Source organism: Hibiscus syriacus, unplaced genomic scaffold (genome assembly GCF_006381635.1).
Source record: "Hibiscus syriacus cultivar Baekdansim isolate YM2019G1 unplaced genomic scaffold, ASM638163v2 tig00110384_pilon, whole genome shotgun sequence".
Classification (NCBI taxonomy): Eukaryota; Viridiplantae; Streptophyta; class Magnoliopsida; order Malvales; family Malvaceae; genus Hibiscus; species Hibiscus syriacus.
Genome location: NW_024062715.1, coordinates 5,986,125 through 6,058,213, shown reverse-complemented (window position 1 = coordinate 6,058,213; position 72,089 = coordinate 5,986,125). Strand labels below are relative to the sequence as shown.

The 72,089-nt window shown below is 33.3% G+C and overlaps 2 long non-coding RNA genes and 4 pseudogenes across 2 annotated transcripts; 1 reads left to right on the top strand and 5 right to left on the bottom strand.

Moving 5' to 3' along the window:
- Positions 1 to 5,608: 5,608 nt before the first annotated feature.
- On the bottom strand, positions 5,609 to 7,087 carry LOC120122240 (annotated as a pseudogene).
- Positions 7,088 to 33,433: 26,346 nt separating this feature from the next.
- Positions 33,434 to 40,427, bottom strand: LOC120122194. The gene is made up of 5 exons (XR_005516054.1): positions 39,780 to 40,427; positions 39,103 to 39,265; positions 38,900 to 39,009; positions 38,738 to 38,803; positions 33,434 to 33,675 (listed from the first exon to the last, which is right to left on the bottom strand). It is a non-coding gene; the product is annotated as an uncharacterized LOC120122194 (long non-coding RNA).
- A 2,354-nt stretch (positions 40,428 to 42,781) lies between these two features.
- LOC120122239 lies at positions 42,782 to 54,777 on the top strand (annotated as a pseudogene).
- LOC120122290 lies at positions 53,868 to 54,006 on the bottom strand (annotated as a pseudogene).
- Positions 54,778 to 58,193: 3,416 nt separating the features above from the next.
- LOC120122065 lies at positions 58,194 to 58,875 on the bottom strand. Its single transcript, XR_005516043.1, has 3 exons — positions 58,829 to 58,875; positions 58,647 to 58,729; positions 58,194 to 58,543 (listed from the first exon to the last, which is right to left on the bottom strand). It is a non-coding gene; the product is annotated as an uncharacterized LOC120122065 (long non-coding RNA).
- A 2,341-nt stretch (positions 58,876 to 61,216) lies between these two features.
- On the bottom strand, positions 61,217 to 65,950 carry LOC120122192 (annotated as a pseudogene).
- Positions 65,951 to 72,089: the final 6,139 nt, after the last annotated feature.

Below are 72,089 nucleotides of genomic sequence, written 5' to 3'. Positions count from 1 at the left end.
GTAAATGAGAATAAAAATGTAATTAGAAATATGATACTGACCTGAAGATGAGGAGGATTGATAAGAGTAAATAAAATCATTTAACTAATTTCTAGAGACCCTATAAGATTTTCTAATAGGTAACGTTTTGTGATGATAAGAGTATAGGAGATAAAATTGGTGCACTTGTTGAAGCATCAGGTAAAGAAATAAGGAACTAAGGATGATGGTGAAGAATGAATATCATATGAAGATGTAGAGGGATTATATTAAATAAGAACAGTTTCAGGAAAAACAAATGTGTCAAGTTTAAAAACCAGAAAATCTGAATCAAAAACTTGTAATTGAGGAGGAAAAATAGAAATGTTGTGTAACAGAAAAATAACAAGGAAAGATGTCTTCTACAAAACAAACATCTCTATTAAAAAAGCTTTTGGTATCAATATTAAACCAAACATATACTTATTAAACTGAAGAATATCTTATGAAAACATAATGATAAAATTAGCCCTTAACATGTGATAAAATAGTCATTTTGGCTCATACTCTTTTTAAAACACTTTGACCCTTAACGTTTTATATTGAGACAAAATACACCCGAATTGAATGAAAACCTTTAGTTGACTAACGGTAAAGACTTCTGCTAACATGACATGTCCAAGTAGGATGCCACACCAATAATTTTTTTAAAATTAATTATAATTAATTATTTTTATTAAATTAATTAATTATAATAAAATTATAACCCTAAAGAACACAATGAGAATTGATCCTAGGCCTGATGCATAGAGGGTTAACGTCAAAACACATGGTCAACTTTTTAATTAGTTATATTATCGTTACTGAACGATGATAATATGGACTAATAGATAGGTTGAGAGAGGTTTTAGGATTTTTTTTAAATGCGAATGAATAAAATAAAAATTTAAGATTAAATTGATATTTTATTTTAAGTTTAAGGATCAAATTAATAATTAATATTTTTTTATTAGCGTGTCAATTGATGTAACAAGAGTTAGCATAATAAGTCAACAACACAACTAATCGAAACATAACTTTTGAAAGTTTATTTATCAAAATAAGACAAAATCCAAACAAAGGTGTTTACTCTCTCTATATATATATATATTATACTGATGAACAATATTCCATTTTAAGGGCCATGACCTATCAATCCCTATGAAAATCTGACTTGAAAAGAACAAAAACAGAAACAATAATTTTTTTCTAAAATCATACTTCTTTCCTCATTTAATTTTTTTCCTTTTTTTTACATGCAATTTGTAATGGTTTTTGTCTTGAACTGACCCAAAGATTTAGAATATGATTGAAGAAAAAGAAAAGAATTTAGAGAAGAAAAGAAGACTGTAGCAAAGAATTCCATTCATTACTCGTATGGTTTTCTGAGGTCCTGGGCACAATAGTTTTATACATTCACATTGTACTAGCAACGATTAAATCCATCTAACATCACTGGGCTATATGGGGTTGCTGGGCTACCTGTTTAGCTTAACTGGGTTTCTCCATCTCTTGATATAATGGGCTCTTCATGGATCACCACAGCGGGTTGGGTCTTCTCTTCTGGACTCTAGTTTGACTGGTACATATAGGTAATTGTTTAATTTAATTTCTCATTTTCATATGATCCTCTCCAATTCCCAAATTCATCTGGGCTCTTCATGGATCATCTCAGCGGGTTGGGTTTAGTTCTTACCTCCTCAAGCAAGTTTTGAATAGGTTTCCTGTAATTGGTACGAAGCTTGTCAAGGCAAGCTTTTTTAGCACCTGTAGTTATCCTTCTTATTCCCATCTTTAGTAGATTTTGCACAAAACCATGATTGACATGTTTTCAAGCATCGGATATTTTTCCATCATCTATCCCATGAATTACTATAGTAATATTCCCATAGTCCTTCACTTCTCGCAGGATGTCTTCTTTCAATTGAACTTCCATTTGCTCTACTCCCTCGTGATCAATTCGTATATATACTGACTCCCAATACAATGGTTACTTTTTAGAACAGCCTGACTCCCAATAACCTCTTCATTCTTTATAGAAGCAACTACGCGCACTTCATGAGGATAATCACCGACAAATTCAAAAATCCTTGACAAAGATTGAATCGAACTTGTGTATCCAACAACACCCATAGGATCTTTTTGCAGCAACCTGTTAACAATGGTATATGCTCTACCTTTGCTTTCTTCCAATGAATAAAACTGATATGATTAGAGAACCTAGAATGCATAGTTACTCCCTCTGACTGAATATATACTGCAAAGCATATAAGAAAGTAATATCTATCCAGGAACTCAACAAAAATTGGAAGTGATGCTTCCCTCTTTATCTCCTCCTGCTGACGAAGAATACTGCTGTGATAGGTGGAAATTGCTTCTCTTAAATTTTGCACGGAAGCACATTTGCCAATGACCTTGTCCACTTGTCTTTTCCCCTCAAAATCACCTTCTAGGACCCGAATTAATAACTGCATGTTCTCTACGAATTGCTCTCATAGAATTGAACAGAACTTCAATGACATTAGAACGAGACTTGGAAATTATCACCAATAAATTGGTTCTTGGAATGCCTTGTGTGAGTCGACTGCTAACTTCTTAAAGAGACATAATAGACTCAATATATAGTTGTAAGGAACATGTTCTAGCATTGGTAGAAAGTATCGCCTTAGTTTTGTTGTAACTCCGCTGTTCACTAAAACCACTTGAATCAAAGGCAAACACCACTCTTTCGGCCCTTTTGACTGTGAACTCACATTTGATGAATTTTTCATCACCCTTGCAAAACATAAGATTTCTAAACAACTACCACAACTTCCTTGCTCTCTCCTCATGCAATATCACAGGTTTAACACCCATAAGAATTATAGACCCACACGTATACATGATCCGAATAAAATAACCCACATTTTTGCAGTTGACAGAACAAATTTTGGCTTACAAAATGAACTAATCCCCCTTTTAGTCACACTCAAACTCCTAGCAATTGGAATTATACTCCTCATCAATAAAAGCCTAAACAAATAAGGATCAAAGACCTCAACATATTTATTGACATTTACAAACAGCCTGGAATAAATTTCTCCAAATATCAAGTGAACTAGATAATGCACTGAGTTACCAGGTTGCTGACAATGTAGATATTGATCCACATTTTCCTTTGAAGGGAAACCAACTAACTGTTTCTAGGATGATAGAATTGTTTGAACCTCACCATTAAGGAGTTCCAATGAATCAACTGCAAATGGCATAAAAGTGACGTTTGAATACTGGGAGTCAACTCTCATGATGTTGTTCATAGATTGAAATACAAAATCAGCTAATATTGCTGGCATTTTGTAAACACTTTAGCAATAACATGTGCTCCTTGAATCCCACAGAAGACACATTTCTTTCTCCCATGTAATTGCTCGTTCATAACTCATCTGAATTGGAACCGATTTAGAATAATCGAAAACACTCGAACTAACCTCGCGAAGCATTCCGGTCTGATTTTTCCCAAATTCTGTTGATTGCTTGCAGGTGTGGACTGATCCTTCTCTCCAGCTTTCACCATCAGACTCAAGATTCTTTCGAGGCATCTCCTGGTTTCTTCTGATCTAGTTTCCGAGATCTTGAATCTTCATTCCCACTCGTTCTTCTGCTTTTTCCACCATTTTGGAATTTCAGTATCTTGTCTTCTTGAGGCTGTTCCTGAATTTCTGATTTCTCGTTCTCGCTCATTCTTACTGTTTTCCTGTTTTTACCTGGTTTGCAGATGAATCGCCCCGGGAGTATAATAAAAGGGAAAAAAGAGATAAGAGAAAATTATCAATTTGTCATGAACTAACACAAAGATTTAGAATAAGATTGAAGAAAAGAAAAGAATTTAGAGAAGAAAGGGATCAGAGAAGAAAGGAAGAATGTAGAAAAGAAATTCATTCGTTACTCGTATGGTTTTCTGAGTCCTGGGTACAATAGTTTTATACATTCACATTGTACTAGCACGATTAAATCCATTTAGCATCATTGGGCTATATGGGGTTGCTGGGCTCTTCATCTCTTGATATAATGGGCTCTTCATGAATCATCTGTAGGCTGGGTCTTCTCATCCGGACTCTAGTTTGACCTGCAATAGTCATTACAGTCTTCTAGTGATGATGATGATGTGTTTGAAGAGTAGATTGGTAGAAAAGTAGATTCAATTTGTTGGATTATTTAGAAGTATACAAATGATACCTTGATTATAGGGTACTATTTTATTGAGTCACCAACTATTAAAAGTTACAAAATTCAACTATAATACATTATTTCATTGAGTCTCTCAACTATTAAAAACTATAAAATGTTCACCTGATTATTCATATTTTCCAAATTTGTCTTTTGTTAAAAAAACCATATATATACAAGATTACCGGTGGAAATAAGATTATTGGGAATGTTGTATTTTGTGTTTGGTTCGTTTAGCAGGAATGTAAGATTACAGTGTTTGGTTAAAGGAGTAAAAGATTATTGGAATGTATATTTTACAAATTGTCCTTATTATATATTTGTTTTTTTAACAAGTTGAATTCTACTAAAATATTACTATAATTAATTTATATATTTTCTTTAAAAATTTTAAATTTATAAATTTTATATAAATTTTTTTACAAAATTGAAAAGATAAATAGGTTTAATAAAATGGTAAAATTTTATTTTAATCCCTTAACTTCTTATAAAATTCTAATTATGGATTTTTTTTTGTAAATCTAAAATAGTTTAAGGATAAATTTGTAATTTAAACTTTGTAGAATTTTAGGGTAACTACACGGGAGACCACCAAACTATGGTCATAAATCGATCTTGCCACCGAACTATTTTTTGTCTCAATTCGACCACCAAACTTTTTAATTGAATCAATCGGACCACTCTCCGTTAAAAAAACAGACTTGCTGACGTATCCGTTAATAAAAATAGCATAATTCTATATTTGGTCCTTAATATTTACATATTCTATCAATTTACTTAATTGAATTAAGATAGTGACTAAATTGATAGAATATGTAAATATTAAGGACCAAATATAGAATTATACTATTTTTATTAACGGACATGTTAGCAAGTCCGTTTTTTTTAACGGAGAATGGTCTGATTGATTCAATTAAAAAGTTTGGTGGTCGAATTGAGATAAAAAAATAGTTCGGTGGCAAGATCGATTTATGACCATAGTTTGGTGGTTTTCCCTATTTTTTATCCAACGACAGAAGAAGAATATTTTTGGGAAAAAAATTTAAGGGCATTTTAGTCCAAAATACCGAGAATGTAACAAATACTTAAGGGAAGGGGGTAATTACATTCCCGGTAATATACCCCCAAAATACCACTGTTGAGAATAACTTATTACCGGGGGCTGGGAATGTTTGTCAACCAAACGGGGGAATGACATTCCATTCTCCCGATAATGTGAGATACCTTGAACCAAACTGGGCCTAAAAATATGTAGAAACTAAAGGTTAAACCATGCAACAAAACAAAGTAGTTGTTTCGTTTAAAAAGAACTTAATATACTTTCAATTAGTTTTCCATTAATGAAAATTGAATTTATTTCACTAATTGAATTATGTCATTTGATTTATGATACTAATTCAATAAATCATTTGATCATGTCTGGTACCACAATCGGAAGAGTCACTCCATCTTTCATCCACTTAGCTAAATTGCCTTCCCAACCTATTGTTCGTTAAAAAGAACTTAATATACTTTCATTAGTTTTCCATTAATGAAAATTGAATTTATTTCACTAATTGAATTATGTCATTTGATTTATGATACTAATTCAATAAATCATTTGATCATGTCTGGTACCACAATCGGAAGAGTCACTCCATCTTTCATCCACTTAGCTAAATTGCCTTCCCAACCTATTAAAAATTAAATTGTAAAAAAACTAATTAATCAAGAGTTTTGGGATGAAAATGCGTCCACAATGGAAGATAAAAAGGTTAATTCAGATAAGTTCGACATATTTCAAAGAGTAGGGTTCAAACCTTTCTTTATTAAATCTAAATAGCATAAAATTTTCAGGGTACACATAGGTTATTCAGTTTAATTTAAAATCGATAGATTTCAATTCAATCCAATCCAATCTGATAATATTATTTTTTCTAAAATAATTAGGTTTGTATCACATCTGATAAGATTTTATAAAGGATGAAGTCGGATTAAGTCAAATTCTATATTAAGATAAAAATATATATGACCTAACATGAGATGATTTATTCTATAAATTTAGGAATTATTAATATAATGCTCATCTTCTTATAGTTTTTATTCCAAAAGATATTTTTTGGATTAGATCGAATTTGAATAGAAGAAATATATTCCTCCGAATGAATCAAGTGGATTGTATTTACTTCTTAGGTTGAGTGAATTCAGATGAAGGATGTATCATGTCTAGTTTTTAAATCAAGTCGGGTTGGAATTCGACCCGTTGCCATGTCTAGGTAGTAGGTATACAACATGGTTTTGCCATTAATTACCTAAGGGTCGACTCCACGAGTTCGTAGTTCTCGGTGTTCTTGACAAAGAGCGCACCACATGCACAAAACGTGAGTGGCCCAATCCGGCAGCGGTGACTCCGGCAATGAGAAGTGTTGCCTCAGCTTTGTCCGGTTTTTCGACCCGAATAACCATCCGAATAGGACCACCCCTGAGGCAAGGTGGAGGAGGCAGGCCGATCTGCAGGCTACTCATGCAACTTATAATAAGGAAAATCATCCCATATTAGATTTATTGCATCAACAACTCCAAATCCCAACTCAACGTTGTTAACTATCAGTCATAAAATTTCAAGACCGAAACTTGATGACAAAACACAGAGTTTACTTACCTATTTCTCCTGTATTGATAATCTCGGAATTTGTCCCATGGTGATGCAGGGACATATACCGGAAAACAAACCTTCATCAAAAACACCAAATAAAACACGACATTAAACGAAGAACATGGAATGAAAAGAAGAAGAAAAAAACTTAAATGAATTTTATGGGATTTTTCTATGTTTACAATTACAAACATCTCCGTAACACTCGCAAATACCGGTCGTCCACAATCCTTCGGGCAAGGGCTTCATGTATGCTGAAAATGACGATGTTTCCGGGTCTGATCTGAAGACTGGGAAGCTTCGTTTTTATGAAGAAACATTTCAGCTTTCTGCTGCAAACAACAAAATCGAAGCCAATGGGGATTCACAAAGCATTGTTGTAATGTTTCTTCCCTTCCAGAATCTGGGTTTTGTTTCTGTTGAGTTTTAATCGTTTGAAATGTTTCCACACACTGATTTTATTCTCTCTCTCCCCCCCCCGGATTAAAACTGATCTATTTTGACTTTGATCCCTCAAATTGAAACTAGGTAGTAAATTAATAAATTGTACACCCCTGAAGAAAGCTACCTTGATTATAGAATTTTGTGTTGAAATTTGAAGGATTTAAGGATTGTGATTGGTGGGGAAATATGATGTGAAGGAAAAACTATTCCTTGAGGAATAATGATTTGGAATATGTTGTACACCCCTGAAGAAAGCTACCTTGATTATTAGAATTTTTGTTGAAATTTGAAGGATTTAAGGATTGTGATTGGTGGGGAAATATGATGTGAAGGAAAAACTATTCCTTGAGGAATAATGATTTGGAATATGGATGGAAAAAGGTTTGTCATTGTGTGCCTTTAATTAGGGTATGAACAAAGGAACTTTTGAGATAATGCGAATATTTTCATGACCCCATATGCAAACCTAGAGACATCTATAGTAGGATATGGAATCAAGTATGTTCAACGATCACATCTTTTAATTTATTTTGGAGACAATCAAAATATTTTACCATAATTCGATCTCGATTCGATTCCAACAAACAAACAACAAATAAAATCATTTTGAAAGCTTGAAAAAAAAGTTGAAAAATATAGATCAATTGACCATTGAGAAACACAAAATCTGACCCTTAAATGATTTTTTGCAAACATGTGTAAGAAGGTAAAAAAAAGTGCCAAGAAGAACATAAATCTTTTCGTGTTGTAATGGTGAGATACTTTTGCACCACACCATTGAAAATAATAACTCTACAAATTAAGAGCATAAAAATTTATACTAGAAAATCATCAAGAACGCATGCAATAATCTCATGAACAACCTAAACTAATTATCTCTTATTATTATCGTCGGATTTTAAACTCTTATAGAATCCACAAAAAAGTATTGTAAAAGTGGGGAAATGACTGACAATAGGTGAGCATGTGAGAGAAATCTCTTGAAATAGAGAGAACTAAAGAAGTAAACATAAAAATATGAAAGATAAATTAATGTGAAAAAGAATAAAAGAACAAAATGGAGTAGCAACAACAATAAATGAAAGAAAGAGTGATTTATTTTAAAATATGATTTAAAATAGCTTAAACATCTTTCTATACCTAAAATTTTTATAAGATATGCGTGTTCTTATAATCATCTAAGATATATATCCTTATAAGTTATTTTCAGATCAATCAAATCAATATTTTTTATCCTAAATTTGATCTCATCTCATTCTTTTAAAAATTTCGTCTAATTTGTCTCAAATTTAAACTTATATGCCATTATTGAATTTTTAGTATATATATATATATATATATATATATATATATATATATATATATATATATATATATATATATATTATATATGAGAGCTAGAAATTTATTATAGCGGTTTAAATATTTTTTCTTTTCTATAAATATATTTTTTTAACTGAGGGCGAATAAAATTTTCTTTATTTATTTTTCAGAAAAAATATTTTAAAATTAATTAATACTTAAAAAATTTGGCAAGATAACCAACAATCAATTGGTCTAGTAGGATGAGGCACTAGATCTATTAAGCAAGGTCATGGGTTCGAATCTTGGTGATTGTGAATGGAGTAAATTGGGTTGGGAGGGTCACCCTTCCCTCTGCAATACTCGATGCAAATAGACATGCGAGGTCCCTAAACTTTAAAGAAAAACTAATATGGCCCTCATCGTTTTTCGATCAATGTGGCTCTCAAACTCGAAAAAAGAACCCAATGTGACCTTTTGACAAACGTTTTCCGTCATTGACCAGCAGTTTCCTTTAATTCCTGTTGGGTAAATTATACCATTCATCACTCATCTATTTTCTTATATTCTATTTTAGTCACTAAATGTAAAAGTTTTCAATTTCAAAAATCTTAGAGACTAAAACTGTAGTTAACCCATTTTATTTTAAACACAAAACCCACTTCCCTTCTCTATGGCAACAACAACAACAACAACAAAACCCTATTCCCATATACAATGGGGTAAGGGGTAGGCTGCCCCCAACACCAAGTTGAGAGCAGCTTCCGTGGAAGACCTCCGGCGGTAAGAAAATTAAAAATAAAGATAATACAATGCATGGATAAATAAGTCAATAAATACATAGTTGAAATAGTTAACGATTTTCATACGCTGTCTTCATATGCGCGTCTGTAATTTGAAGTAATCCTGCAAATAAATTCCTGCGTGAAATCTCTGCTTATAGACAGAAAACGTAAGTCCCGGCTAATTTAAAAGAGGAAACATGAAGAGAAGATAAACAGAAGTCAGCGATAGCAAGCTCGATAAGGAATAAAGTTAAAATGGTTAAAACCTAAACAAAGGTAACACTACTCCGCCACCCTAATTCTAAGCCTACATAAATTCCAATGACAGAACATATAAAAAGTAAATTCATGGAAATTACTACAAAGGCATTAAAAAGAAGACTGAGATGCCCACACTACTCAGCTACCCTGGTCTTAAGTCTCCATACTTTCCTATCGGAGGCCATGTCCTCGGTAAGGGCTAAATCCTTCAAATCAGATCTCAAGCAGTCTACCCACTTCCTCCTTGGTCGTCCTCTCCTTCTGGCACCGTCGACTGTTATCGACTCTACCCTCCTGACCGCCGACGGTTGTCGCCTAAGAACATGCCCAAACCACCGTAGTCTTCCCTCCCTCAATTTTTTGGATACACCCACCCCCAAAGACATCCTAATTGCAGAGTTTGGTGCCATGTCCCATAGAGTCCTACCACATGCCCATCGAAGCATTCTCATTTCTGCGGCCTCCATCCTCCTTAAGTGATCCTTCTTGATTGCCCAACATTCTGATCCATACAGCAGCGCTGGTCTTATTGCCATTCTATAAAATTTTCCCTTAATTTTTAGAGGCTCTTCTTGTCACACAAAACTCCAGTTGCAACCTTCCACTTTAGCTATCCCGCCTTTATATGGTGTGTAACGTCATCATCTACACCCCCATCTTTATGTATCATAGACCCTAGATACTTGAAACAATCCTTTGAGGGGAGAACGTGTCCTTCGATGCATACTTCTACATCGTTTTTTCTGATTTGAAATACTCTGTCTTTTCAATATTGATCCTTAGACATTTTTCTTCCAAGGTAGTCTTCCAGGTAGCCAGTCTACCATTCAGCTCAGTTTTTGTTTCAGCAACTAGGATAATGTCATCAGCGAAAAGCATACACCATGGAACACCGTTTGGAGTCGCACAATAGACGTTGTCCATAATCAAGGCGAAGATGTAAGGGCTAAGAGCCGACCCCTGGTGGAGTCCGATTTCCACTGGGAAAGTCTCGGTGTCGCCAACTGTAGTCCTGACATATGAAGAAGATCTACAGTACATATCACGAATCACCCGGATATAAGCAGTTGGGATCCGTCTCGTTTCCAAGGTCTTCCAGATCGTATCACGGGGAACGCTATCATACGCCTTCTCAAGATCAATGAACGCCATGTGAAGATCTCTATTTTTTCCTTATATTTCTCCATAAGCCATCGAAGTAGATGAATCGCCTCCGTAGTAGACCTGCCTGGCATAAAGCCAAATTGGTTTTCCGAAACCCTAGTAATCAGTCTCAACCTATCCTCTATCACCCCTTTCCATAGCTCATGGTATGACTGAGTAGTTTAATACCTCTGTAGTTACCACAACGTTGGGGATCTCCTTTATTCTTATAGATTGGTATCACCGTAGACTCTCTCCACTCCTCTGGCATCTTGGCGGTCTCTAAAATAATATTAAAGATGTTGGTCAACCACTTAACTCCATCTTCTCCTAGGGCCAACCACACAGTGATAGGAATTTGATCTGGACCGACAACTTTATCCCTCCCCATCTTTCTAAGAGCCATTTTGACTTCCTCAAACCCAATCCTACTTGTAGGGCAGTCATTGGCCGTTTCGTCATTAAATAATCCGAAGAAGTAACTACCCCAAACCCTCTTAATATCATGATCTTTCACTGAAAGAACACCATTTTTATCCTTAAGAAACCTAATGCTACCTAGATCCTTTTTCCTATTCTCCCTGGATTTTACAAGCCTGAAGATACCGTTTTGTCCTTCCTTGGTGTCTAATCTCTTGTACATTTCCTCGTATGCCTTATCCTTTGCTTTAGCCACTGTTTTCTTGGCTTCCCGCTTTGCCTCGTTGTATCTATATTTAGCTCTCGATATTTCTTCATCGTCATTGCATTGTAGAAACTTCTTGAAGCAAGTTTGTTTTGTCTTCACCTTAGTTTGGACTTCTTCATTCCACCACCACGATTCTTTATGTTCCTTGACCTTCCATTCTCTATGACTAACAGGAAAACTAAAACTCATACCAAATTGATAGAATATATAAGTAACAGTGACAAAATGTGTAATTATACCAAATATTTTTACTGCCACATCAGCTTCGCCATTAACTATTAACGGCAAGTGGCTTAATTGAATGCATTTAAATAGTTGAGTAACCTAATTAACAAAATTTCAAAAATGGTGGTCAAAATTTAAAAGGGCAATAATTAGGTGATCACTAATATAATTTACCCTTTATTTTAAATAATTTACTTCTAAATTTTAACTAATTTATAATTATACGTTGAGTTCTTTAGAATTGTAAATTTTTATAAATTAAATTATTGGTGCTCATTGTTAATGATGCTTATCGGTACGAGATTGCCTAATAATTATTTTGATGTAGTAATTAATAACTATCTTAATTAAGATATTAATTTTTTTTAAATCATTTGAATTTTTAGACACTCAAACTATTTAGTAAACTCTATTCATTTTAACAATTGATTCAATAGACTCTTTATAAATTTGACCAATTTTCTACCATCAAAATCTTCTCTACAAAATACAAACTTATAGAAAACAGAAATATGTGGCTAAGAGATGGGGTTACATAGAAATAATAAGATTAAACAAAAATAAGATACTTTCAAAGGATTTATATAGTTATAAGAATATTCGGATCTTTTCCATTAACAATTGGTGGATAATTGCATTCTTTTGTCCATGTGAAGGTCACGTGGGCTTCTTTCTTGCTTTATTTGTTTTAATATTATCCAACTTTTGTGTACAATGTAATTGGACTGCAAGGGAAAAAAAGAAAAAAAGAATGTTTGATATGAAGAATATAGGTAGCTGCCCATTTGCATGTACTTAAAAGTTTTCATTCTCACCCTATCTGATTGCACATTCTTTTGTTTTATGTTTTCACACGCTTTGTTCCTCGTAAATATTTTATAACTAAGGATTGCATTAATAAAACTGATTTTGGTCGGTATGTAAATATTGCTAATAATAGGGTGTTAAAAATCGGATACCCGAAATCTTTGGGTACCAAAATGTCGACCTGTACCCGGCCCATGATATTTGGGTATCCGAAAATTCGTGTACCAGTATTTTTGAGTCACAGGTACTCGATTCATAATTTTTTTATTTTTTGGTCACACTCTGATTTTCATTGGTATTATTTAAATTTAATTTTAATTAATTATGAGGACCAAATAGTAAAACTTTAAAAATTTGAGGTTAATTTTAGAAGTTTTAGGAAGCTTAGGGACTAATATAAAATTTTACCATCATCCACATGCAAACAAAAAAATGATGAAAATGAATTTAGGTGCCTACAGGTTTGAACCCAGGGCATATGGAGTGGAGTGCCATACTCCTACTATTAGGCTAGGTACTTTCCACCTATTATATTATAAAAATTTATTTTAAGTCTAATTGGAATCAGTCGTTAAAAAAACTCCAAATCAATTCGAGCTATTACCAAACCCAAACATTCGGCGTTATTAAATTAAAAATCCACATTATTAAAAAACTCCAAATCAATTCGAGCTATTACCAAACCCAAACCTTCGGCGTTATTAAATTAAAAATCCACATTAATTATTTTTTTAACAATAAACCTTAACACATTTATTATAAAAATAATGCCTTTTGTGAACATGTAGGATTAACTCGCGTCCTACCCAGCGCGTAAACATGTCTCGCGTTCAACAAGACGCGAGGTATCATGCACTTTTCAAATTATACAATTTAATATGGTTGTTTAATACCTAACGTCTCCCAGAACACGAGGTCCACGAGATATCAAACCGTCTCGATAAATTTATCGCAAAAAGTATTCAATATACATCGAGTATTCCAAGAAGCGAGACATGTTGTTTTTCCAGCAAACCACAAGTGCTCATAGGTATATTCAGGTATTTAATCTCGAAATTTTTGTAACTTATAAGATTCTTCATATAGTATTGAAATTTTTCTTTCAGTTGAGGATAATATAAAGACAGAGATATTGTAGGCGAGTTAAAAATCGCGTTGAAAATGATACAAAACCTTGTTTGTGCAAGAATAAAAAGATACAAAATTGCATTCAAAATGGATCCAATGCTTGGTTTTGTGCATTCAGAAAAAGGTAAAATGGCTTGATAGACATGGCTAATATCGGCACATACAAGACATTTTAAGTGATGTGATAAATCATATTGGAAATTGTTTGAAACAAAAGTATTACAATAAAAAGACACGATAAGTTTGAGGGAACGATTGGAGGTGTGCCATCTTTGGGGTTGATGCCTTGAGTAGAGGATGCCACCAAAAGAGGTTGCATTATGAGAAATATCATGGGCTTGATAGAGAGTGGATCAGGGATAAATATGGAATTTAGAAGCCATGCCTACCACTTTTAGATCCACGTCACGAGCAATAAGTCGACGGAGCCACCTGAAAAGAATGCCTTCTTAGAAATGATTAGTTTCCCGAGTGATAAGAAGAGTGGCGGTGTGTCATTTGTTAAATCAGCGTCTCAAGCGAGAAAATTCGTAGAGGATGCCTTCATAGAGTTTCCCAAAAAGGTCGGGTTACTCATGTTTAATCGACTTTACAAATATACCTTATAAAAGACAAGTTACAGAGGAGGCCACCTGAAGATAATGTCTTTTATAAACATTGTTGGTTTGACAAAAAAGGCAGAATTTATGAAACAAGCATTTTGTTGAGAAGGCAATATCTTTTATAAAAGGCATTCTCTTCGGGTGGCATAACTTATAGCACAAATAATGACATAAGTTTAGTGCCAAGTTGTGCCACCAGAAGAAAAGCCTCTTATAAGTATAATCCATGTTAAAATTTACAATATCGACAGAAGGAGGGGATATGTATAGTCAATAATCTCGCTTTGTACAAAACATGAGTTTCAAATATATTCCTGATGTCAGGAAACTCACGTTATACAAAGCGCGAGTTCCGTAAAGATTCCTAACGTGGCAAAAATTCTTGACGTGGCAGAGATACTTGAAGTGGAAACAACATTTGATATGACATGGCTAGTATCTTTAGAAGGAGAGAGAAAATATGTCTACAAAAACAAGATCAATGTCTATTTTGGATGAAATACCTTCACAAAACAAATAATAATAGCAAGATTTTATGCAACTGTGTTCCATTCCATAACTTATTTCTACACTTCCTTCAATTCCAAGATTAAGAAAGATGAATTGTACGGTTTGATTTCAACGGAGCTTTAAAATCTACAACATGATTTATGTTTTCGTTGCAAGCAAAAGTTCCCGTGGGAAATATCGGTACTGAAGCACATTACATGTTGACCTTATCGAATTAAAGCGACCATCGGAATATTTTTAAAACTTACACACATGTTGGTGGTAGGAACATCAAGTTGACAGTAACGTTTGAGGAAAAACCATATTCAACAAGCAATGAAGGAGTAACTCAATTATCACAAGACCATGAGGACGAAGAGCTAGTTCTGCTATGTATTGCCCGTGAACGTCGAGATAGAGAGCTTTAAACAAGTCATGTAGTTTTTTTATTATGTTTTTATATTAGTATTAAAATAAATTTTGTGTGAGTATTATGATTCCCTATTTTTTTATACATTAAACCAAACAACTAATTAATAATTTAAAGTTGATTATATTTAAACAAATAAAAAACTAGAACATTATATTCGAATACAATTTTAAAAAAAAGAAAAAATAGTTCGATTAATTAAAAAGAAAAAAGAAAATTCAGTTTGAATAACTAAAAAAGTTACAAATTTAAATAACTAATGATGCATATGTCCACTCGTACCACACTGTGGTGGACAACGAGTCCGACGAGGATTTCTACGAATGAGTCTATATTCGGGGGCATCATCATCACTCTGATCACCACCACCACCACCACCATCAACATCACCATCATCATCACCCTCATCTACATGGCCAGTACCACAACTGCCACTGGGACCAAAACCAGTTTAGAACATATTCTGTGACGGCGTCTACTCAATACTGCTCAACACAGAGGTGACAGATAATATGGTTTTAGTGGTGCAGGAGGGCATGAGAATAGATAACGATCTCTGGATGGGAACAAAATGTGTTGACCAAAAAACATTCCGTCAGTGGTGCCGTATGCTGAAATGAGGATGAAGTTGTTGTATGTTAAAATGTCGAATAAGTTGAGTGGGTGTAGGTGACATCAACAGTGTTTGATGCTCTGTAAGTGCTTGTTCCATTCCCGATGATGAGGCTTGAGCCTGTTTTAGTCCTCTGACTTGCACCACATGCGTCAGAGTACGTTTCATGGGCTGACGATTTTGGGGAGGCCTATAAATTTCTCACGCTCGCTCTTCCTTGGTCAGTATATGCGGCATCCCATTGTTCTCGTACCACAACATATAATCATCTAAAGCACCGTAGTCCAAGATGGGTTTAGAAGCGGGCTGCGTAATGAACCTCGACATCCACTGCATCACCCAATCCACATGATAAATCTCTTAATTAATATATGTGTTCCCCTGTCGTGTTAGGCGATGTAAGTCATCGTCCAAGGTTCTTACTGGTGGCATAATCATTTGGAAAGAGACAGATTACTGCAACACGCGATCAGTATAATGCCACTCGACGATCTCATAAATATCAACGGGACCACCTACATCTAAATTAATATATCTCATCCGAAGTACACGCTCTAATAGCATCGTCAATGTACGACATCCATACGAATTACACAAATATTTTTAAACTATGTTACAAAAAATCAAATAAAAAATTGATATTTAATTTACAAATTAAAATTATAAAATCGATTACCTCGTCTGTCATCTTATCGATCGATAATCGAAAATCACGCAGACTTTGTGGTAGGTGGGAGTGACTATGTGCGATGATCTAAGACATATAGTAATAAATATATAAATGTAGGTTATTTGTAATTACCTCTAAAACATTGGAAATTGTAATGGGGTTGGTTGTGTAGGAATCAGTGCTAAAACGATATTTGAAACCAAACCCACAATTATAACAACATCAAACAACCACCAATTTCTTGTTTGTTCAGATGAATAACTTTACATAGCTCCCAAAATAAAAAGGCCAACACTGCTGATCCCCAACTCTTATTTTTAGCGACTTACAAATCGCATAGATGATGCAAACACATCAGATGCACTTTGTTTCGAGATTTATCAAGCATCAAGATCCCCCAATAATTTTTAAAATATGAGCACGAGGATATTGAAGTAAAAAGTGTGTGAATATTTTAAAAATTATTGTTAAAAAATAACAACAACATAAACTAAAACAAAATTTAAATATTATAAATAAATTAAATTAAATTAAATTAAATAAACATATATTTAAAAAATTACATGTTTAATTTTTCTAGCAGTATCAACGGGGGTTTGTGTAAAATTGTTGTCCAAAATTTTAATGTAGATCTTCCCTCCATCCAAATCGTCAGTTGTTAGAGAAAGTCCAAGCAACTCATCACACAAGCTTAGCCATTCCCCATGAGCCATACCGGTAATAGGATTTCCATCAACAGACAACCCAAGATGGTATGCAACATCATCAAGGGTAATAGTTGTCTCCCCACAAGGAAAATAAAATGTGTGCTTCTCCAGCCTCCATTATTCAAGCATCGAGTTTATCAATGGAGGGTACAACTTCGTACCTTCAGTTACAGTGCCAACGTAACCAAAACCGACTTCGTGCAAGTATGGATAATATCGTCATTAGGGACCAGGAAACGGTTGATAAAACACTTCAACGAACTTTCATATCTTTTCAAATAAACAATTAATTTCAAACCAAACAAATAAATAAATTCAAAATAACTAAATAATTTTTTTGGAATAAATGAATAACTAATTTGAAATAAATAAATAAATAAAATCGAACAAAATTATTAAAGAAAGAAATAAATTATTCAAAATAATTAAAAAATTTAAAACAAATCAATTAATAAAAAATACCTACGAATTATCCCGCCAATAGGTGCATATATGGAAGACCCTCAGTCCACATAATAATATCAGAGAGAGAATACGTGAGAGAGAGAGAGTTTTTTTAATGAAGGTGTGAGGAATTCGGGTGAGGAAGGGTGCTGTATATAGCAGTCCTCGCATTGCCCCCAAAATGAGGTAAATGGTACCTCACGTTATATGAAACGTGAGGTACGGGGAATCTTTTCAAATTTTAAATATCGAAACTTCTACAATGATAATTTCTCATATCTCATGGATCGTGTTATGGGAAATGTGAGGTATTAAATAACCATATTAAATTGGGTAATTGAAAAGTGTATGGTACCTCATATCTTGTAGAATGCAAGACATGTTCAAGCGCTGTATAGGACACGAGTAGTCTGCATGTGCACAAAAGGGGTTATTTTTCTAACAAATTGCTAAGGGGGTTTATTGTTTAAAAAAATTAATGAGGTTTTTATTTAATAACAACCCAACCACCCCCAAAAAATTATATTTTAATATCTCGCCACCCTTCGAGTTCACATTAGAATCATCATTCTCCGATCGTCGTGTCAAGCACCACCCTATGTGACTGCCTTGTAACACTGTAACCCCCTAGACCCGGTCTATTGCATTTGACTAAGTCTAGTGAATCACATTCATGATTCTTAAAGATATTGTTTGAAACCATTATTCAATCATAATAAAATCACATTATAATAACGTTTATGAAATTATAATATTTATACTATAAAAATACACTCAAAAATAATGATAAAACAAATTAATTTAAACATAAAAATCCAAATTTGCGATAAACCAAATATAATAGCAAAGGAGTAATCATTATAAAATCCAATACTTTAAAATAAGGCCCATGTTACCAAAATAGTGTCAACTTAAAAGATAAAACATTACAATACGATATACTTTAAGAGATATATTGATCCTCCAAGTGCTCAATCAGGTGAATCTAACCAACCGTATCTGAAAGGGGAAAACATTTTCGAAAAGTGAGCTAGGCTCAGTGTGTCCCAATAGTACAATAAAATCATAGTAGATACAATAAATGAGTAATAGTTCAGAAATTCATCATCAAACCATAATGAAGTTTAACTTTTGAAACTCATAATTTAAAACCCTTCTCCTGTACACCATCCGCAATTCCCCAGAACTGTGTCTATAGGGCTTACCTTAAGCACTCAGCAAAAAGGAAGCCAACCTAAGAATAGGCTTTTGGGCTTGTATCCTTAAGTCCGTAAGTCCGTAGGGCTTACCCTAAGCACACAGCAAAGGGAGCCAACCTAATGAAGCATCTTGAGGCCCATGGGCCTACCAAGAGTCACATTAGGTCCATAAGATTTACCAACTTGATCAGAGCTGTACCTTCGTAATGCAATCCAACCCAAAATCAGTATTTCCAAAAATACTATTTATGCAATAAGCATAATTTCCATAATTTCATAATCAATATTATCATATACCAATGAAAAACCAATCATATATCATCATATTCCATAAACCATCACCAGTAAATAGGTGGATTAATAAAACATTAAACCATAGCTTTCAATGTACCATATTTCAAAACATATAAAACAATCAAGTAGTACACATGAAACACACCTCGATAATAGGTTCAAATAGTAGATCTAGTGATTGATGGTCTCGCCACGCTCTGCTACTATGGGTAACAGAATTCATTTATGAAATCATAAAATTTACGGGTGAATACTGGCACACGTGGTTTAACTGATCTAGAAGAGCTGGGTCGAGCTGTCGAACGATCCGGAGAGTCTCTTGTACCTTCAAACAATAATAATTTATCAACTCCAAGTCTTACTTAATTGATCAAAGCTAAAATTCTTAAGTATATAAGCATTTTCCGGGTTTGACTATCAATTTGGAGGATTTCGAGTTTGAATTTGACCAAACAGATTGGGGAATCGGAATCAAGACGTCGAAAAACATAAAGTATGACTTTTCGAAAATTCAAATTCTTGGTCAAAATCAAAGCCAACGGGTTTGACCAATGATTTCGAGGCCTTCATGTTCGAATTTGGCAAAACGACTTCGGAAACGGATTCGGCACGTCGAAAAATGTCAGAATAGGTATACTAGAACAAAATCAAAGGTCATTTAATGGCCGCTTAAAGCCGGTCAAAGTTATGGTCAAAGGGGTTCAATAGTCTACATTCAAAAATTCCCAAAATGTCACCTTTTTCAAAATAATTCTCATAATGTCACCTTTTTCAAAATAATTCCCAAAATGTCACCTTTTTCAAAATATTTCCCATAATGTCACCGGGTCGGGTCGGTCAACGGGTCGGGTCGGGTCAGGCCAGTCAACCCGGTTTGGACTGGTCAAACCGGTCATAACATCACCCCTCAATTCAGAACTCCCCCATACGCAGGGGCGGCGCGTGGGGGCACGTGAAGGCTCTTCCGGGCTCCAAAAATTCCTGAAAAATTTTCTAAAAATTATTTTAAGCGATTTTGAGTCACTTACCAACCTCGGTTCAAATTTTTGAACGGTGGAGAGCTCGATTTCAACTCGGCCGAATCTTTAACCGCTCCACCTCCCACACGCGCCACCGCCTATGGAGACAAGGACGACACCGTCGGACTCAGAACGACACCAGGAACACGTGATGATTTAGATTTTCCCGGCGGTGGTGCTAAAAAATGTCGATACTTTGACTCGAAATTTACGGCGTTTGGCAGCGATTCGCTAAAATTGGTTTGCTGGGTTTTGATCACAGGTCGAAGATGAACACGACGGTGGTTTCAATTTGACGATCGGCTGTCGACCGGCGTCGGGATCAGACTTGCAAGAAGGGTGGGGGAAGAGGAATTTTGTTTACAAAAGTTTCTGATTTTAAAATCAGAAACGCAATGCATGTATAAAACCACATAACCTGCCGTCACTCTTTGGCTAAATTTAGGGCTTAATCCCTAAATTTCCTTTAACTTCTAAAATGGCATACAATTTTGAAAACTTCCGATTGTATCCTCAAATTTCGCCAAATTACTTAATTAATAATTTTTTTCCAAATTTTATTACGGGTTGTTACAAACACCTTAATCCCAATTAGGCCTAAAGTGCCACACTAGGCTACCGAGGCAACCCCTGATTTTCAAAACATGTTCATTTGGTTTTCAACATATTGAATGGTATCATAACAAAACATAAGTAACTAATATAAAAATATTTTACAAAATCAGAGCTCCGTGACATATGATTTAAAACAAAATAATACACCTTAAAGTTTACAAGTTAAATACATAAGTAAGGTTTTATGAATACATATGCCCACTAAAGCGACAATATAATACTCTATTAGAGATGCTGGAAGTACTGCTGCGACGGTGCTCCAAGAACTGCCCACGCTACTAACCTTCCAACGGAAAACATCCTAAGGTTGAGCTTACAAAGCCAATAGTATAATCGGGAATCTAGAGCAATATAAGAATTTCATAAACATAGACATGCTGAGATGTGGTACTAAGCAATAGGTATATGCATGACCAAGATCAAGTGCTATATATTTAAAGCTTTATTGCTCTATCACTGACATAGGGTTCTCACACTTCCCTTAATCCTCTGATAAGGGCCTCTCCATGAGTATACCTCTAAAGGGTCTCTAACCCTAATAACTGAACATGCTACGCATTATCTAAATACGAGCATGACATACTGTGCAAACCTGACTAGTATATGGTCTCACATAGCTTTCAGAAACTAGTTACTGAGGAAACCCCAGTGTCACATAGCATCGGCGTAATTCCCACAAAACATATTAAAAGATCTTTTGGTCCTCACATAGCCTTCAAGTAGATCACTGAGGGGAACTCGAGGTCACACAGTATCGGTACAATTCTCGTACAAACATATTGAAATATCTCGCACTGACAATACCCTACTAGGGCAACTAAGCAACATGGGTATACCTTAACATAGCTGGTCTCAATAAAGTGAAGTCAACATCATACTAGTTGTTACATCACTCATTGTCTCATCTAGAACGTTAAGTGAAGGCTTACTTATTATATGAGGAATTGACTAGTTGATATCTACCTCGAGTTCGTTTGTTAGTAGTGGCACTCCAATCGATCTTAGCATACTTCCTTTCAGAATTTCTTGAACTAAAAAGGAAAGTTTACTCTTCCTGGATTCACTGACATTCTCGAAGCTTATACTTTTCGTTACTAGCGAATTTGACATATTCATCGTACCCCTTATCGGATGTCTCAGGTAATGATCATTGGTCCCAACTATTTGTATGCATCATCGATCAAAGATACTTAGACTTATTTAGCCTAATATGGTTACATCTGTTGTAACATGCTCCTATAATGTTTCTAAGTATATTTGGTCATTTATGTCCCCCACGGACTAAGTTCCATCATTACGGATCATCCTTAACTTTTACTAGAATAGATTAACTTATTCAATTAGACACATAAGGGTATTTTAGTAATTTCACATGTGATACACATCTTTTCTATCACATTATTTATATACTACACCATCCTCTTGCAAGCATATCCTTCACAATAATCTATCGTTCACGAATATTCGATACACACTCCTTTGAGAATACTTTTAAGGTTTCTTACTCACTAAGGGTATTTTGGTAATTTAAGCCACCTAAGGGGTATTTGGGTCATTTCATAATTTAGGACCCCTTTCTAAGCATACTTGTACATTTTATTGCAATTTATAGACATTCAGATAAAACGTGTGATGTTTTGAATATTTTGGTGTTGAAAAGTATTGGTATTGTACTCATAGTATTGATATTCACAGTATTAATACTAGTAGTATTGGTACTTGCAGTATTGGTACGTACTGCAAAAATAGTATCGAAACTGCAGAGGCAGTTTCAACCAGTATCAATACTATTCATTTAGTATCGATACTCGATTAATGAAATGGGTATTTTAGGGTCGGTAAACACTTGAAAATCACCTTGAAGGCCATAGTTTGATTCTAAATCATGCATTAAAGTTTTTAGGAGTTATCTAGGATCCCTAGGTGTTATAAAGCACATTAATAACACCTAAAACATCTTTAAATAATGAAATCAAATTTAAACCTTAATATACTCAACTACACAAATCTTAACAAATACTTGTGATTTATGAAATCTTAATACTCCAAATGATTAGAAATATACTACCTTGATTTTAGAAATCACAAATGAATCTCTTTTAGCTATAAATCACCCAAATTAAGGTTTAGATGAAGAAAACCCTCTTTTTCTTACAAAGATAAAAGCCAAAGCTTGAATCTTTAAAAATGATGTTACTAGGGGAAATTAGGATGAAAATGAGTTAAGAAAAAGGTTCAAGACCTTACATTGAAACTATGGTTACTTAAGAAGATGAAAGAAGAATAAATGAAGATGAAGAGAAGATAAGTGGGAAATGAAACCCACGTCCAAAAATGTATAAAACCTTAAATGCTAGCTTCAAAATCCCACAATGGTCTAATTGCTCTTTTGTTTTATTTTTAAAAATCCCTTTTTGTGGTTAATTGGGCCTAAATACAACCTAATTAAACCCAACAACTTAAATCATGAAATCTACGGAGTCCATTTACCTCTTGGGTAAAACTACTAGCTTGAATTTAGGGTGTTACAACCATCCTCTTGAGAGCAAAACCCCGGTGATTAATAGTTGAAACTTACCACCATCAGCTATTAATCAAAGTTTGAAAACCCATTGGAGAATTGAGCTTTCATTTTTGTTTCAATCGATTTTACGTCGATCTAGAGCTCAATTGACCTCACAGCCGTAGTCGTTGGACTCCTTATCTAATTATAAACGAAACCCAACCAATAACGTCATATCACCATCTTTTTATCACCGATGATCGTAGGTAAGCTCTTCTATTTTCTTCTTCGTTCAATTCACGTTGTTGTAGTTGGATTATTGGCTTAGAATTGATTTATTTTGGTGATTGAAGGCTAAGGGAGTGATTGACCACCTTTCTCATTATTTTTCTTTACTGCACTCACCACCTTCGAGCGTATGGCTTCTCACTAGCAGGGAACCTTTTAGAACTGGTCTAGTTGGACAAGTCTTAGTTTAACTGAACTAAGTTGAGTTGTCTGGACCAATCTGAGCCATTTGGATCGAGCCGAGCCATTTGGATCGAGGCGAGCCAAGCCGTTTAGATCGAGCTGAGTCGAGTTGATTCAAACCATTGACTTTTATTTAATAGCGTTGACCGGTAGTAGACCAACGTTAACTAGCTTTGATCAACCGTTGACTTTTTTGAGACCACATATCTTGATGTTTTTCGACGTCTTGAGTCTATTTTTTGGGTCTATTTCACCAAATTCAAACTTGGTAAAATGTTTCTTCAATGCTTTATCTTACGATTCGATATATTTTCCCAATTAAGACCCATTTCTGATGCAATTTGTTTTGTCATATATCTGAGACATTATGAGATATGAAATTAAAGTGCGAAAGAGATCGATTGGAGTGTAAATGACTGACCGATGTGGCTAAAAAATCGATGTAATACTCTACTATCTTTTGTATGTTTTTCGGAACTCTTTGATAATTGGTAAATGCATGAATAGAAATGATTGGTCAATTAGATGTATTTAATTATTGTTGAACTAAATATGGAATAAAGATAAAACATTGTATAAGACTGGGATGGCTTGCATAAGAAATTGAAAGACCAATAGGAAACAATAATAAGTTCAATTATTAATTAGTAAATAAATTAACCTCAAGAGCCATAATTCCTGATTAATTTCTTTAAAGGTTAAATTCTGGGAATAATTGGTTAAGAAATTAAAAAAAAATCCCTATGTAGTAAAATTTACAAAAATGCCATTGTATTGTAAAAAAACCAAGATTGCCCCTGAAAGTGAAAAGTAACACTGAAAGGACATACTTGACCAAATTACCAAAAAAATGCATATGTTTTTATTGAATAAAATTATCAAAATGTCCTCGAGTTGCAAAATAACTAAAATAACTTTCAGTATTCAAATGACCAAAATACCCATGAACACTAAAAGGACTAGAATACCTTGAACTCTAAGATGATTGAAGTAACCTCAAGTGTTAAAGTGGCCTAAATATTCTAATGACTTGGAATAAGTGAATGTCTTTGGATAAATTCTAGAAAAACAAATAAACTTAAATGTTGTATCATCCCTAAAGGTTATGGAGCACGACTCAGACATGCCTAGCATTCTTGATACTAATACAATACAGAAATAAATAATACCATCATAATACCTATTTGTCTCCTCAATAATCAATCTATGAAAATTCTGAAGGTGATCGGTTCAGCTAGTGTAGCAGTATTAAGAAGAGAATATTCGTGAAGGGTTTTGGTTTGAATTATTGTTATTTATCGATGTTGGGATCTGATTAGTTTGATCTGACTCAAAATTTAGATAATGTTTCATGTAATGACTTACCAGTAATATGACCCTTGGGTAAGCTCTAAGGCCCCAAGATGTTCTTTTGGGTAGGCTCTAAGACCCCAAGGGAATTACCTTAGGTTGGCTTCTAGGTCCCATGGACCTAGGGTAAGTCCTTATAGACACATTAATATTATATTGGACCACGAATATGATATTATAATTTACTGCTCAATCTATTTTTTTCTAGTTACTATATGGGAAAGAGTCTGGAGTATGAATGTTTAGGTCTGATTAAACTGGTAATTCCTTACAGAGTTAAGGTAACCCTTGGAAATTATTTTCATCTCTAAAAATCATCAAAATCACATACATAAAAATATTTTCATTTATAAAAATATTGCATAAAGCTCCAACACATAAAATATTATTTTAAGCAAAAATCATAAAGAAAACATTTAATTAAACACCTTGTGTTCAAATCCAAAAACACCATAAAAATTTAAAACATTCAAACTAAACAAAGTTTATTCCCTCTTTCAAGTAAAGACATTAAGAAGTTTAAACCCTAAATGGTCACTACAGCTACATCGACATTGTTGCTCTAGTTGCTGCTACATTCCTCGGTGGACTTAAACCTCTATGGTCGGTGGAGATAAGAAAATAAAATGGAGATAAAGAAAGGTTGAAGAAGAAGTGTGAAAAGTGTGAATGGAGGCCTTTTTTATAACCCGCAAAGGTAAAAACATCCCTTAATAGGAAAAATATGATTTTTGTATTTTTTTCAGTCATTTTATAGTTTTATTAGACAACAATCCAAATCTAAAAAATTATATAACTATCTGCTAAATCATCAGTTGCTACAATATCGTGTCACAACATCTACAAGCAATGACACAGTATCAGCGTACCAGTTTACAACATGAAACATTAAAATCAAGTCAACTTCCACCAACTCACTCCCATGATGCAAATGATGAAAATATATAAAAATAATCCTAATATGACCATAATAATGTTGAAGTTCAAGCCTAACTTAGGCAAAAAATATTAAAAAGATAACTCTTTTGTAGAGTTATCATGCTCCTAAGCTCAATGGGCCTAGGGTTAGTCTTTATGGGTATATTTCTTGGGAATAACATATCGATGTTCGGTTGAAGGATATGATAGTGATTTTAAAAACATGTTTTACTGAAATACACTAATATTGTTTTTAAACTATGATTTTATTTATTCTGATTTTGAGGGAACACGTTAGACTTCCTATTTTGATCTCATGAATATGTTCCTCTAAACTGTAAGCTTCTTGTCTATTACCTGAAGAAATATCAGTGGAACCTCATCACAAATACATGTAGATGTTTGAATAACCAAGGAAATTTCATGCTTTACCATATACATGCTTGTCCTTTAGCATAACTTGGTAGTTTTGTATTACTGAGCTTTCCCAAAGCTTACTTTGTTACTTACCATTCTAGGTTAAAGAATCGATCATGTGTAATTGTCGACATCAATAATGGAGTTTCTTCGGCGTCACTTGAAAAGTATGATATCAATATAATTAGGGGTCATGTAGGTCATATTTTGTTGTATGTGTTTCAGAATTTTGTTTTAACGCCTGAACGTCTTTTGAATTTTTGTAATTATTTTGACATGGTTTTATTTTTTAAAATTTTGTTTGGTAAAATTTTAAAATTTCCTGGATTTTATTGTTGGTCGCTGAAGTGGTACTAATGTGACACCTCAGATCAAATTGGGTTACATGTATCAATATAAGGGGATTAAATTTAGTGGTATCAGAGCTTAGGTTGAGTCAAGTCTTTTTGGGTGCACCGACTGATTGACTATCATATGATGTCTGTATAATATATGACCCTAGATTATAATCGTACTCCTATGAGTCGGAACTCCGATGTCCAGTCCTTTATATGTAATAAGTATTCATAAGTATTATTCTGATAAATGGTTGATAATTAATGTCCAATTAGTTCTACAAGGAGAATTTTGTTTAGATTATGGATTATGATATGGAAGATTTCTGTCGAGTACGTTTATTTTGGATTAAGTAGAAGAATAGTAATCCTGTAAAAGACACTTTAGAGATACAAGATTGATAAAAACTCAGTTTTTGTATTTCTTTGACTCGTGTAAATTTTATGAACGAAATTTCTTTAAGGATATGAGAGTTTTCACACCCTGATTTTCATTGGTGTTGATTTAAATTTAATTTTAATTAATTATGATGACTAAGTAGTAAAAATTTGAAAATTTGAAGTCAGTTTTATGAAGCTTAGGGACCTAAGCTGGAATTATACCATAATCTACCCTATAAACATAAAAATGATAAAAATGAATTTAGGTGCCTACAGAGGTTTGAACCCGGGCCATAGGGAGTAAAGTGCCATACTCCTACCTTGGATGCTATTATTTTTAAATATATTTTGAGTTTCATGGTAATTAATTTTTTCCATTTATTCGATTGGTGTTTGCTTGGTTTTATTAAATCATTTAGTGTATATATATATTTTTTGCTAGTCTATTGCATTTAAGGTGAGTAACATTCTGTGAACATTGCATAGAGATGTGAGTGTCACTATCGCAACATTAGTGACTGCGAGAGCAACGTTTCAATATTAAAAAATCTTGCTGACTGATTTTTATAGCATCCTTGGTAAATTTGCATCAGTGGGTATATGGATATAGCATTGCTGTGAGTTTCTGGGTAGAGCCATTGAGAGAGGAAAACCTGCTAAGTTAATGCTAGATGCATCGATTGTATTGTTATGGCATCGTTAATTGCATGATTGAGTTTAAAAATACTATAATATTTTGCTTGAGCTGATCCATTGCTTTCACTGCCACTGCTTTGATTCTCTTCATCTCTTCATATCTTTATTTGCATATATATTTTAGTTTTTATATTTTTATTGTTTTGTTCAGATCATCACATATAAAATTATGTTATTTTACTTACTAAATGCTATAACAATTCTCTAAGTAATACTAGCCTCTATGGATACGATACTCGATGCATTAATTTGCATCCACTTTATTACTTGATGTGATAATGTATGCTTGCACTGATTGTTGTTACATTATTCGAAGCATCAAACTACATATTGGTGTTTGGTTGGAGGGTATTATAGTGATTTTAAAAATATGTTTTACTGAAATACACTACTACTATTTTTAAACTATGATTTCATTTTTTTAGTTTTTAGCGAACACACTAGACATCCTATTTCGATCTCTTAAATATGTTCCTTTGAACTATAAGCTTCTTATCTATTACCTGAAAAAATATCAGTGGAACATGTGCTCATCACTTATACATGTAGATGTTTAAATAACCATGGAAATTTCATGCTTTAATATATGCATGCTTGTTCTTTAGCATCATTTGTTAGTTTTGTATTATTGAGCTTTCTTAAACCTCACTCTATTACTTACCATTTCAGGTTAAAGAATCGATCTTGTGCAATTGTATACATCAATAATGGAGTTCTTTTGGCACTACTTGCAAAGTACGATAACAGTATAATCATGGGGCATGTAGGTCATACTTTGTTGTTTATGAGAGTCAATGAATATTTTTGATATTTATTATGTTTCTGAATTTTTTTAATGCTTGAACGTCTTCTGAATTTTTGTAATTATTCTGACATAGCTTTACGTTTTTAAATTGTGTTTGGTAAAATTTTGATTTTTCCTAGATTTTATTGTGGGTCACTCTAGTAACCCTAATATGACACCTCGGGTCATAATGGGTTACTCGTATCGGCCTAAGGGGTTACATTTAGTGGTGTCAGAGCTTTGGCTAAGTCGAGTCCTTCTGGGTAGACTGACCGATGGACTGTCATAGGGTGTTTGGACAATACATGCCCCTAGATTATAATTGTACTCCTTTGAATCAAAACTCTGATGTCCAGTCCTCTACCTGTAATAAGTATGCCTAATTATTTTTTCTGTTAGGGCTCGACCTGTGTATGAAGGAAAGTGTTCACATACATGGTAAAAAATTAAATCTAGAAGATTTTGTTACCTCTAAAAGAAAACATTTATCTTTGCATGTTGCACTGAAGGTAATCAAGTATTATTCTGATAAAGGGTTGATAATTAATGTCTGATTAGTTTTATAAGGAGAATTTTGTTCATATTCTAGATTTATGATAAGGAAGAGTTCTGACAAGTACGTTTATTCTGGATTTAGTAGAAGAATCGTAATCCTCTAAAAGACACATGAGAGATTCAAGATTGATAAAAGCACAGTTTCTAAATTTCTTTGACTCGGAGTAAATTTTGAGGATGAAATTTCTTTGAAGAGGGGAGAGTTTTCATACCCTGATTTTCATTGTGTACATTTTAATTTAATTTTGATAAATTATGAGGACCAAATAGTAAAACTTTGAAAATTTGAGGTCAGTTTCAGAAGTTTTAGGAAGCTCAGAGACCTAAGCTAGAATTATACCATCATCTTCTCTACAAACAAAAAATGATGAAAATGAATTTAGGTGCCTACAGAGGTTTTAACTCGAGCCATAGGGAGTGGAGTGCCATACTCTTACCTTTTAGGCTAGGCACTATTCCACTTTATATTATAAAGATTTATTTTAACTCTGATTGGAATTAGTCATTAAAAAACACCCAAATCAATTCGAGTTATAACCAAACCTAAATCCCTCTAAATTATTTTTTACTCGTATTCATCGTCCGTCGAGTTCACTTTGGAATCATCATCATCCGACCACCGTGTCGAGCACCACTACCACTATCATGACCGTCGTCCACTTACGGGCAAAATCCCAATGATTGATAGTTGAAACTCACCGCCTTTAACTGTGAATCGACATTCAAAAACCCATCACAAGACCGAGCTATTGTTTTTCTAATTTCGAATGAAACCCAACCAATAGTGTTACCTCGTCATTATTTTATAACCAATGATCGTGGGTAAGCTCTCTGATTTTCTTCTCCATTCGATTCACGTTGTTTTAGTTGGATTATTAGCTTGGAATTGGTTTATTTTGGTGATTGAAGGCTAAGAGAGTGATTGATTATCTTTTTTTGTCTTTTTTGTCACTGTAACATGCACCACCATCTCGCGTGGGGCTTCTCGACTAGAAGGGAACCTTCTGGAAATAGTCTAGTTGGACCGGTCTAAGCTGAACCGAACTGAGCTGAGTCGTATTGACCAAGCCGAGGTATATGAACTAAGTCAAGCCAAGTTGATTCAAGCTGTTGAATTTTGTTTAACAACGTTAACTGGCCACTGACTTTTGTTTAACAACGTTAGCCAACCGTTGACCGGCGTTGATCGACTGTTGACCAGACATTGATTTTATTCGAGACCATATATTCTGATATTTTTTGACATCTTGAGTCTGTTTTTGCAGTCTATTTCACCAAATTCAAACGCAGTAAGCTATTTTTTTATCATTTATCTTACAATTCGATATGATTTTCCCAATTAAGACCCATTTCTTATGCAATTTGGTTTCCATATATCCAAGACATTTTGAGATATCGAATTAAAGTGCGAGAGCGATCAAATGGAGTGAAAATGATTTATCGATGTGGCTTAAAATCGAGGCAATACTCTACTACCTTTTGTATGCTTTTCGAAATTATTTGATAATTGGTAAATGCATGAATGAAAATGATTGGTCAATTAGGTGTATTTAATTATTGTTGGACTCGAACTGAATACGAAATATATGCATAACATTGTATAAGACTCAAATGGATCCCATAAGAAATTGGAAGACCGATCGGAAATAATTCTAAGTTCAGTGATTAATTTGTAAATAAATTAACCTCAGGATCCATAAATTCTGATTAATTTCTTTAAATGTTAAATACCAGGAATACTTGGTTAAGAAATTACAAAAATATCCTTATGGAGTAAATTTTATGAAAATGCCCTTGTACTGTAAAAAGACCAAGATTTCCCCTGAAAGTGGAAAATAACACTGAAAGGACATACTTGACCAAATTACCAGAAAAGTTCATATGTTTGGATTAAACAAAATTATCGAAATGTCCTCGAGCTGTTAAATAACTAAAATAACCTCCAGTATTCAAATGAACAAAATACCCCTAAACCCTAAAAGGACCAAAATACCTTGAACTCTAAGATGACCGAAGTAACCTCGAGTGTTGAAGTGACCTAAATATCCTAATGATTTGGAAAAGTGAATTTCTTTGGATAAATTCTAGAAACACAAATAAACTTAAATGTTGTATCGTCGCTAAAGGTTATGGAGCAAGACCTAGGCATGCGTAGCATTATTGATACTGAAACAATATAGAAATAAATAATACCATTGGAATACCTATTTGTCTCCTCGAGAATCGATATATGATTATTATGAAAGTGAACAGTTCAGCTAATGCAGTCAATATTAAGGAGATAGTATTTGTGAAGCGTCTCGGTCTGGATTATTGGTATGTATCACATTATTGGGATCTGATTAGTCTGATCTGACTCGAAATTTGGATAATTCAATATAAATCTTGGATATCGTAAATCATCGTTTACCATTATTGGATTAAGTTACCAAGAATTCTTCAAGAATCAAAATGTCAAAAATTCCCTAATAGACTAAGTAATGGAATCCTCTTGATATATCTATATGAATCCTAACTACTCCAGATATATCTGAATCTTAAATTATTCTAATGTAAAGGTTTTTGAACACCTTCCTGATGCACCTGAATCCAAAATGGCCCTGAAGTATCAATTTTAAATTTCTAAATAGATTATTAGTAATAGACCCCTTTTAATAGGGACATCATTCCTGAAATCTGATCAATTTATATAAGTTTCATGGTTTCCATTCCTTATAACTATCAAGTACCTCCTAAAAATATATGGATCCTCTAATGTGTTCCCTGTGCACAAAATTTTTTTCTCTATTTTACAAAAATTATGACTTTGTTATTTGAAATAAAAAAATGATTTATGATACAAGGTACAAGTGACTTCTGTTTTTTGATATTATTGGTATTGTCTGAAACTATTTTATTTGGGTATTATATGGGTAGACTGGAGTATGGAGGTTCAACTCTGATTAAGTTGATAAATCTTTACGGACCTAAGGTAACCCTTGGGTAAGCTCTTAGGCCATGAGATGTTCCCTTGGGTAGGCTCTAAGGCCCCAAGGGAAATTATCTTAAGTTGGCTCCTAGGTCTCATGGGCTTAGGGTAAGTCCTTATATATATAGTTCTGGGGAACTGCATATGGTGTACGAGTGAAGGGCATTTATGTTATTTAAATAACTACATTGTAATTTTTACAATATTCTATTGGATCACGATTACGATATTATAATTTGTTTCTCAATCTAATTTTTACTGGATATTGTATGCTTAGGAGTCTGGAGTACAGAGGTTCAGCTTTAATCAAGCTGGTAATTCTTTACGGACCTAAAGTAACCCTTGGGTAGACTCTTAGGCCCCGATATGTTCCCTTGGGTAGGCTCTCAAGCCCTAAGATACTCCTTTTGGTAGGCTCTAAGGACCCAAGGTCGCTCTGGTGGTTCTAATGTGACACCTCAGATTGGATTGGTTACCCGTATCTGTCTGAGGGGTTACATTTTTCTTTAAATTAAATTATTTTAAATATATATATATATATAGAAAAATCCTTAAATTTAAAATTTAAATTTCTATAATATATAATTCACACATAAAGTTTAAAAATTCAAATTACATAATTGAAAGTAAATTTATTAAAAAATAAAATTAAAAAATTAATTAAATTTCAAGTGTTTTGAAGTTAAAATAAATATTTTAAAAAATAATTTAGAATTTTAATATGAAATATTTAAGAAATTAAGAAATTAGAATTTTATGGTGGCAAAATTTAAGAATGCTTAATACAAAAATAAGTGCCTAAAGTATAGTTTAGACATTTATTTATTTTTAAGTCATTTAAGAAATTAGGAATATAGAATGTTAGAGTGAAATAATTTGAAAATTATAAGTAAAAATTTAATATAGAATAAAAATAAAAAATATATATAATAAGCAGGGTACTGGGTCAGCGTGTTCCCGATTAAGCAATATTTTGTGTCACGGGCCCAACCGGGAAAATTTACCCAATCCAGAAAATCGGGTATTTTCAATATAAATACTTGATATTTTTTTAACCGGGATGAGTATTTTTTAACACCCCTAGCTAGCAATATAACGAATCTTATAGTAGAATTCGTCTGATTTGATCCGATTTTATTTAAATGTATTTCTTTATAAACAATTTTTTTTTATAGAAAACCGCTAGTTTTATTAAAAATACAAAATATCAAGAATTAGAATTAAGATTTGCAAGCATAACAATAAATGTAAACTAAATTATAATTAGAATATTTTCCAATAATCATTGACACAAAAACTAGCCACCTAAATCACACAAGGACCAAAGAAGGAAAAAAATTTAAAAAACCTAACCAAAATGCTCGAAAAATAAAGATACGAACAAATCTGACTGTATCGACAAACGAACCACAGAAGGGGATGAAACTATTTAAAAACCACCAACAAATCGCAAATCAAAGTCAAGCGACATGGAAAAACTATTCACGAACGCAAAACGCATATCCAAATCAATATGATGGTCCAAAGCAGAGAAGATCAATATGATAACAAATAATCGTCATCTTGATCAGTCATGGTGATGTCAAATCCAACCCTGATAAAAAAGGTAAACAAAAATAATGACCAAACAACCGAAAACTACCAAAAGGTAAATATAAATATTTCACAAAGATAAATTATTCTTATTAAGAAATTTTAAAAAAATTAAAAAATATACAAAAAACAAAGAGAAAAGATAAAATGTTTAGTTTATATTTTAGTATCATTAATCGTTACAAAATGTTAAAAAAAGTTATTACCATGAAATTGATGTTAATTATAGTTAATTATTTTTATAATCGTTATTGATTTTTATCTTTATCCCTCATTTTAAGCTTATAAATAAAATATTTTTTTATTTCTAAGAGACGCAACAATCAAAACAATTTCTCTCTTACATCCCTTTATCCCTTACATAAAAACCGTTTCTTATTATTTTTTTGAGTATTATTTTCCGATAGTTAGATTATAATATAGGAAAATATTTTAGAATTCAATATAACTTTTTTAGAAGAATAATATCGATTGATTTTCACTTTGATACTCATGTGTACGAATATTGAAGTCTGTGTTGATTTCAAGGACAACATCCATTTCACCTATTATATCCAAAGATAAATATAAAATTTTATGCTAGAGATGCAAATTTAAATTAAATTAAAATTTTAAAGAATGCGAAACTATAAAATTTCAACTTATTATACTCACGTAATTTTTTATGCGTTAGGTTGAGATAGATAGAGTTTTGGAATTGGTTATTGCAATTTTAATCAAACACGTAGAGTGGGATTAAAAAGATGTTATTGGAGGACAAGCTACAAAAGTTTGGAGGATGGTGTTTTTGACTCCACTACATCACATGTCTCTCGAATCTTCAACAATACGAGGCCTATTTTTCTAAAGTGAAAGTTCCCTCGTCCACCTATATACTCTACTTGCATCATATCAACCCTCCATATTGCTTCAATACTTATCTCATCCTTCTCCCCCTTCCCACTTATGTTGACTTTCTATTTGCACAATTATCAACAATTCACAAAATTATATAGTCAATTTTTATATTATGTTTCATAAATCGATTATTTGGTTAGTCTTTTATAGACAAAATATTAGGCTAATCTTTTAAGTATTTATAATTTTGCTTCCCGTCATATTATGAGTACAACATATGATATCTATACTTTAATTTTATGACACTTTTATAACTTTATGATAACTTATACATTATACGTTATCCTAAAATAAAAAGGAGGTCGCAGTTTAAACTCACCACGAGTCAGCGGCAGCATGATAATGTATTGTAGATCTAGAATTTGAGACACAAAGTTGAATGCATTGAGTGGGTAATTTCAATGGTAGTGGGGATAAGACACTGAAATTACCGATGGATTCCAATGTGGAATGACTAATAAATTTATAGCCATGGAATGGTGGAATCTCAGAAACGTGTATGATAAACAAAGAGTACAAGAAAAGTCAGACTTAGAGGCATCCCTTGACTTTTCTTTTAATAATCTTTAAGGAGACGTTTGGTTCGCTGGAATGTTTCGGAGAGAATTGGAATCTGTGAAGGAATTAGAATCTGTCAGGAATTGGAATCCAATTCCATATTCTGTTTGGTTCGCAGACATGTCAGATGAATTTGATTTCAGTAATGTAAAATGATAAGATTGCCATTCCCTGTTTTTTAGCTTAATTTTAGTTTGTTTTATAAATTACTTGTAGCAATATATTATAAAAATTTTAAAAATATGAAATTTTAATTTTATTGAATGATTATTCATTTCAATAAATTATAAAAATCATGCTAATAAACATCATAAGTTAAAATCATCCCAATTAGAGATGGTCATGGGTCGGGTTTTTGGTCCACCCGACCCGAGAACAAGGGAACCTCCGTCCGAGACCGACCCGACCAAAATAAAGTTTCACCCGACCCGACCTGAATATATGAATTAGAAACCCGACCCGACCCGAAATAATAAAAAAATTATTTTTATTCAATAAAAATAGTGACTTAATTGAAAAAAATTATATATAGAGGGGTATTATTGTAATTATTCCTAAATATATAAGGTAAAATTATATATTTTTTCGGGTCGGGTCAGGTATTTTTCACCCTAAACCCGAACCCAACCCAACCCGACCAAAATAAAGTTTCACCCGACCCGACCCGAATATATGAATTAGAAACTCGACCCGACCCGAAATAATAAAAAAATTATTTTTATTCAATAAAAACAGTGATTTAATTAAAAATATTATATATAGAGAGGTATTATTATAATTATTTCTAAATATATAAGGTAAAATTATATATATTTTCGGTTCGGGTCGGGTCCTGTCAAACAATTCAAGAAGGAAAACAGATAGATATGCCCAAAAATAGTCATACAGTTGATGAACATGTGAATGAGAATAGTAGCAAAGATAACCCTTTTGGCCCCTTGGATGATGGTTAAGCCAAGAGGAAGAAACAACATATACCAAAGAACCCAAAGTAAAATTATAGAGTTTGAAGGAACTTCAAAACAAGGATCTAGATTTGCGCTCCTACATGATGAACATACAGAAGAAGAACACAGGGAAAACATTAAAGAACACCAAGAACTAAGTGGGGATTCTGATTTACAAGCCAAAACTAGCACACCAAAGAACCAGACGGTTAACAAAATGGGAGATAGAGAAAGAACGAGAAACAAAGCCACTTTAACTAGAGCGGATAAAAATACGAACCAAAATCAGGAAAAAAATGCTCCCATCAATCTTGAAGTAGATAACAACAGGTTAGTGGATGTTCCTATCACTGACGGTGAAATGACAGTGAATGAAAATCATACAAAGGATTTAAGTCTTGATGGAATACAAGTCATAGCTAACGAAGATGCCCGAATCAGAGAACATAGGTTATCTGTAGGAGATGGAGTCCATACAACTATTTCCATCCACGAAAAAGACAATAATAGGAAGCTTACTTCTAGGTAGAACTTCAACAGGAAGCCTAGTCAAATTGCTCGCATCACCAAAAAAGGCCTCAAAGTCAGAAATTCAAAAAATAATATTAATCCTAACATCCCTTACCTATCAGAATGGATTCAAGAAAATACTACGAATTCGGAAAATTTGGCTCCTCCTGACAACACCAATTCTACAACTAGTCATGTTCAAATGGTAGAGCAAATTGAGCAGAGCCAAAGCATAGAAGTTGAAGATAAGGACAAGGAGCTATCACAAAACACTTGCCCTCTATCTCAAAGATTATGAGGATTCTGTTTTGGAATACCCAAGGGGTAGTTAAACCTTATTTTAGAAGACACTTTAAAGATTGTGTGAATATACACAAGCCCAAGGTCATTGCTCTGATGGAAACTCACACAAGTGGCAGAAGAGCTGATAGAATTATTAAGAATATGGGTTATATGAATTCATTTAGAATTGAAGCTCAGGGCCATAGTGGAGGAATCTGGATGCTTTGGGATAATTCGGTAAAAGTTAAAATTCTAAACATCTCTAACCAATATGTGCATGCCCGTGTCAAGCATATAAACAATAACTGCTAGAATTATGTTACAACTGTTTATGCCAGTCCAAACCCCAACATTCGATGTAAATTATGGGATCTCTTGGACAATCTCAAACCGTGCAATAATGAACCCTGGATGCTAGGAGGAGATTTCAATTGTATTTTGAGACACGATGAGAGAATTGGGGGCAGTAATCGCGTCAGAGGTGGGAGTAAACATTTCCAAGATTTTATTTTCAACAATGAATTGATAGAAGTTAAGTTCTAAGGAGATGACTTTACTTGGCGTCGTGGTAATCTTTGGCAAAGACTCGACAGATGTATTATGAATATGAAATGGTTAGAGTTATACCCTGAAACTAGAGAGCTACATCTGGACCGAATTGGATCTGATCACTGTCCTATTCTGTTGTACACTATGAATAGCCCCAAAGAGATTAAAAAGAAACCTTTTAGATTTTTGGCAGCCTAGATGGATCACCCTGATTTTGATCGCTTTCTTAAAGAAGAGTGGGTTAAGAATGTTAATCTTAAAGAAAGTCTCAATCATATTAAGAAAAGCATCAAAGTTTGGAATAGTGAAACTTTCGGCATCATCAACCAGAAGAAGAAAAGAATAATTGCTAGACTGAAAGGTATCGATAAAGCTTTACGTTGTTATGACTCCATCAGACTGACAACACTGGAATCTGATCTAAAGACTGAACTGGACACTATTCTTAGACAAGAAGAACTACTTTGGGCTCAAAGGGCTAGATGCAAATGGATTAATCACGGAGATAAAAATACCAAATATTTTCATTCATGTGCGATCACTAAGGGCAGAAAAAAGTTTATAACAGCTCTTAAAACTAAAGTTGATTATTGGTGTGATGATCAGAATATTCTTAAAAAGCATGCAAAGGAGTACTATGAGGATCTGTTCACCAGGGACCTATTGATAAAACAGTCCCTGGAAAATAATAGACCTTTTCTTAATCTGAACAGGGACCAATGGAATTGGCTAGACAAACCTTTTGAAAACACTGAGATTAAAGAAGCTTTATTCAGTATGAATCCGCTCAAAGCTCCAGGTGTTGATGGGTTTCATGCAAGTTTTTTCCAGAATAATTGGAACATAGTTGGAGAAAAGGTTTGCCACTTAGTTAAACATTGCCTTAATGGGGGTCAGATTGATGAAGATCTAAACAGAACGAGTCTCGTGTTAATACCAAAGGTAGACAATCATGAGAGAATTACACAATTTAGACCCATAAGCCTCTACCTACAAAATTATTACTAAAGTAATTGTTAACCGTCTCAAACCTATTCTTCCTACCATTATCTCTAATAGCCAAACAAGTTTCATTCCGGGAAGGGTTATTACTGAAAATATAATCCTTGCACAAGAAGTTATTCATTCTATGAAGAAAAATAAAGGAAAAAATGGGTGGTTAGCCATCAAGATCGACATAGAAAAAGCTTATGACAGATTGGATTGGAATTTCATTAAGGATAACATCGAGTTATTGGGTATGCCTAATAGAATTATTTTGGCCATTATGAACTGCATCAAATCCATGTCTATCCAAATCAATTGGAATGGAGAACTTACCTAGCATTTTAAACCGACTAGGGGAATCAGACAGGGTAGTCCATTATCTCCGTACCTCTTTGTCATCTGCATGGAAAGACTTGCAAAAGAATCGTGTTAACTGTAGAGCAAGGTAAGTGGATACCATTTAAGTTGTTTAGAAATTGTCCTAATATTTCTCACCTCTTTTTTGCAGACGACCTTATTTTTTTGCGGAAGCCGATATTTCTCAAATTGAAATCAATCAGAACACTCTTCATAAATTCTGTAGCAGCTCGGGTCAAAAAGTGAACCTGCAGAAATCCAGCATCTTTTATTCCAGCAATATTAATCCACAAATCAGAAATGATATAATTAATATGATTGACATCAAAGAAGTCGAGAACCTTGGGAATTATCTGGGAGTTCCTCTGCTCCATAACAGGATCAACAAAAGAACTTACAACAGCATCATCCAAAGAGTAAAAGATAGACTTGCAGGTTGAAAGGCTAAAACTTTATCATTAGCGGGAAGAATTATACTTGCTAAATTAGTCCTCAATGCAATTCCTGCATACACTATGCAGTTAATATTAATCCCTAAAGGAACGTGCAATGAGATTGAAAGACTAACCAAAAATTTTATTTGGGGTAATACAAATTAGCAGAAAAGCATTCACCTTCTGAGTTGGGATACAATCTATAAACCAATCAAAGAAGGGGGACAAGGCTTAAAGAATTTGAGGTTCCAAAATAAGGCTTTCTTTAACAAGCTGGCCTACAAACTTATTAATAGAGATGATCTTTTATGGGTGCAGGTGATGAGAAGCAAGTATAAGATGAAAGAGATTCTACCTGAAAAGTTAGAAAAAAGGGGAGGATCATCCCTATGGAACCACTTATGCTCCCTTTAGGCAGAATTTAAATAGAATATATGTTGGAACGTTGGAAATGAAAAACATGTTGAATTCTGGCATGATTTATGGCTTGATAATAAAGAGTCCCTCTACAGACTGTGCAATAAAAAAACGGAAGTGGAAAATGACAAATCCAAAGTCAAGGAGTTGATCAATCAAAATGGTACCTGGGACTGGAATAAGCTCACAAGACTACTCCCGGATCGAATCATAAATAAATTGAAAGCTACCCCTCCTCCTGTGGAAGAATTCCTTGCTGACTCACCAGGTTGGACTCCCTCGGAGAAAAGAGTTTTCTCAGTCAAATCGACGTATAAAGTGATAGCAAATAACATTTCAACAGAAGAAAATATTTGGAGTATCATTGCAAAGCATAACAATATTCGCAGGATTAAAGCGTTTCTATGGCTCATTGGGAAAGATAGAATACTAACCAATCTGGAAAGAGTGCGCAGGCACATGACGACAGATGCAAGTTGCCCTATGTAAACTATGAAACAGAATATTTAAACCATTTGCTGAGATACTGCCCGAGAACATTACTGATGTGGGCAGAATTGATTGATACCCAGAATTTGGATAAGTTCCTGAGTATCAACATCAAGGAGTGGATCACCGAAAATCTAGAAACAACCCAATCCCTATCACCATCAATTGAAAACTGGCCATCTTTCTTCAGTTCTGTAATCTAGTTTATTTGGAAAAGAAGAAATCAGGCGATATTCGACCCAAAGATGATCGAAAGGGAAACTATTACTCAACAAGCTACGAGGTTGACCCAAGAATTACAGAGTACAGAAGTTAACAAAGCTAGAAGCACACCAAACAGGAATGATATTCGTAATAAATGGCAGAAGCCTATTAGAAATTACTGTAAAATAAATACAGACGGAACCAAGATTCAGAGCACTGGAGAAGTTATGTGCGGGGTTGTTGCAAGAGACCACAATGGAAATTGGCGATGGAGTTTTGGCAAAAGAGTAGGGATTTGCTCCATCTTGGAAGCAGAACTCTGAGGAATTCTTGAAGGCTTAAACATGTCTTGGAATAGGGGAGAAAGAAAAGTGGTTTTGGAATCCGATAACATAGAAGCTATCAACCTTATCAAAAACAACTCGCATGAACACAGAAAACTTACCATTCTGCAGCACATAGAAAAACTCTTAAAGAAAAATTGAGAAGTAGAGCTGAAGCACATACCTAGAGAGGCTAATCGTATGGCGGACTTCATAGCCAAACAGATAAGAAAATTTCAGGAAGACACAGTGTTTCTGGAAAACCCACCCAAGAAAGCCGAAGAATTATTAATTGCTGATAAAATGGGCTGCTAGGCGGCCCTTTGTACCCGTTTCAACAAAAAAAAATTGGATGGAATTCACTTTCCCTCATTTGATGGAAAGTTGAAGTCATGAGAGATTCCAATTCCCTTTTAAAACTTGAACCAAACATGGGAAAGTGGTGGAATTAGATTACAATTCCTTCTAATTCCAAGGGATTCTTGCGAACCAAACGCCACCTAAGAGAAGACCGACGATCATCCCTTTTTAATTAAGGGTAAATTATACAAATCATCACTCTTATTTTGATAAGTAAAGTATAATTCTTTTTAATTCAACCGCTAAACTTTTGATTTTCTCTTGCTTTAGTCACTGGACCGATTATCTATCTAACTACGTGCTTACTTTGCATTTTTTTTTAACTTTTTTAGATTGACATTGTACCCAGAGACAAATATAGGATTTTATGCTAGTAAAGATGAACTTATAATATTTTAAAAGGAGAAAACATATTATCAACATAAAATATATAGGAATTTAAAATTTTCAAGGGAGAGATCGCCCCCACCAACCCACTTGATCCATCCCTGACCGCATCGATCAGTATTGTCGATAACCCTTAAACCCAAAATTTTCATATTGACTTATTTTGATCCTTTGAGTCTGAATTCAATTTTTGTTTCACCTAAATCCATAAACCTCACGTAAAACCTGAAAACAAAATCCTAATCGAGCCTAAACCTTAAATAATAATCAAACCATAAACACATTTTCAATCATAAATCCTATTTTCACCCTTAGTGCTCTAGTCATCATTTTTGCCGGAAGTTTGGGAGAAATGTTGAGATTTTTGTAGAGTTTCTTTGAGAAAATAAATTGAAATACTTATAAAGGAAGAAAATATAAGTTGAACAACGTTATTATTGTTGGAACTTGCAAGTTATGTCAAAAAGTGACGGTTCAATAGATTAAAGCTTTCAAAATATAGTTCATAGAGCTTTAGTGTTTTTCAGATAAACAAACATGAAATTCATGTTTAGAAAGGAGAGACAAGTTTGGCGAAAAATTTTGGGACTGATCGGCCTCTAGCAATAGTGACAAGTGGTGGTTAGAATGGTGGTCAATGGCGGTCAGCACGATGGTCAAAATCTGAGTTTGGTTCAAGTTGAGGAGAGAAAAGAAAGAAGAAAATGATGGGAAAGGAGAAAATAGGTTTTATAAGGATCCAAAATGACGTTGTTTTGATCCAAATTTAATTTTATGTAGGGTTTCAAAATGATGTTATTTTAACGTAAACTATCATGTCAAAACGTTGTTAAATTATTTAACAAAAATTGACCAAACATGTTAAATTCTAAAGTTCAATGATTAAATTAAAACGTTCTAAACTTTAATGATCAAAATAGATGTGAGAACAAAGTTGAGTGATGGAAAAAAGATAATCACCCTTTAGTTAATCAGAACTGCTCTTGAATGCCAAACTTGTTTTCAATATACAATTAAGCCGACCAAAATTTGCTCAATAAAATGTTGTGTAAACGTTATTTGATGCATGTTATAATAACATGTTCAATTAATATAATATATTTCCTGATCTTAAAATGAATTGCGGCCCTCCAACCCACCAAGATTGAAAGTGGTTTACAACGAAGGTGAGTCAAATCATTCCATAAGATTCCCTCGACCCCTACACGGTTTGATTCAACGTGAAGAAATGTGGCTAGTACCCAGTCGCCCACTTGGCATCCAATTCTGGGACAATGTTCTGTCTCCTCTCTTTTCATATTATCATCTTGTTTGATTTACCTATATAACCTATCCAAAATAACAAACAATCCAAATTATCATTTTTCACTTTCTTTTGATACATAATTTTTGTGGGAAGAATACGGATGGCTACTACCATTGCTGTGGATCCAAGCCTAAGCCTGCAAATTGTGAGAGGCGGCTCAAATCAGCACGGTGCCGTGATTGAAGAAATTCTAGGACAGATTAAAGTGTACAAAGATGGACATACGGAGAGACCACAAATTGTTCCATTTGTTAGCCCGACGTTGCCTCTGAAGTTGGGTGTGTCGACGAAAGATGTTGTCGTCGACGAGTTCACCGATGTTTGGGGGGCACGTTTTTATGTTCCGAAATCGAACCGGAAGCTCCCTTTGGTAGTTTACTTTCACGGCAGAGGCTTCTGCGTTGGCTCGGCAGCTTGGAGTTGCTACCATGATTTTCTAGCGAAACTAGCTGCCGAAGCCGGTTGCTTGATCGTGTTGGTTAATTATCGGTTAGCCCCCGAAAACCGGCTGCTTATGAGGATGGGATCAAGTGCGTTATGTGGCTAAAACGAGAAGTTGTAAAAGGGTCGAGTGAATGGTGGTCTCAACTGTGCGATTTGAGTAGAGTCTTCTTAGCCGGTGATAGTGCTGGTGCCAACATTGCACATAATGTGGTAATTAGACTCGGCTTTGATAAGCCTTACCCATTGATCCTCAAAGGTACTATCTTAATACAACCGTTCTTCGGAGGCGAAACGCGTACTGAGTCTGAAAAGCACACGGTCCAACCTCCTCGTTCTGCCCTCAGCCTGGCGGCTTCCGATACATATTGGCGATTGGCATTGCCGTGTGGTGCCAACCGGGACCATCCATGGAGCAATCCGTCGGCGAAAATGGAGGAGACGAGGCTTTTGCCGACCTTAGTGTGCATATCGGAGATGGATATATTGCGGGATCGGAATCTGGCGTTTTGCGGTGCTTTGGCTAAAGCAGGGAACAAGGTGGAGCATGTTTTATATAAAGGTGTTGGCCATGCATTTCAGGTTCTTAGCAAGTCTCTAATCTCTCAAACTCAAACCAAAGAAATGATAGCTCATGTCAAGGCCTTCCTTTGTACTGATTATTGTATTCTGTAAATTCATATTGAAACCTTCTTTTAGAAAAGAAAATTGTGTATGTAGAATGTTTTTAACAAATATTGTGTGTAATTGAATTCAATATATAACCTTTTTTAGTAGCAATATACATATATATATTGTAAATATTGTGCTCAAATTTAAAATCTAAAAAATAACAATTGTTATTTTAATATATATATATAAGTGGCGGAGAAAAGCTCTTTTTGTAATGGGTAAACTACACCCAATTTACTTAATTATGGACTTCATAAGGAACAAATTATTTTTATTCTAGAAGTTCTAAATAATTTATTTAATTAATATATTATTACAAACATATCATTGATTGTTAGCTGTTAGAAAAGAATTAAATTAATGTAATAAATTTAACTAATTACATTTAAAAGTTTAATCATTTTAATCTTTGTTTTTCTCCTAAATTGATTATTCTTCTTCAAAAATGGTATATTACCTGTACGATATTTTCTTAATAAAATAACATTTTATTAGTAACTTGCTCATTCTTTATGATAGAATGTAGTTATTTAACTATTGATTTGATCCGATGAGTTTGTTTGATTGACAATATCACAAAAAGAATTGAATTTATATAATTCTTTAATATGAGTTTTAATTTTTTTTTGAATATTTTCGAATTATGATAAGGTTAATAGAATGTAAAAATTTGAGGGATTAAAAATATTATTATATAAAATCACATTAGACATTTATTTTAATTTAACGACGAAATAATATGTTTATAACAATATTTTAATTATATAACATGTTTGTAACTTTTCAAAAAAATATTTTTATTAGTAAATCCGTAATGAGTGACTTGTAAATGTATTCTTTTCTAATTTGATTGAAAGACATGAATTTTAAGGATTGACTGATTCTTTTTTTTAAAAAATAAGGATTGACTTAAGAGGCAAATAGTCGTACCTAAAAATTTTAGTTTCTCATATATTTTAAATATATTTTATAAATTTTATTAATAATTTATTTTTATTTTTTTTAAATTATATAAATTTATCTCTTAAAATAAAATATTACGTTTCCATGGATTGAACCAAAAAGGAAGGTCTGATTGGACTGTTTCCATGGATTGAACCAAAAAGGAAGGTCTGATTGGAGTGTAGTGGGTACGCACATAAGGTCTCGACAAGGGCCCCTAACCCTAATTCCATATACAATCATTGGTAAGAATAACATCTTTCCCTCATTGCTATGAGTGGTGGGTTTTATTATTAATTCTTCATGAATTTGTAACTTGTACGCCTTAACATGTTTCCATCTTATACAAATTTTATTTTATACATTTACCTCTAAGTATCTTAAAATCTAAATGTCTTTCTAATTCGATTTCACTTAATCTTTATAAAATTGAACTAAGTAAATATTCTAAAGTTTTATAAAAAAAATAAAATTTAAAGTTATAAAATTAAAATTTTTATATAAATTATCATAAAATATATAATCAAAAATATTAGAAAAATATTAGGAAATCAGATGATAAAAAAGACGACATAAGAGAGTTGAAAAATATTTCAGTTGTTGATTCATATTTGATCTTAACTCCTTTAAAAACTAAAGATTTACCTTCCATTTTGCAGGCACCAAAAATTAAGTCGAAACCATCGAGGAATCATTTGAAGAAATCAATTTTTGGTAAAAAAGATGTTTTGACGGCCATTCTTTTCGACAAGATTTTTAATTTGGGAAATATCCGAAGAAATCTTTATGAGAATTTTCAAATTTATGATAAGAAATTTCTTAGTTGGAAAAAGATAATGAAGTGGAAGTGTTTTTCACGGAACCTATAATCTAAATCATGTTGTCGAGCTAACGACGTTAAGCAAAGTGCTTTATGGGAGACAACCCATTATTTTTGTTTCTTACATTAATTTTCGTGTGTAAAGTACTTAGGAAAGGGCGCCCCAGCAGGATATCAGAGGATGTGCTTGTGCGATCATTCTCAATGTCGATTATATAAAAATCGGTGGGAAATATCAAGTTGTTTACCTCCACCAATACATTCTCTAAGAGTCATTCTGGATAGATCATCGATCTGTCGACAATCTGTATTGAGATATTTGTGTCCTTCAAAGGCTTGTTAGTAATCATTTTGTAAATAGATAGAGGCATTACATTAATAGATACGCCAAGATCGCAGATGGTTTGTTTTATCTCAACCTTACCAATTTTACAGGGTATTGCAAACCGACTGAGACGTGTTCTCCTAAATTCACTTTCTCGACCCCAGTAAGCTTCATTTTTATCGTACAGAGATCCTTCAAAAACCAGGCATACCTTGGAACCTTCCGGATAACTTCAAAGAGAGGTATGTTAACTTCCACCTTCCGAAGTACGTCTAATATTTTCTTTTCTTTAGTTTTTTATCCCTTTTAACTAACCTCGATGAAAAAGGTGGTGGTACGTCATAGGGAGATGGCTTTGGATCGTCCATTTTTCCTTCATCATTCTCTTTCTAGGATTCTGAATCATCGATCTTCTCCTCTTTTTGGATTGCTTCGTTTGATGGAACAGGTGGCGCCACTACTGTACCACTCCGAAGAGTGATAACGCTAATATTCTCCATTGTGTTTACCTTAGTTTGAGATGGAAGCTTACCTTGTGATTCCAAGTGGCCTTCGGTTTAAGCCAGTTGGCTTATTTGTTTGTTCATCTCTTGGAAGTGGGCTTCGGTTTAAGCTGTTGTGGTGGTGGAGGTGGTTTCGCTTGATAACCTTGATTCGATCTTGAGTTCTGAGCATAATTGAAGTTCGAATGATCCCTTCATCCTGGGTTGTATATATTACCATAGGGATTGTAAGCTCTTTGGGGAGGTCCTGGAAAGTTCCCGACTGTATTGACTTGAGCTGCTGCGTCATCTTGAATCAGTGAACAACCGTCTGTTGGATGATCAGGTAATGCACATATTCCACATAATCTATTTGGTCCTATTTTTCCTGCTACAAGAGAGTTGACGACTTCAGTTAACTTATCTATCTTATTTTCTAAGGAATATGAACTTATCTCATGAACCCTTCGAGGAGGTTAATTATTCGTGCAGAATTGTTGGGAATTTGCAGCCATCATGGAAATTAAGTCCCTAGCCTCAGTAGGAGTCATATTCACCAAGGCTCCTCCACTGACAGCATCGATCATCTTCATTTCCAAGGGAGATAATCCTTCATAAAAGTATTGAATGAGTGTTTTTTCAGTTAACCCATGTTGTGGGAAACTATAATATAACTTTTTAAATCGCTCCCAGTAATCGTAAAGCGACTCTCCTTCAAGCTGCTTGATTCCAAGTATTCTCCTTCGTAGCTCACTTACTTTTTCCGCATGGAAAAACCTTTCAAGAAAAAGATGAGTCGTTTGAGCCCATGTAGTAATAGAATTAGGGGGAAGATAAAAAAACCACTCCTTAGCCGATTCGGCTAAGGAAAAGAAAAAGCTCTAATTTGATTTGGTCATCGGTTACTCCCTGTGATCTCATGCTGGAGCAGACCATGTGAAATTCCGTGAGATGTTTATGTGGATTCTCGTTTGGCAACCCGCGGAATGTAGGGAGGAGATTAATAAGGCAAATTTTTAATTGGTACGGAGTTTACCTTGGGGAAAATCGATGCACAAAGGCTCTTGTTCAGTGGGTGTTGTGGCTAACTCTCTGATAGTAGGACCAGCTATCGGAATTGGTTTTGGATCAACGGATTCACCTGAATTTGATTCAGATTCTGGATTTGATTGTTGCCTCTTTTTTTCTCGAAGCGTCTATGTGTGAAGTCTTCTAGCTCTGGCTTCGATCTCCGGGTCGTACTCCACTAATGCGCCCGGATTAGTCTTGGTCATAAATCAAAAACAAACAAAAAATTAGTAACTTTGGCGAAGTACCCGGCAACGACACCAATTTGACAATTGTCGTTTTGATGTCAAACAAAATTCGTTCTTCTCAATTAATAAATAAAGAAAATTCGCAATATAGAGGAGTAAGGGTTGAATCCACAGGGACTTAGAAAATTCTGAATTTCTGTTTGATTTGGTTATACCAGGCGTGAAAGTAGAAAATAGGGGGTTTTAGTAAAATGAAATTAAATGGTAAAAAGAGATTAAATAAATAAAGATAATTAAGGTAAAAGTAGGAGAGTAAAGATTATAAAATAGATATGGTAAAAATAGTTTCAAGCTTTGCTTTGACTCAAGTTCCTTTAGATCATCGAATTAGATTTTCCCTTCGGGATTCAAGTCGGTTACTTTGTCTACAAGGGCAATCATTGTGACTCTATTTTGTATACCGAATACCCAAGGCAATCTTTGATTCTAGCTTCAGAAATTGATTCTATCAACATCAATTATCGTAGATCAACCACCGTTTAAGTTCATGGCGACCGATTCAGATTGTTCCTTCTATAACCGTCAATTCTGATCTCAAATCCCTCTTAGCAAAGTTATCTCGCAAAGTGTGTTCCCATGAAGTCAAATGTGCTTTCTATAAGCTGAATCTTCCTCCCACACATTTAATCACAACAACAATCTAGAACAAAGTCTATCTTTCATTTTGAAAGCCGTTTTGATTTTGAAAAATAAGCGCAGAGATTGAGAGAGATATTTCGAAGATATTAAGGGCCTTTTTTTAATTCTCCCGTTAGAATTGAGTCATCGCTTCAGCTCTCAGCTTATGAAAAATTTAGCTAAGCATGAAAAAAGTCATACTTAGCATATTTAAAAACAAGTTGAAAATAAAAGTAAAATGAAAAACTTGAAAAGTAAAATAAAAAAGAAAGCTTTAATAAAACTAGAGAGAAAAGAATATTGTAATTTGAGTTGTGTTTAGGCTTACCCCAAGAGGGTATTTATAGCCTCTCAAAGCCTAAGGATAAACAAAGAAATTAAAATAAAATAATCCTAAAGATAATTGTTTTTTCTAAATTCAAACTTTAAACAAGTCTCCTAATGCAACTCTGCTCGTCCATCTTCCAGAAGGCGCACTGAGTAGATCTTCTAGAAACCGCCGCTGACTGGACCTTCTAGAAATTGCCACGTCAGATCGCTTCATACCCAGAGTCGTGCCCATGTCTCCAGCCGTGACCAAAATAATAATAAAACTATAGAATGCGCTCATTTATCATTAATTCTGGAAAGTAAGGCCATGTACGAAAATAAGCATAACACAACCAAATCAATAGTAATAAATCCACAAGATTGAAGAAATAACGAGCAAATATTAACGATTCTGAACACTTATCAAAAGGTCTAGTAATAAATCTACTATAGGTACTAAATGGGTGTTTAGGAACAAACTAGATGAGAGTGATAATATAGTGAGGAACAATGCTAGACTTATTGCTCAAGGGTATACTCAAGAAGAAGGAATTGATTATGATGAAACATATGCTCTCATAGCTAAGATGGAAGTTATTAGAATGTTATTAGCATTTACTTGTTTCAGTGAATTTAAATTATATCAAATGGATGTTAAAAGTGCATTTTTAAATGGTTTTATAAAATAAGAAGTGTATGTGAACAACCTTCTGGTTTTGAAGATTCAAAATTTCCAAATCATGTTTTTAAATTGACAAAAGCATTATATGGTTTAAAACAAGCTCCTAGAGCTTGGTATGAAAGATTGTCAAACTTTTTAATTGAAAAAGGTTTTTCAAAAGGGAATGTTGACACTACATTGTTTATAAAAAGAAAAGGTAAAGATTTATTGGTAGTTTAAATTTATGTTGATGATATAATATTTGGTTCTACTAATGATGCTCTTTGCCAAGAATTTTGAAAGCTAATGCAAGGTGAATTTGAGATGAGCATGATGAGAGAGCTTTCATTTTTCTTGGGGCTCCAAATCAAGCAAAGGAAATATGGCATCTTCATCAATCAAGCAAAGTACATTCAAGATATGCTCAAGAAGTTTGGATTGGAGAATGTAAAACCCCAAGCCACTTTTATGAGTTCATCTACAAAGCTTGACAAAGATGAAGGAGGTAAATATGTCAATGTTAAATTATATAGGTCAATGGTTGGTTCTTTACTCTATCTAACCACAAGTAGATCGAACATTATGTTTAGTGTTTGCTTATGTGATAGATTTCAATCATGCCCTAAGGAATCACATCTACAAGCCATTAAGAGAATCTTTAGATACCTTAAGGACACTTCTAGTATAGGACTTTGGTATCCTAGAGACTCTAGCTTTAGCTTGCATGCCTTCTCGGATGTGGATTATGGAGGATGCAAAATAGATAGGAGGAGAACCTCCGGTACTTGTCAATTCCTATGAAATATGCTAATTTCTTGGTTTTCATAGAAACAAAATAGTGTTGCATTATCTACCACTGAAGCGGAATATATTTCAGCCAGTAGTTGTTGTGCACAAGTTTATGGATGGAACAACAACTTTTAGACTATAAAATTGAAGTTGATACCATACATATCAAGTGTGACAATACTAGTGTTATTTGTCTCGCTAAAAATCCCATCCAACACTCTAAAACTAAACACATTGAAATTAGACATCATTTCATTAGAGATCATGTCAATAAGGAAGATGTAGTCCTAGAATATCTTGATATTTTGCATCAATTAGTGGATATTTTTACAAAACCTTTAGACAAAGAAAGATTTTGGACACTTAGGATAGAATTAGGTTCAACCAACTTACCTTAATTTTGTGTTTAAATAATTTTAGCACTTTTAATGATTAAGGAAAAATGCATGTAAAAATAACATTTTTGAATGCCTTCTATGCTAATAGTTAGGGGGAGTTTATGATCTTTAGTGAAAATTAATAATATGTTCAAATAAAATTTAAGGGTATATTTGATTGGTTGAACATAGTTAATTTTTGAAATATGAGTTGCCTATACCACTAGAGATGATTAATTTAGCATGCAAAGCGTTTTAATGCAGGTTTTTGACCATTTTGTGCATTTGGTATCGATATTGGTCACCCAGTATCGATACTCCTCTTGGTAGGTATCGATACTACTAGCATAGTATTGATACTGCTTTAATGGGTATCGATACTATTCTTAATAGTACCGATTCTCCTTCAACGGGTATCGATACCCTTGTATCAATACCTCTCGAGCGGTACCGATACCCCCTTTCGAGTTTAGGACTTAAAATCCCTAAAATAACATAATTTGCCAAAACCCCTAAAAATAATACTCTCACTGCCATTCCTCCTCTCTTCAACCCCAATCTCCTTTTTACTCAAAATCAACGATTTCAAGTCGGAATCTCATTGTTTTTCAACTCCTAATCCTGTCAAGATCATTAAAATCGTTCAAACAACACTACATTCCACTCAATCTCCAATTTTTCAAGGTAATTTTTCTAAACCACTGTTTTATTGATTTTTGAACATATGACTAGTTTTAGTTAGTTCTAGTTCGAATTAGTGATCGGACATTTCTTAGATTATGATTTTTTACTAGAATCTACAACCAATTTTATCAAAAACACCATTTTTCATAATTTGTTTTTAAAATTTGAAATAAAAAAATGTTTTTGATTCAAATTGTTGTTTTTGATTTAATTATATTGTTTTAATGAAAAATATACACATTATCATTTTTCAAACTTAGTTTTCAAAATTTTCCCATTAGACACTAAGTTAGAGAACCTTGAATATTGATGACTCATATTGAGTTTTGGGATTAATTGTGTTTCATACATATGTTTTGAATTGTAGGTATTACATCCCATTCCGATTTAAAATCATGTCTAAACGCCCTAGGTCTTCATCTAGTCGATCAAACCAACCCAAAGCCCACCTCCAAATCCCAATCCAAATGAACCCAATATGACCATTATAAATTCTTGTTTCAACGAACCTAGCCGTAGAGGTCTTTACACTAGGTACGTTGACCACTTTGAGTCATATAACCTTAGGGAATAGCGTATTACGTCTATTAAAGCCATGATTGACATGAACTTTAGGTATATCCCTACCCTTATATCATTGAAGTTTGATAAACTCCTTAAAATTAAACATATTGTTTACCAACAACTTGTCCGTATTTTCTACTCCAATGCCATGTGTGTACAAAACGAATCACGAACCAAAATCGTAAGTGTTTGCTCCTAATTCTTGGGGCAATACATCAATATAGACTCGGACTTTATAGCCACAACCTTTGGATTAGATAATGAATGGTTAGATAATGAGAGAGAGATATAGTGCCTTCACAATATGAGGTCAACTATCAAGAGCGTTTCCTACACTTCATGATCTCTTGGTGGTTTAGACCATCTGGAGGTAAATATTCTAGATTTAGTGATCTTGACCTATGGTGGATGCATTGCATTCAACCTAATAAGAAAATAAATCTCCCTCAAATTATCTTTGGGGAACTCGTAGAAACAGTAAAATATATTCCATCAAAAAGAGTCAAAACTTTAGTTTATGGTTGTCTATTGAGTAATATATTCATTAAAATCAGTCTTAAGGTAGAACTAGACACATACATTCCTTTTACCACCAAAATTAACTTCAAATCCTTAAAGAAATCGGGATGGACTGTAGACGAGAATAAAAATTGGACTCGCTCAACAAAGAAAACTCTAGTGCTAGCTCTTCACGAGCTGCTCCGGCTCCGGCTACTGCTCAAGAGCTTGACGATCTTCTACGGGATGTCGAAGATCCTGCAAACCAGCCCGAGGATAAGCCAGTCAGGCAAGAGAGTCCGATGCCTTCATACTTTTGATCTTTTATGGAGATATTGGATTTGAGGTTCGTATCCTTAGAGCCCCATTTGACTGCTATGGGAACTCAACAATTGGAGAATCAAAGGGAAATTTGAGCTCAACGTGAAGCAATGGATATTCTATTCCATGATGTAGATGAGAGACTCGATGCACTCACTGCTTTCCTTAGAAGACATCGATTTGATCCCGATCCTCCTACAGATGATTGACCACTCTTGCTAGTTTTCTTAGGTTGCATTATGAACTTAGAATTGTTAAAAATTTTGAATATTTGGTCTGAATGTTTGTTTGTTTTGGATGTTTTTGTTTGATTATGGATGATATTTAGTATTTGAACTTAAATTGATGATTTATTAGTTTATGCATCATTTACACTTTAGTTCAATTATGACCAAATCCCCGTTACATATTGTTTATTAATATTGAATTTATGGACTAATGGTTAGTATTTCTCTTGACTTTGATCTTAGCATATATACATATATTTATACATCAATTTGGCAAACTTGTTTTAAAATGAATCATAGAGTCTTTTTGATTTAACAAAAAGGGGGAGTATATAGTAAGGGGGAGTGGGAGCAAATTTTACAAAAATGATTTTCCAAAACAAAATCTTAAAATTTCAAAAATGTTTTGTTATATCAAAAAAAGGGGAGATTGTTGAAAACATTTTGATATTTCAATATAACAAATAAAGTGTTAAGTAATTTTAAGATTTTATATTTGATTTAAAATATTATATTCGATTCAATTATTCGAATATTTCAAATATTACTCCAAAGTTTTCAAATATCAATTTTACTCCTTATTAAATAAAAATTTGAGTTTATATTTAAATATATTTTAAACAATTTTTACAAAGTATTTTGAACCATAATCGAGTCAAAAATTGATTTTCATAAGGTAGTATCGATACTACCTTATAGTATCGATACCCCAAACATCAAATGCCAAAGTGATACTGATACCCCTACCCGGTATCAACACCCCTATACATAGTAGTATCGATATCATTATCTATGGTACCGATACTACCTCTTTGTTTTTGACTCCGAGAAATAACATAATGCAAAACAGGTATCGATACCACTTAAGGTACCAATACTACTTTACATAGTATCAATACTACGGGTGTAAACGAGCCAAGTGGAGCTCAAGTATTGTTGAGCTCAACTCATACTCAAAAACTTTAAATATAAACTTGACTCAACCGGAAAACTCGCAAGCCTAAAATTTTCAAGCTTGACTCAAACTTAAAAGATAATATTACAACTCGACTCGAACTCAAAAAAGCTCGAACTCAAAAAAAATTCAAAAGCTCAATTCAAGCTAAAGATTCAACTCAATTCAAACTTGATTTTAAGCTCAAATTTGAGCTCAATTCAAACTCAATTTTGAGCTCGATTCAAGCTCAAGGCCTAAGAGGGCGTTTGGAAATAATTTTCAACTAGCAATAGACACGCCTCGGTTCGAACCTAGCTGCATCATTGTCCCCAACACAATGCTGCCTTAAACCCGCGTATTATCCCCTTTTATAATATCCCCCAGCGCAAAACTGCCTTAAACCTACCGCTGGGATACTGGATTGTTTTCAATTTGGAATTCACAGGTCCTTGTTCCACTCGCTTCAAGTGCTCATCATTTCGAGCTCAATGTAAACTTGGAAACAAATGCTAAATATGCATTAATGGGATTAGTCAAAGAAATAAGCGTCGATTATGCAATTACCCCTGAAATCAACACTGCTAGTTTCAAGGCAAATTACAAAGGTTCGGTTCATTCTTCAAGCAAACTTCCTCTTGAACAGTTTAAAGCAATCAACTCAAAGCCAATAATGTTGTGTATTTATTTCAGTTATAGTTCTTTATGATGCTGACAAGGCACCAAATGACTTTCCTTGCCAAATTGCTTACATTTAATCATGTTAAAACTGTGGCTGTTAACTTTGCAGATTATGGAGGTACTTGTTCAGATTGCAAGGAAAGAGGAGTTTGACCTATCCATGGATTTTGCTGCCAAAATTGCTGCCAAATCAAAGCAAAACTTGACGAAAGCAATCATGGCTCTTGAAGCCTGCAAAGCACACAAGTAAGAACTTGAAGCAAATCTCCCTACTTTTTCCAGTAAATTTATGAATGCAATCCATTTCCCCACCTTATAGGACTCTGCCAATGCAGCTATCCTTTTGCTGATGATCAACCAATCCCACTCGGATGGGAAGATGTTTTGATCGAACTTGCATCAGAAATCCTAGTTGATCCCTCACGTAAAAGGTAAGTTTGTTGTGGATTTTGTTCATATGGAAAACCAGAAGTGAAATCCTAGCTAATTCCAATTTTGTAAGTTTAATTTTACATTTACGTGAATTTAATCATCATTCTAAAGTTAGTATATTTAGCATAAATTAGTCCTCACATTTAGGTTTCTCTTAATTTAATCTATGTTTAGGATTGTTTTTTTAATTAGTTGTGTATATTCATTTTGCATGTTGATATGTTTATATATAAGTATGTTAATGATTTATTTAGGATTCACATAACATCATTTTGCATAATTTGTATGTTACCTTCATGTGCATAACGTAACCCCTATCGTATAATCAAATTAAGGGTTTAGGGTTTATGATTTATAGTTTAAGATTTAAGGTTTAGGGTTTGAGGTTTAGAGTTTGAGGTTTAAGGTTTAGGGTTTAGAGTTCATTGCAAAGACATTATTTAATCGACTTGGTACCGATTTATGAGGTAAGTACAATGTAACAATTGGACTTGGGCTGGTTAATTAAAAAAAATTAAAATTTGAAGGTAGTTGTATTATAGAATTTTTTATATATTTTTAAAATTTTATAATTATCAATAGTGTATTTTTAATATATTTTTAATAATGTAATTTTAAAAAATCTAAAATTATAATATAACATTTTTTTCGAGTTGCTCACGAGCTTTTCGAGTCGAGTATTGAGTAGCTTGTTTCGGCTCGTTAAAAATTCGAGTCGAGCTCGAGCTCAAGTCGAGTCCATTCGATCTGAGTATTTATCGAGCCTTGATCGAGTCGATCTCGAGTAGCTCACGATCTGTCTCGTCTTATTTACAGCCCTAATCGATGCCCCCTGGACAATATCGATACTACTACAAAGTAGTACTGGTATCCTTGGCCAGTATCGATACCATTGGTTTGCAACGGTCGAAATATTTGAATTTATAACAGGTAGTACTGATACCCCCTATGAAGGAGTATCGATACCCATACGCTCTCAGTAGCTTTTTGAAGTGGATTTCACACCACAACGGCTCTATTGACTCCGCCAAGATTTCCAACGTTCAGAATTCATTTGAGGTGTATTTAAACAAGTTCTGAAGCCATTGGGGATTAAGAATTACACAAGAATTAAGATAGAAACAAGAGAGAAAACATCAAACCTCAAGTTTGAGCAATTCAAGCCAAAATCATTTCAATATTCATTTTTCTTTCAAGAACACACTTTGTGCTCAATTGTATTTATCTTTGAGTGTTCTTTTTTTGTTCTAGAATTGTGCAAACATTCTACCTTGTGAGGTTTTTTGTAAGTTTGCAAAATTTGTAAGTTTCTCTTTGAGAGAGAGTGTTCTCAATAATTTGGGGTACAATTCTTGAGGGAGTTGTAAGGTTACTCTTTGTCCTCAAAAGAAAGACAAATTAGAGAATTTGTGGAAAATCCTTAGTGTGGATAGCTAAGGTAGTGGACGTAGACTTTGGTTGAGAAAGTCGAACCACTCTAAATCACTGTGCAAATATTTTCAATTTTCTGTCAAAGCTTCCACCAAAATTTTAATTACCAATTCAACCCTCTCTTGGTCGATTCATACGATCGATTAACTCAACAATTTATATTAAACTTTTGGATAAATTATGTATTTAGTACCTAAACTATAATTTTTGGTTCATTTGGTACCTAAATTTTCAATTTTTTCAAAATCATATCTAAAGTTTAATTTTTATTTCATTTTAATATATCTGTTCAAAATTTAATGTGAAGTTTTGAAAAGTTTAGGTACTAAAATAGACAAAAATTGATAGTTTAGGTGCAAAATGTGTTAAGTTTTTAATAGTGTGGTACTTAAATGAAACAAAAACTATAGGTATGGTTTTAAAAAAAATTAAAGTTTAAGTATTAAAATGAAACGAAATTGATAGTTTAAGTACTAAAATGAAACGAAATTGATAATTTAAGTACTAAAATGAAACGAAATTAATAGTTTAAGTACTAATTACGTAGTTTACCCTAAACTTTTTCATGTGCATTAATCATTGCTAAACAAAATAATCATTGCTAAACAAAATGCCATAGTGGGTGAAAAAGAGATATCGTGGAAAAGTAGGAAAAGGCATTCTTCACCCAATCTCTTTTGCTTCCTAAATGAGAGGGAAGGTTTGCCAAAGCAATAAAAATAGACTTTATATTAAAATTCACCTCTACATTTTATAAATATTAATTTAATCTTTACTTTTAATATTAATCTTCAATACTTTATTTTAAGATAAAATGTGCTCTATTCAAGTGAAAATCATTAATTAATTAATAATTAATATTCATCAATAAAATAATAAGTTTTATATGTCTAAAGACATGTCACGTCATCACTTTATACACATGACATATGTTACGAATTAATTTGCATACATGTATCATATATCATGTTATAACTTTAAACACATGATATGTATCATATTTTATTCATTTATACATTTATATATCATGTTATCATTTTGATAATAAGATTTATCACGTCATCAAACATAAAAAAAAAATGGTTGTCCCTTTTTCCCATATGTATAGGGTAGAGGGATGTAAGATAGTAGGCTACCCCAAACCGGGTTGAAGCAGCTTCCGTAATAGACCTCCGAAAATATTTTAATATTATACCTAAAAATATGGAATTTGAGGCATTCTACATAAAATTTATGTCCATAATGATTCAAATATTTCTAGTTGCCCCCATGGTATCATAATTTTCTGCACAATTTCTTCCATTCAATCAAAGCTTTCCAAGGCCTAATAATGGACTAAGGGACGGTTTCTTCAGCTGGAAGAGAACTTGAGCACACCATTCAGTGGCCAGGGTGATTTGCTCCGTTCTTCCACCATGAATCTCATAATTTATGACAGAAAAATGACCCAGAAATTTATGTCTGTTAATGGAGAATTTACCTTTCATATTAAGAAGGGTTCTTCTTAGTTTCCTGAACATCCTGGCAATCTATGTTAACTCTCATCACCATGCAACAGAGCTGCTGCTAACATGCAAAATAAGAAGAAATGAAGATCATTAGTGTTAACTCTTTCCAAATATATTAATGTGTAATTAATATGAGCTAATCCTAATATAAGTTTAAAACTTAAACTTGCCCTCATGACATGGAGATTTACGACTGATTAAAGAAATTAAGATCAGTGACCGGAAAATCCGGTTTTTGGTTGTGGAATTAGAGGAATTAAAGGGATGAATTGATTCTCTAATGAAAACACCATTGTTTGATTTTTGGAATCTGATTCTCTGCATAAACCAGCAGAAAGGCCTACTCCATTTGGTTAACTAATCATGTGTTAACCTGTACAGGATTCTGAAGTATCCTTTTCTTATTCAGAAAGGTTCCTTTTTGCATTAAATTTAAGCAAGTTACCTTGATATAGTTTACCTGAATGACAAGAAAAATAATACTTTGAAGAAAATGTATAGCAAAGATAATGAAATTGGCTGGTAACTTCAAATACATCCAACAATGCACTGTGTTTCTATGTACAAGTGAGATAACAAAAAGTGGAACAAAATCATCTTACAACAAAAAGTATATTAACAAGAATATCATAACTCGAAGAATTCCGTTGCATTTTGGATGTCCGTGATCGGCGATCATCGCCGGGAAGATCTGAAGAACTTCTTGATGATGGCCATTGTGCTGACAGGGTTCCTGTAAATAACAGGAACTTGGGCTGAAGCCGACTTGGGGTATGTGCAAGTGAGTGTTACCTTATTCTCCAACACATTTACCAAAACAGAATCTGTATCTGCTAAGAAAACAATAAAATTAGAATCGGGGGTCAAAGCATTAAAGAAAAGATCAAGTAATCAACTATCATCATTATGCACACTGATATGAAGAAAACATACCATTTCATTCTGGAGATCATGTCTGCAATTTTCTTTTGACAATCTGCACATCCAATATCTGCTGAAATAACAACTTCGTGGACCTGCAGTTTCAGCAAATAGAATAAACACACCAAACACGTTAAGATCAGTTCTATCAAAAACAGGCAAAAGAATGACAAGAGAGAGATTAAAGCACAAACAAGAGGCATCGATAAGGATTCAACAGAGGCAGGCTGGTTTCAGGAAGAAGCTCTTGGGTTGTTGAATTCAAATCTTCTGACCACTTTCTTATGGCCTGAGTAGCAGAACCATAGCTTCTTTACCTGCTAAAGGACTTCATACAGAAGAAGAAGGTGGTTCCGGTTCGATCTCAAGACTGAAAGCACTGCACCACTTGCCTCCTGTTTAAACTGAGCAATTTAAAGAAACAACTCCATTTTTTTGATGATGGAGAAAGAGCATCTTAAGCTGGTAAACAGGGAATTGGCGAAAGGGTTCATTTTCAAGCTTAGTTGAAAGATACCTTCAAGTCACAGGTGGGCCCCTACATCTTACTTTTTAATTTTTATTTTTCACTGAAAAATTGTCACCTATAATAATTATGTTTTAACCAAATTGCTTATGGGACCAATTTTTTAGTTCATTTAATCTATCATGTCATATTGGTATTTAGGGTGTAAATGAGATGAGTTAAGTTTGTGTATTGTTAAGTTAGTTCGAAAAATTAAAATTGAGTTCGATTCGATTTAAAAATTTGCGAGTTTAAAATTATAAAAGTTTGAGTTCGAAAAAACTTAAACTCGAAACATTTTCTGACTTAATTATGTTGAAGTTCAAACTTGAGGCAGTTCAAGTTCGAACTTATACCTTATGTACAAAAAAAACTTATACTAAGCATTTTTAGAGAGAAAAATAGCATTTTTAGAGAGAAAAATAGCATTATAAATGTTAATATTAATAATAATTTAATTTAAAATTAAAATTTTAACATATTATTTTTTTAAGTTGCTAACAAATTTTTTTAGTCATATATCAAGTACTCCCTCCGTCCCATAAAAATTATCACGTGTTGACTTTTAAAAAATCAAAAAATTTAAACTTTAACTTTTATTATTTTAAATATTTTAAATAATTAAATTTTATAAAATATATATTTGAAAACTAATTAATCGAAGGTTTTTAAAATATATTTTACATATTTTTATCAATTATCAATTATAAATAATAATTAGTCAAAATTTAAAAAGATTGACCAAAACAGACAATAATAGACAATTTTTATGAGATAGAGTAATTTATTTTGACTTGTTAAAAATCGAGTCATATCCAATATTCATCAAATTTTAATCAAATCAAACTCGAATAATTCGCGTTACATATCATCCTCTTCTAAACAACTGAGGTAGGATTTTGAATAAGACAACAGAGTCTTCAAAATTGATGATGTTCCTCCAAAAAACTGCCAATTAATTTCCCCAATCCACTTCATGCTGATAGTCATTAGAATATTATAGAATAAATGACTGGCCTAATTCCAATTGGCAATTTCCAGAGAATGTAGCCCTTGATTGGCAATAGAATTTATTAAATTTATATTTGATGCCCAATAAAACTGTTTAAAAGGATAAACTTTTATTTTTTTTATTTTTATTTGCCCAAAAATAGATAATGTTAATAACATGACGTAACATGAATCATGGGACAAGAGAAAAAAATGAACTTTTATTACCAGAAAATAAATAAATAAACAGAATACAAAACAAGCAGAAATCTTCCTACACTTACCAAAGTTAGACATCTACCAGGTTATCTGAAATCTGCAAGGCTCTTAAGTTGGAGCACAGCATAGGTTAACGTTACATACAGGAAAATAGAGGAAGAGATGGACTTCTCAAAATGAAAACTTTCAAACAAAACGGAAAGCAACAACTCCACATTAATGAGAACAATCAATAATCACCTAGTCATTACCAAGCTTGTTAGAGGCGGCACTACCGAAGAACTGATAAGATACCACCTATGTACTTGCAGTTATCACTATCGACTTTTAAGGATACACCCAGCCACCCACCCCCATGCACGTGCGCACACGCGCACACACACCCACACGTCCACACACCTACGCGACCACACGCGCACATATATATCGAATCTTAAGTTAAAAATAGTTTTAAAAAAACTTATTTATATTTTCAATATTTTACAATAATATCCACATTGCATATACTTTATATAATATAGATTTTGTCACTCATATTATGAATTACAAGTATATATTCATATATAAAAGTTATTCAACAAATAGTTAATACAAGTTTGCCAATAAATTATACCAAATGTGACTTTAATCTCTATATAAGTAACTTTTAATTCTCTCCTTAAAATAATAATATAAAAATATAAAAAGTATAATAATTATTATTTTAAAAGAATAATTTTATAACTTCTCAACCCGATTAACAAATTAATCAAATGCTAAATATAAACCTAAATATCATTTTCTGATTTAATGATTATTTTAAAAATCGATGGAATTCAAATAACTAAAATTTAAACACACAGTAAACAAACGCGCATGCAAATAGGCTCACGAATAATAGAAAGACGATTTGTATATAACGTCATAATAATGGTCCATAAAAAAGAACATCTTAGACATATATAACCCTTGTGTCCGCACCAAACAACTTCACTTGTTTAAGAAATTTAAAACAAATGCGTAAAGGGTCGGGAGGGAGGGAGGGAAGGAACATGAATACCAAAAGCAAAGGAAAAAAAATGTACTTCCCCTACCAATTATATTCTTACCAAATTAATCCTCAAAATCGTTCATATGATCTAAAAGGTAGTTTGCTGCTAGTTCCTCGTTCTTGTTGCACGCAAAGAACACCTGAAGGACAGTTGCTCGATCAATCCCATCGCTTCAAGCTGTAAACAAGCCGATCATAAATTGTCATGATCAGAACACTGGCTCAGAGCTAAAAAATAAATAGCGATGATATGAGAAAAACCTACCCGTTCTATGGCTTCACGTTCCTCAGGTGTGACTTGTACAGCTTGTGGCATAGCGTCAGCCAATTGCCCCAATATGTTCCTATGGTACCGGAGATAGCATATAAGCATTCAATACACATGCACAACTAGGTTCAAGAACTTGGCAACAAAAGGTGATAGGACTCACCCCTCTCCGCCTTCTGCAGGTTCATTGATCAAGCGAAGAAAATCAACCTGATGCTCTTGAATAAGTCTCATTAAATGCGGGTTTTGCTTCCCCAACTCTTGAAGCATAGGCTGTGCAATAAAATAAGCAAACCCATTCAGAAAAGGTGAGGGAAAAAAACGGAAGCACATGGCTAGCAGAAACAACAGACCAGAGAAATAACCTGCAATATCTGGGGGTTGGCCTGCACCATCGATCGCAAAGCTTGGAACTGAGAAAGAGAGGCCAAATGAGTGTGGTTCTAGGTAGGAATTTACATGGAGAGAGAAAAAGAAGGAGAGAGAGACCTGTTGACCGTTGCGTAAGAAATCAAGAGTGCCTGCCTCTGCACCACCTGCACCCATGTTGGGAAGGCCCTGTATCAAGAAAGGACCATCGAGTTGATGGTTAAATCTTCCCGTCATCCAGTCTAACTAATATTTACTGCATATCAACTATACCTGGGGAAAGAGGTCTAAAGGATTTGCATTGGGTCCACAATTGGGAACAGCTGCTGCTTGTGCAGGCTGTTGAGGCTGTGCTTGAGGGTTCGTTGTTTGCCCAATTACAGGGCCACGGACCACGGGCGGAGCTTCAGCTTGCTCTGGGATGCCCTAAAATTTTGCAATGAATGGAAAAGGAAATGAGAAGCAGCAGCTAAAAGGAACGAAATAAAATGAAAGCTTCTCTCCAACCAAAAAGAGGGATTGTTCCTAAGTCATGTACATACATGGTAAATGAAATATAAAAAATTCAAAAACGAAAATAACACTGTGCAGAGGACCAGAAGAGCCAAATAGGGCAGAATAAAATGGCATTAAAACCCGCCATAATATACATATCCAACTTTCACTTCATTCATAATTCACAAACTCCTCCCCACGTCAAAAGGGACTAAAAATGGAAGAAATTGTAATTTGGGCACATGGAAATTTAATCATAGACTAATTATAAACGATAAAATGGCATAATCATCAGTCCCACATAACCTCTTGATAGAGCTAGGTCAATTAGTAATTACCGCGTCTAAACTAATAACATGTCAATAACCATATGCAAAGTTGGCAACAGGTTGCAAACAAGAAAGCACTTGCTTCCCCATCTTCAAGTAAGATACAAGGAATACTTACAGAATACAAATATTCAACAGCTCTCTCTGGGCTGTTATAAGCTGCTCGAAGGGCCCGGACAACGGTATCCCTATCCCAGGTTCCTCCACCCATGTCAAGAATTTGTTGGATTGCTCCCTCCAAGTTGTTTCCTGCTAACAGATTAGAAGATGCTTGGCCATAAACATCAGTTTCTGACCTGTTCCCAAAGATATAATAGAATATATTACAAAAATGCATGGCAACCAGGAGCTTTCCAATCAGAAAGCACTTAGAGACGGATTAAAGAAAAAGCATGCCTTCCACCCTTTAAAACAGGATACATGGAATTACAATCTGAGAAAAGGTTACTAACGCAGTGGTATTTGATGCCAGAGGTGCAGATTCAGATACAGGTGCAGCACTGAAAAACACATAACAGGGAAATTAATCAGTAACAAAGCTTCTATGTCTCAAGTCTCAAAAAAGTGTGGAGTAGGACTTACACTGCTGAAGTCTCAACAGGTGTAGAAGAAACTGTTGCTGGAGCCGGAGCTGGTACCGGCGCTGGAGCCGGGACTGGTGCCGATGACGGTGTACTTGTCTGAGGAGCCTGCAAAGTGGACATTTAGTCTAAGATGGGAAAACAGAAAAAAAATTATAAAAGATCACTACTCAGCCTTCATATAATGTGCAAAGTTTCCAAAAGAAATTACCCTAACTATTGTATGGTAAATACTAAGAGGAAAAACAAACATTTTCATTCATGCTCAAAAGAAAATTTGAAGAAAAAAATCCATATAATGATTCTGTGTGAGTTGATAGCTAACTTTGTGCACATTCACACATAATAACAGTAACTATTAATATAGTCAAGAACACTAACACAATCTGGATGGATCAAATAAATCAAAAAGAAAATTTTCTTCCGTAGATCAAGTTGGTAATCAAACCAACTCAGACTCTAACATCTATATTCATACGCAGAAATCTGAAGACCAAAGTCATAAAGATTTTGTGACAGTTAATAGCTATGTTTGTGCACATTCTGACATCATCAATATTATTATTATTATTATGATTTAGCCAGTGCATTCACACATTCTTGAGGATTTTGATTAAAAAAGGAAAATTTGCTACTGTTCTTGATAGATTCAATGAGAGGATTGGATAGTGGTCACTAGCTTTCTTGTTGATTTGCTATTGGAAAGGATCATAAGAGAGAACAATTGAATAACTGAGCTTAAATAAGAGGTTGTGTAACCAATAAATGTTTAAAAGAAAGACCAAGTCAGTAAACAAACCAACTTAAACTCCAACAATATGCATTATAATCATCTATGTGTGTGTGTGTATTTTTATGTATATCACTCATCAGTCATCATAGCGTTTAAGGGAAAAAATAATTCTTCACTGGGAGTAAACAGAATCCTAAGTCATGTCATACCAAATGCAAATGTCTTCCCAGACATATAAGCTGAAAAGACACATTGGCAATAGCTACTCGCAAGAAATTATACATGCAAGTAATATTTATAAAAAGAGTGGCAAACACAGAAAAAGACATGCCAAAACTAGATCTTACTTTAGCTGTAGAAGCTGTTGAAGCAGTTGCACCCCCACCAGATGAACTCTTATTCTAGCATTGATTTAAGAAAGAGAGAACATGATTAATAAAAATTAAAAATAGTGAAAAATAAGGATGCAAGTAGATTTAAGGACAATAGATAACACTAAGAAGTCATACTCCGGGTTTAGCAAAGTAAGCCTACTTTTGTTTTTTCAGAACATAATATGCACAAAAATCATGACATATTATGCATTTGACAGAACAAAGTAAGCCTATTTAGATAAAAGGTAGGAAGAGTCACGGAAAATTTACAAACATAAGAAAGAGAGGGAGGTAGTGGACCAGAGAACTTAAGGATTCGGATATTTAAGTTGTAATCAATCTCACCTTTGTCAACATGATGACAATAAAGCTATTTTCAGCAACACTGTTCTCAGCCAATGTCGTATCATCTTTAAGAACTTTCCCCTTATGGATAAGCATTTGTTGTGAAGCAGGATAAACATCTGATCCTTGCACTGTTTCTATGTTCTTTTTTACGTCAGCTACCTGGAAGAAAATTCACAAAGCATTAATAGAAGAATTATATTACACCACAATGAGGAAGTAAAAGGCAGCTGCACCAAGCAGTTTATCATGAAGGCATCAACCCCGTTTATATTGATTAGAAGAGACAAAGGGAGAGGAGAAGAATAAGAAAACGCAGGAAGTTAATCGAAATAAAATATTATATTAAATAATTAGAATATCCGCATCTTTCAAACAACACAACCCTTGATCAGCAGTAACCCCAGAATGCAGAACTTCATTCTCACTGTCCAACAATGGCAAGAACATTAAACTTCTATACCTTCAATCTGGTGTTAATACTCGCAAAGCAAATAACATTGACATAGCATTATAATCTTTACATTTGTATTAAATGACAGAAACTAATCAAATTGAGCAATTCCTTTTCTTCATTAAACAAAATAACATCTCCTTATTCTGCTTGCGACCCAGAACTTAACAGTCACTTAACCGTTATATGCAATTGTTAATTTCCCACAGAGGAAACACACCACAATTAACTACACGAGTTATCAGTCACTTAACCGTTATCAAAATAACAAGCCCACCAAACACGGTCAACAAACAATTACAGGCTAAAAACTGAACATATAATTTAATAATCAAGATCTCAAAAATTCAAATTCACGAACGCTAATTCAAACATATGCACAATAATCAGAACAAATATAGGGGGATTCTAATCCAATAACCCTAATTGATATTCAAAATTGGGGGAAACATAAATTGAAAAACAAAAAAAAAACAAACCGAATCTTCGGATTTGACTTCGATATCGAAGTGAGTGCCCTTGAGAGTCTTGACGAAAATCTTCATCTTCTGCTAATGGATCTCTCTCGCACACTCTGGTTCTTTTTTCCTTTTTTTCTCTCTAATAAAAAAAACCCGCCGATCTTATTTATATAGGAATATATAATTAGAACAGTGGGTAAGTAAGGAATATCCATATGAGCACCATGAGTAATCATCTGACACGTGGAATAAAGAAAATCGGACGGTGAGTATTACTGTAACACACTTGTTTTGGTTTTTTATTGCTTGGATTTTTTGGGAGGTTCAAATTATTGTTTGGAAATTGGATGTTAATAGATTTTGTAATTCATGTGTCTAACGGGCAAAACTGCTCAGATAATGCATTTGGGAAAGTTTATTTCTCAAAATAATATATTTAAGCGATTATTTTCTCAAATGGGATAAATACTACAGGGTTATGACAAAGGGAGCAGATTTTTCGACGTCTGTGAATTCTCCGGTGTTGCATTCGTTCAAGGGATCTCTCGACGTGTTCAACACAAAAAATTCCATGCAAACGTGGAACCCTTGGCATCTTCCACGCACTCGTTTGGGGAATGCTAGGCGTCTTCAAGCATTCAAAGATTATGGAGATTGCATTAAATTAACCAGATACGTCAATTCCAAGGTCTGTCTGCTACTCCAGCTTTTACCAGTCCAAACATTTAATAAATAAAGAACCATAAATGTTAAGTGATATTAGTTCATTTATTTTATCATAGATATTTATAAGAAATGAGGAAACAATTTGATTCAAACAAATTTGTAGATTATATTTGAATATATATATATATATATATTACTTAAAGTTTAAAACGTTAATTTTAACTTTTTACTGAAATGAAATTTTTTTACTAAAAGTTTCAAACTTTAATAGTAAAAAAATCAATTTAATAGTAATGATATTCGATTCAATTACTTAAATTTGATACTAATAATTTAATAATGATTACTAATATGATTAATAATAATGATTACTAATAATGATTTACTAATTATTATTAATTTAATAATTTGATATTTAATGGTTTAGTAATGATTTACTAATTATTATCAATTAAAATAATTATTATCAAGCATACCATGAACGATATATAAATATATCTCATTTATTTAATAATAATTCAAACATATAAAGTGTTTACAACTCTTGACGGTTTCAGGGTGTTGTTGAATAATAATGTCGAGGCGCACGTCAGTTTCATTGTGGTCGTTGCACTTGTTCAGGAGTTTGTTCATCACAATCAACCTGCTCATTTATCGAGGGCATAGGTTCCGGTGTTGTAAATATATACCCACCATCACTATGCTCTCCCATATGAGGACAAATACTCGTATTTATCATCATATATGTCATCTGATCAAAATCATTTGTTGCCCCAAACATAGGAGAGAACATGGGTGATTGATAAGGAACAAGCTGAGGAGTGTAGGGCGTAACACCAGAATCACCAAACACTTGATTAAATGATATTGTGTTATCAAAAGATTCTGGTGGGATATTATTCATTGCCTCTTGTTCTGCTCCACGGTGAGAAGAACTCCCACTCTCACTCACAGTCCTTATTGGTTTCTCAGGTTTACCAAATATTTTCTTATACTCTATAAATTGTCGTCTTTCTCTGTTCGTTGTCAAGAACGGCTTTCATGTTCCCAAAAATAATTCAGGTAATCCGAACTCTGGAAGTCAAAGTTGTCCGTTTGTATGGGAGTGAGCGTTGGCAAGTATGAATCCCTATTGTTCCAATGATTGATATGATTGGCATGCCTCACAGACCAATCCTCACCGACCCTATCCCGCCCATCTAATTTGTGGAGAGCGTCATGATTCTCTAGAATTCATGGAATAAGTTGGTGGAAGTCGAACTACCTCAACACTCTATTGGAAAATTAGAACTCCACAAATGTGAAATGGATCAATGGTGTAACAACACACCAATATTGACAACCCTCCCAGACATGTTGCGGTACGCACGACATAATTTCTCCATCATCGTACGACCTCCAAATTAACTATAAAACAAAATTATATAGTTATTATTTAATTAAATAATTATAAAATTCAAATAAATAAACAACAATATTATAATATAAACATAATAAAAAATAAATTCGCTAATTAATTTTATATATACCTCAACTTTGCATTTGATGTCAATCTTAAATCTAAATTCTTTCACGTTATTGTGCGTCAACCCCGTTCTTTCTATTTTATAACTTCATCTGTATACCAATCAAAATAAAATTTTGTAATTATTTTTCCTTTACAAAATATTCTTTAATTAATTTAAGATCAAATATTTTAAATCAAAAAAATTATCTTCCGGCAAGAGAAAAGTCAACTGCAATTCGATTAATCAGTATTAATCATGGAATTATGTGTCATGCCCACGATTGTAATGACATCGTGCATCCACCTATTTCAGTCGTATGCGCATCATTTACAAGTAATGACGCCTTGCACATCTCGCGATACAAGAACGCAATATTAATAATCATTATTAGTAAATCACTATTAGTAATCATTATTATTAATCATATTATTCATTAGTAATCATTATTAAATTATTAGTATCAAATTTAAGTAATTGTATCGAATATCATTACTATTAAATTGAGTTTTTTACTATTAAAGTTCGAAACCTTTAGTAATTTTTTTTTAAATATAAAGATAAATTTATGTTATTTAATATTATGAAATCATTATTAGTAATAATTATAAAATCATTATTAGTATTTATTAAATATTAATAATAAAATATTATTAGTAATCATTACTAAAATCATATCATTATTAAATCATTAAATATTAAATAATTAAATATCAAATCATTAAATTAATAATAATTAGTAAATCATTATTAGTAATCATTATTATTAATCATATTTGTAATCATTATTAAATTATTAGTATTAAAATTAAGTAACTGAATCGAATATCATTACTATTAAATTGAGTTTTTTATTATTAAAGTTCAAAACTTTTAGTGAAAAAAATTCATTTCAATATGGAGTTAAAATTGACGTTTTAAACTTTAAGTAATAAATATATATATTCGAATAATTGAATCGAAAATAATCTATAAATTTGTTTGAATCGAATAGTTTCCTCATTTCTTATAAATATCTATGATAAAATAAATGAACTAATATCACTTAACATTTTTTTCTTTCTTTATTATATGTTTGGACTGGTAAAAGCTGGAGTAGCGGACAAACCCTGAAATTAACATATCTAATTAATTTAATGCAATCTCCATAATATTTGAATGCTTGAAGACGCCTAGCATTCCCCAAACAAGTGCATGGAAGACGCTGATTGATCCACGTTTGTATGGAAATTTTTGTGTTGAAGACGTCGAAAGATCCCTTGAATGAATGCAACACTGGAGAATTCACAGCAAAGCTGAAGACGTCGAGAAATCTGTTCCCTTTGTCATAAGACGCCGAGAGATCCCAAGCTATGCATGTTTCCTGTAACATTCACCCCATTTGAGGAAATAATTGCCTGAATGCATTATTTTAGAAAATAAACTTTCCCACATGCATTATTTGAGCAGTTTTGCCGTGTCTGACGTGATATATATTATACATTTATCAAATTAGTATTATTAAATTTATTTGGAGACTTGAACATTATATTTTATGAAAATCTAATCACTAAATTAAGTTAAAATTTTATTATAATATTAATAAATATATTTTTATATTAATATAACTATAACATAAATATAGTAATATATTTAAAAACATGTTTGGGTTTAATTTAACTTCGTTAGCACGAACCAACTTACCTTTGTGATTAAAGGAAACATTGTTGTTCATAGAGGTCACAAGTTTAAGTAGTTGTAGTAGGTTGATTGAACGTTTATTGTCAAATGATTGAGAGGATTTAAAACAAGTACTACCTTATAATAAATTTGTTAAAGTTCGAGTGTTTGAATTTTGAGAAACGTGAAATTTCAATGAAAATAGAGTTGTTAATTGTTATACATTTATGATTAGGTATGACATAACTTTTTCAAAAATATTTTTGAAAATAAAAAGTTTTAGGGTATAGTATATAAATGGTCCCTCGACTATGTGTTGTTTTGTTGAGTCCCCTAACTATCAAAAGTTATAAAATGATCTTTTGGCCATATGATGTTGCTTTGTTGAGTCCCCTAACTATTAAAAATTACAAAATGATCACCCGACTATTCATTATGTTCTAAATTCATCCTTTTTCGTTAAAAATTGACGATAATTTGAGTTGGATGTTTATTTATTGTCTAAGATATGATAAAATATGATCATAAAATCTCAAATAAATATCATATTTGAGACAATAGATTACATCCAGCTCAAATTGTCGTTAATTTTTAATGAAAAAAAGACTAGTTTAGAATATAACTGCTTTGTGACTTTTAATAGTTGAAGCATGATTTAAATAGCAGAACGCAAACGATATAGTGATCGCTATTTTACGGTTGCGCTGCCATCCGAAACCGATTTTGACGATTTTAACGATGGGTAAAGAATTCACATCGGTAGCAATCCGTCACGCCCGTAATTTAACAGATAACGGCGTATAACGCCGATAATGGGACGGTATTAACGTTATTCTACCGTTACCCAAAAAAACTTAAAAAACTGAAATTCACTCAAATTTGAAAGGTAAAAATCCCTAAATCTATGTTTAGAAGAGAAGAAGATTCTTTAATTACCTGTGTTTATCATCGCACAGTGGCCACCACCATTGAATATGGTCGACGCTCGATGGAGTTTTAGAGAGTTGGGAGACTTGGGAGTTGGGGAGTCAGGAGTTGGAGAGGATAAAGCTTCCGGAATTTTCTTCTTTTTTTACTTGAAAGAGATGGTCCACCTTGGAATTTTCTTTAACTATTAAAATATTGTTTGGGTTTTCACTTCAAGAAAAATATAGATTGGGCCGTCTCATTCCTGCTACCACTTTCATTTCACATTTTTTTAAAACATTTAATAAATTCTATAATATATTTTTAAGGATATATTAATTTGTCATCCCTCTCACCTTTTAGTTTTTTTAATTTAGTCCTAATTTCAGTAATCTAAAGTTCTACAATTTAAACTTTATACTTTCATTTTAATTCTATTTAATTTAGTCATTTTGTGTTCTTTAAGTTTATTCAAATTTCATTCAACGTTTCAACCTTCATTTTTCATAATTCATTACATTTTATTATCATATTAAACTAATGTAATTAAATAATAATTCAAATTCAATAATACATTAACTTTTAAAACTTTATCTATATACGAATTTCAATTTTTATTGAAATTGAGCATTCTAAAAATCATTAAAAATGCCTCCTTATAATTATAATTATAATTATAATTATTATGTTTTAGGATGAGTTGTGCGAAATTTAAAAAAAATTAATGACCGCGACACCCGCAGTGCCATGATGGCATCCGTTATGTCTGTAACCGCGATAACGTGACGCGACCGAAGACGCGGTCTTGAGCACTATTTAAATCCATGAGTCGAATGACTCAACAAAGCTGCATCCTATAGTCAATGACTATTTTATAACTTTTAATAATCGAGAAACTCAATAAAACAACGTCATATAATTGGAGGACCATTTGTGTTCTTTACTCAAATTTTAAATCTCATTTAAAAAATACTTTCAAAGTTTGTATTTTAAATCAAAGAAAAATTTAATTAAATTCAAAGTTGATTAGGAATGAGGAAAAATTAGCACTCCATAGTGTTACAAATTGATAAATCATTAATTACGTGTTGTTACAATACTTAGAAACTATAAATTTAAATTTAACTCTAAATTATGAACCTTAATAAATGATAATATGAATGCAGATTCTATTAATAGAGTAAATTTTATTCGAAACTATTTAAATGAGTTTTCATGAAAAGTTTAACATTGTAATGATTCATTTCTTTTCTTTTTGAAATATATTTTTTATTTTAAATATTAAAAAATTATATGAATTTTATCTAAAAAGAATAAACACGTATAGTATGTGTGACACCCTAATCCAGTTCGACCTGAAGGTTCATAGATTACAATGTCACACACGACTACCGAAATAATAACCCAAAAATTTTCTTTTAAAATTGTTTATAATCACTGAAAATAAATCATCCATATTAATAAAATAAAATGTAATAATTTGGGTTTACAAAATAATGGTGAGCTCCCAAAATACTTCCAAAAGTAATACAAATACTGAGTATCAAATAGAATTACGATTGAATA